Source organism: Actinia tenebrosa, unplaced genomic scaffold (genome assembly GCF_029948245.1).
Source record: "Actinia tenebrosa isolate PJP-AT-01 unplaced genomic scaffold, QUT_ActTen_1.0 PGA_scaffold9__36_contigs__length_13948895, whole genome shotgun sequence".
Lineage (NCBI taxonomy): Eukaryota > Metazoa > Cnidaria > Anthozoa > Actiniaria > Actiniidae > Actinia > Actinia tenebrosa.
This window is the reverse complement of record NW_028292586.1, coordinates 4,008,340-4,065,058: the sequence shown is the minus strand read 5'-3', so window position 1 is coordinate 4,065,058 and position 56,719 is coordinate 4,008,340. Positions and strand designations below refer to the sequence as shown.

The 56,719-nt window shown below is 35.9% G+C and overlaps 5 protein-coding genes across 6 annotated transcripts; 2 read left to right on the top strand and 3 right to left on the bottom strand.

Moving 5' to 3' along the window:
* Nucleotides 1–8,347: 8,347 nt before the first annotated feature.
* On the bottom strand, nucleotides 8,348–15,055 carry LOC116300638 (dual specificity protein phosphatase 22-B). The gene is made up of 8 exons (XM_031709541.2): nucleotides 14,892–15,055; nucleotides 12,460–12,493; nucleotides 12,243–12,325; nucleotides 11,722–11,771; nucleotides 11,053–11,097; nucleotides 10,829–10,858; nucleotides 9,958–10,129; nucleotides 8,348–8,886 (listed from the first exon to the last, which is right to left on the bottom strand). Exons 1-8 carry the CDS (start codon nucleotides 14,910–14,912, stop codon nucleotides 8,650–8,652), a joined length of 672 nt encoding a protein of 223 aa, XP_031565401.2. The 5' UTR covers nucleotides 14,913–15,055; the 3' UTR covers nucleotides 8,348–8,649.
* Nucleotides 15,056–16,959: 1,904 nt separating this feature from the next.
* LOC116300623 (glutamate receptor ionotropic, kainate 2-like) lies at nucleotides 16,960–19,716 on the bottom strand. Its single transcript, XM_031709526.2, has one exon. It carries the CDS (start codon nucleotides 19,714–19,716, stop codon nucleotides 16,960–16,962), a length of 2,757 nt encoding a protein of 918 aa, XP_031565386.2.
* A 3,084-nt stretch (nucleotides 19,717–22,800) lies between these two features.
* On the top strand, nucleotides 22,801–29,670 carry LOC116300636 (kelch-like protein 12). The gene is made up of 5 exons (XM_031709540.2): nucleotides 22,801–23,424; nucleotides 26,570–26,859; nucleotides 27,075–27,472; nucleotides 28,308–28,460; nucleotides 28,538–29,670. Exons 1-5 carry the CDS (start codon nucleotides 23,071–23,073, stop codon nucleotides 28,975–28,977), a joined length of 1,635 nt encoding a protein of 544 aa, XP_031565400.1. The 5' UTR covers nucleotides 22,801–23,070; the 3' UTR covers nucleotides 28,978–29,670.
* Nucleotides 29,671–38,377: 8,707 nt separating this feature from the next.
* On the top strand, nucleotides 38,378–44,763 carry LOC116300584 (trace amine-associated receptor 365). Of its 2 annotated transcripts, XR_004197639.2 has the most exons (3): nucleotides 38,378–39,402; nucleotides 42,523–43,712; nucleotides 44,633–44,763. XR_004197639.2 is itself a non-coding variant. In XM_031709473.2 (2 exons), exons 1-2 carry the CDS (start codon nucleotides 38,742–38,744, stop codon nucleotides 42,795–42,797), a joined length of 936 nt encoding a protein of 311 aa, XP_031565333.1. In that variant the 5' UTR covers nucleotides 38,378–38,741; the 3' UTR covers nucleotides 42,798–44,708. The 2 variants fall into 2 exon arrangements, 1 of the variants encoding a protein (XP_031565333.1); XM_031709473.2 differs by having other exon boundaries at nucleotides 42,523–44,708.
* A 1,757-nt stretch (nucleotides 44,764–46,520) lies between these two features.
* On the bottom strand, nucleotides 46,521–52,047 carry LOC116300569 (histamine H2 receptor-like). Its single transcript, XM_031709450.2, has 2 exons — nucleotides 51,802–52,047; nucleotides 46,521–48,672 (listed from the first exon to the last, which is right to left on the bottom strand). Exons 1-2 carry the CDS (start codon nucleotides 51,816–51,818, stop codon nucleotides 47,544–47,546), a joined length of 1,146 nt encoding a protein of 381 aa, XP_031565310.1. The 5' UTR covers nucleotides 51,819–52,047; the 3' UTR covers nucleotides 46,521–47,543.
* Between the last annotated feature and the right edge of the window lie 4,672 nt (nucleotides 52,048–56,719).

Genomic DNA, 56,719 nt, shown 5'->3' with positions numbered 1-56,719 from the left:
CCTTCATTGCATACGACGTTTATGATTATACACGGAGCCAATGAACCACGGTGTCTCTCTAAAAAACTTCATGTCATATTATCACAAGAAATTTTATTTTTACGTTTATTTTAGCTGTTTATATATTCTTACCTTTGTTTATTTAGCGAATTGTCTTCAGTCGTTATTTTATTTCATTCATTTTATTTAACATTTCATTAATATTTTCTGCACAAAAAAAGGGTGTTGGGACGCAAAATCGAAAATGTTTGAATATGTTATTCATATGCAAAAGAGATTGACATATGAGGACACGAAAAGTATGAACATTTGTTCGTAGTCTCATTACGTAACGTTCGTCGTCTCTCGACAGGTTGAAATAAATTATGTAATCGAAAAATGAATATGCAAAAATGAATATTTTGTTAATGAATGTTCATATGAGTTTGATACAAGAAGGTAAAAAAAAAAAAAAAAAAAAGAAGAAATTAAAGAATGAATGATAGAAAAGTAAAGAAAGAAAAAAGAAGAACTTTCAATCGCTGGTCGCTCGGGAATGTCATATAAACTTTTGTTTTCGAATTCGGAGCACGAGGCGGCATCAACAGTATCGAATTTGAACTTTGAAGTTGAAGTGATCTGATAAGAGAAATAACCCAATTTGGGCCAGCGGGTCATTTTCCCCTATAAAACTAAAATAAATACAAATCGATTGTAATCATTTGAAACAGAGAAACAAATATATCCACACGGAGAAGGGAAATCCTTCAGAGAGGAATAAAAAAAAAAAAGAAAGAAAGAAAGAAAGAAGTTATTCAAAATTTATAAAAAAGGTTTGGATTCTTTTCTCATTCAAAGTGGACATAAACAATTTGTACAGCATTAAGGCTCATGACCATTTTAACCCTAAAATTACACGTTACGTTAAACATGTTGATCAACTCTTTTGATGACTTGTGAAACTAGTTAGTGTGTGCTGTGTCATACGTTTTCTAGCACTAAAAAACAGTCCTGGGTATTCCCTGTTGTAGTCTATTTTACAGTGTACACCTTTACCATAGGTCCCTCGTGGCAACCATACTTTCCAACAGTTTGGAATCGATCCTGATAACTGAATGATTAAGCGAAAGCAAAACACGACTCTTCGTGATATTTTTCATTATTGTAAATTGAAGTCTTTCGTCAATTGTGACAAAATCACTTCATTCATATCTTGGTGCGAAACTACGACTGACAATCATTTTTCATAAGTGCTCCAGACCAAATCTTGACAATTTTTTAATAGCAAGAAAAAAAATCCTGACAGTCGACTGTTTCAATTGTTGTAGTCTAATTTAGTTTGAACTTAGAGATGGGTTGTTTCTCACAGTTTGGCCATATGGTAAAGGTTTTTTTGCTTTGTTCTATTATTTACCTTACGCTTGTTCTTTTTTTTTATTTTAAGGTTTACTTTCGCATATCAAAAATGTCCTAAAGCAAGTTCCCCCCCCATTTTTTTAATGCTCTTGCTATCTGCAAATGCATTGTTTGATGGAAAAAAATGAACCTGAATCTGAAATACCGGAGAGAATCTTTATATTAATTTTCTCATTTTTTTTAAAGTAACGAAGAAGAAGAAGAAGAAGAAGAAGAAGAAGAAGAAGAAGAGAAGAAGATAGAAGAAGAAGAAGAAGAAGAAGAAAAAACAGAAAGAAGAAAGAAGAAAATGGAAAAAGGCATAAGCAACTGAATTTTGGTTAAAAAATAACCTAATCAGTTCATAACCACCTTAAAAAAATCGCCCCCGACAAACTCCGAGTTCTAAAAATAACTGATTGCTTGTAAACGAGTGTTTAAAATACTCAGTTGACATGTTAGAGTACCATGTGCTAAAAATAGATAATGAATGACGCACGTGACGAGGTTAGTGCTTGTCACGTGAGCGGAAGTCATTTTTTGAGCTGCAAATAAGATAGGATCAATGGAGCGATGCAAAGAAACTCGTAATTATTAAGACGATCTGTCTTAATGACAATAACCGCAAAAGGAAAGCTAGAATAACAGTAATAATAAAAACTTTTGGCAACTAAGTAAAACAGAGAATTATTTTAAACCAAGATATCTCGTAAATACCGAGGGATGACCCTTTTCTTGTATGGCATTCAAAAATCAGTGTCCGGTCAGCAAGCACTCCTTTCTGGCTTCGGGTCGTGTTTAATCTTCGTATAAGAAATATTAATTGACTTGGATTTTCTTATTTATTTTAGCACTTGTTGCAGTCAGGCTTTCTTAAACTAAAGGAACTATATTTCAAGCCTTTAGTTTAGAAGTGTATGTAGTTTACTCATCAAAGTCCACGCCAAATAAATGGCATTGATGGTAAACTTTGCATCGCTTTAATGAAGCTTTGATTTTTTTAAGCGCGTACGTAATCACTGAGCTGTGGCCATGTCCATGATATTTTTTTAGGGGTTTTCCGGATTGGATAACGTAAAATTTCTCCATACATAATTGGTTCTAGTACTATGACCCCAGACGGAAAAGGCAAAGTGTTTTACGCGCGTGGTGACTGTCTTGTAACTGAAAACATATTTTATCAAGTCTATTATCAAATGTTTGAACGGGAATAAAGAGCAATGTTTTGAAACAAAATGAGAACACTGGCAAGGAGAACAGCATTTTTTCACTTGTATTCCAGGAAACATTATTGATATTGGTAGAAAACAAGTGGAGAGTTCGAATAAAACGTTGTTTTGCTTAAATACGTGCACTCCGACTGTTTTGAAGACTCCCCTTCAGTAACTTTAGTCTTCCTTTTCCTTTTCCTTTTCTTTTAGATATTTTTCTTTATTGTTTTGTTTTGTTATTTTCTTGGTTTATTTCGGCAAAACAATTTCATTTATATCAAAATGTAAATACCTAGCATTTTAGTGAACCTATAACAGAAAAATAAAGACCTGGTGTGTTGATGATATTGTTAGTATAGTTTAGGGTATACACATGCATTTCTTAGTCTTTTGTTCGTAAAGGTTGAAAAGCAGGTTGCTAGCTTTGTGTTGTATACGTGCTGCTTCGAAACTTCAGCGGCCAAAGACTCAAATAATATTTATTTGCTCTATTCGCCATAATTCACGTCAAAACTTTATCGGATACTTGTGTTGTATACGTGCTGCTTCGAAACTTCAGCGGACCCAAGATATCAGTCTTGCTCTATTCTTTGTTCGCAAATTCACGTCAAACTTTATCGGATATATTCGAAAATATCCGAAAAATATTTCGTTCTGTTTTGTGAAGTGCTAGTTATTTCCCTTGGCGTTTGATCGGTTCCGGTTCATGATTTAAAGCAAAAATTTTTACTATGATACTCAAAACTCATTATATGAATATGATGTCTTCATAACTGTCTTAGTCTTTGTCCTTTGACAATATATTATATTATATATATCTTTACATAGAAGGCTAGCCAAATTGCTTTGATGATTTTGAAGATAAAGCAAAGATCATATTTGTTGACACAGGTGTTTTCGAGAAAGTATAGTTCCAAGATTCCAAGGTATCTCAAATTACTAAACTGAGCAGAAGTTTATGATATCAAAAAATATAACTGATACAATCATCAAAGACTTGAAGAAAGGCTTTAGTTAAAAATTTGTACGGTTAATTTATTTGAGATTGTGAAGGACAATCATTGTTCAACAGTTTCGTTCGTTGCGGTATGCCATCCACGAGTTTTTCATTCTTTATAGAAAGTGAAATTTTCATTTGCTTTCACGTGTGTGATGTCTTTTCTAAGTGTCTTCTTTGCTTTCTAACTCATTATATGCAAAAACAGTTGTCTAAGGATAAAAGATTCGTACTGAATGAAAACAAGTTATTGGATTGATTTTGATGTGCTTCAGAAAGAAATCTGAATCTCAGTTATTGCGCGATTAGACTGAAACAAAAATAACAAGCAAACTTAAGAAAAACACCGGAAAACACCCATACTTCCATTTAAGGCCAAATCAAATCTAATCCTTGAATGTGTTTATCATAACCGAATTTATTAAGAACCTATAAATAATGCTCATCTTTGACCAATAAATCGAGAAAATAAGAAAAGAAATGAAAAAAAATAAATCAAAAATCAAAAATCAATGAATCGATCAAGCGAGGGATAAGCTGCAGCTCACGATCGCTAAAGGAAGTTTTCACACTCACCCATGAGGGCGTAGACGAGCAATTTAGCTACAGAAACTATTACTTGTAGTTTTAAGACCGTCCCTTTTTATCATGACCGTGTATAAAGGAAATCTCAAGTGCAACAGGAAGTGTTAATTTTAATCTTTTCAAATCCACCATGGGACACGGAAATCCTCGACAAATACCTGTCAGATTCGAACGTTGAATTTATTGCACAATCATATAGCAATCCAAAGCAGATATACCTTTTTGGAAGAGCAGAGTAATTCGACAAAAAATTCTTGCGCGGTTTTTAAGTGGATAAAGAAAACTCAAGTAACTAGCTAGCTTCGCCTTCTTCATGCGCTATGATTTAACGTGGCGCAAGGCAGGAAGCTGACACGGTAATTCGCGGTGGATCAAATGATAATACAGTCGATCTATGACCGATAAAATACCGATTTTACATCTAGCTGTTACTTTAAAAGATTGTTTTTTAAAATCTTTTTAAAACAACAAAAACAAAATCTGGTTTTTCATTATTGAAATAGGATTATCTTAATCATTTTCATCACAGTCCTCGCACGATTCCTGACGGGGTGGGTCAGTCTTCATCGATATATTCCCCAAATCAACAGACGAAAACATTGCGTAGATGTTGTTTTACCGAGCTGAAACATTGCTAGTCCCCAAAAAGTTTTGAATTCCCAAACAGTTGTCAAATATAATACCGCAAGGCGACACTTCCTTCGGAGAAAAAGACAAGGAGGTGACTTTTTGGCAGTGGCTTTACAGCGCGCGGCTTTGATCGTCAACAAGTTGAACGAAACTCAACAACCGCACCCCTCGTCATTGGGCAATTTTGGGCATTTAGGGTAGAAAATATTCCATTCTTTTTAAGTAAACTGTGTTTATGGCGTTTAATAATGGCAATAAACTTGGTAAATGTCGATTTAAAACCTAATTTTGGGGAACATAATCCACCAAATGACAATTCGAAAGCAAAACGTTTGACAGCGGTTACGAATCTTATTCGTAATTTCTGGAGTACAAAGCAATTCTGGTTTCCGTCGTAAATCACTTGCGATACATAACTAGGTTTTAACTTACCTTTCGTTTGAAAAATTATTGTAAAAACTGAAGTTTTAAGCTGGGGCTTTTCAGTTGTCCTTCACCAACAAGAACGCAGAGTGAAGAAATTTTTTTGGGGAAAACAACCGTTCGACACACTGCCTTTGGTTGGAATGAAGAGGTACAACTAAATGCTGAGATATTACTGGACGATGCGCTGTTTTTCTATTGGCTTGCACGCTGTACGGCTGAATGCTTTGCATAAACAATTCATAGCTCAATGCAAAGGAATTTTGCTGGCTTCTAATGTTTCAAAGTTCAAAACAAATGCAAAGCAGATGGAAGAAAATATGTCGTTTTAGGAATTAAAAGAGATTTGAACATCGTTGAACAATGCTTTACTTAGGGGTTTGTTCAACATTGTTAATCTTCATTTCAAGCGATTTTAATATTCATTTAGGCAGTTTCAAGTCTCATATATCTTTAAATTGCTTCTCCATACATTTTTCGGTTAAAGGAAGATGTGTGTGTGAAAAAAACGAATCTACCGTAAACCAAATACAATGAAAACAGCGATATAGCGACTATAAGCTTACAGCTTCTGAAATTCCTAAATCAACAATGTATTTATTTGGGTATTATTGCTTTAAAGAACTGAAAAGTTCTTACGTCACGGTAAAAAAATACCAGCTTTGAATTTACATCCACAACGAAAAGTTAGCAAAACAACCTTTTAGAGCATAAATTCCAAGTATTCTTGAAAAGTTAACTAACGAAATTGTAAAGGATTATATATTAGTGCAAAGTCTACTGTCTAGCGATGTCTAATGAACTTACTGATTTGTGCAAATTTGTGCAATTTCTTACAAAGTTTTTGACGGATATATATGTATGCACTCTAAAAACTAAAAAGTAGTAAATATAGGTTATATTCCAACCATTTTATGAGAGAAGAAAAAAAAAAAGAAAAAGAAAAAGAAAAAGAAAAAAAAGAAAGTGGTCCTATTTTACCAGATTAATTTTGACTAGTATTCATCGATATCTATAGAGTTCTTTCCAAAGGCCTTTGCTGTTTGATGAGTAAGATTGTCGGTTGTGCTTGTTTATCTGAAAAAATGAGCTAAGAAACAGAGCACGAGAAAAAAGGACAAGTTGAACTTCGAGCAGCTTGAAGTGGAAATTGGAACTTCGCACTTATCCGTTATATTTTATCAATTTTTTTCCTCGCTGGCTTGCAGAGAGGAAAGGTTACGAGTAGTGAAGAGATCGATCACCGTTTGATCGATATTTGAGGCAGCAATGGACCCTTAATTTGAATTCCATCGCAAGGAGCGGAAAATGTTGTCAGCAAAGCAAAAACAAATAAAAAACACTTTATAATCTCATAAATTTATCGAGCCACAAAACTCAGCTGCATTAGTTTTGTTTGTTGATGTTTTATGTGAACTTAAGACTGGATTTTATAGGTTTATCGAGGCGCCTTACTGATAAGGAAGGGAACGGTAGGCTGATCTAGACAAGTCTTTGAATGGCGGGATTATTTTCCTCTTCTGTTACCGCTGCGACTTGGGGGGTGGGGATTTGAGAGTACGGAGAACGAAGTAAATATGACTGGGGGATCTTAGGGCTCCTTCCATTAAAAAACACCCTTTACTTAAGAGTTTTAGTAGCTACGCTACGAATGAATATGGCCTTCCACTAGCATATGTACTTCTTCACTTTTTTGGTACCTTTTATGGCAGGAAAAGACCAATTTTTAACGATACCCTAAATGAGACAAATTCAAAGCCATGGCACCGCGGACGGCTAACTCAGTCACAGCATAGGAATAGGAGTTTAGCTTGTTAGGTACTGCGGAATGAGGAAAACCGGAGAACATACGCATTTCCTCATTGCTTCCTTAGGATGATAAATCAGGAAGAGTTGCTTTAGTACGCAAAAACAAAGAGTAAAAAGGGTCAAATTAAAAAGAGAAATCCATTTTCGAATTTTCTGTTGGTCAGAGTTAGACTTAGCCTCCTATATGAAGACGTTCTTAGGGTCGGCGACAGTCACTGAGAGAATCCAATTCGGCTTACATCAATAACAGATGAGTGCAGCAATTCGTCAAAAAAAAAAAAAAAATAAAAATAAATAAATAAATAAATAAAATAAAAAAACAGGCGAAATAGGATAACACAGCAAGTAATATAAGAAAGGTTTTAATCGTTCCACTATACAGTTAAATGCAAATCAATACTGATATTTTTGTACACCCTCAATTTATTTATAACAAGCAGTATTGAAAACTTTCGTTTCTTCCACGTGCGAAAAAGCGTGCAATCGTTATTTGTTCGGCTGTCACCCTCGTAGCAGCTTAAATTGACAGTTATCGATATGTATTCGTTGATTCAGTTAATTCAAAAATTAAGCTGTTATGTCCAATCGATAAACATTCGATGTAGGCCTCTCTCAAGCTCGAAATACCTATACGTTTTCTAACTTCTTAAACCAATCAATATTACGTCGGCTGATTACATTCCAGTATTATTATATTCAATCGATATAGGTAAACTCTTAACTTATTCAATCGATAATTTGTCGTTTGGTAAGTTTGATCTTATTTAGCGACCGCATGCAGGCGATTAATTAATATTTTAAAAATCTTATCAAACCAATAGATATTATTTCGGCGGATTACTTTTCATTAATATTCGTTCGATATTAATACACTTTTATTTATCGAATCGATATTTAATCGTGTGGCAAATTCAATCTTATTTGTTAACTTAAACTGATCGATATTAACTCGGAAGAGGAGTAAACCTCGTCTCATTCTCGTTGACATTTACAATCAAGCATTACATTTTCAAAACCCGTTTTCTTAAGGGAGCATTCATGTTTTAGGACGGGTGGTGGACCGGCGGAACCCTCATAAACAGTAATGTAAAATCTTTAGACCCCCCCCCCCCCCTTTCTTTCGTCTGCATAAAAAAGTGACCCTCCCTTAAAATTCATTGAATGACTGTCTCTCCCCTTTATGTAGTATAAAATATTCGATGACCTCCCCCCCCCCCCCCCCCCCCCTTTGGCTGAGTAGAAATTTAATGGCCCTCCCCTGGATCCTTCCGGCCCAACCCCAACCCCCCCTCCCCCCCAAAAAATAAATGTTCCCTAAAATTATTCTGAACTCCCCCCCCAAGTTTTCGTATTTAACCTGGGAAATTTATTTAAGAATAAAGTGGAAATCGTTCTCAGCTTAAAAATCCTCTCGGGAAAGAATAAAAATCTTATAAATCAATTAACAATTTACCAAGCCCTCAGCACCGACATCATGATGAAAACGTACGAAGCTACTTTCCATCTTGAGCAATGAAACCCACTTTCGATCGATGCACTCAAAACCGGAATGAACCGGTACCATTGAACCTGCATAACCGGTATTATTGAACCGGTTAAACTCGATTCTACTGACCAGTGCTAAGAGGTAGAACCACCTTCATCTGTGTTTTGTTGATCGTATTTCTCTGTTTTTTCTTCAGTCTTTTTTCTCAGTTGTCTTTCATGATAAAAATTTAAAACATCATCTTCGTCGTCCCTTGCTGAGACGTGCCCGTCGGGTGAGTTCTGATTTTTAGCTAAGAGAGACTTCAAATACTCATCCTCTTCGCCACTAAAATCCAGTTCTGGATATCGTATCTGGAGTTTTGTCTTAATCTGGTAAAATAAAATAAAAAAATAAAAAAAAATAAAGAGTTTGTTTATATGTTGAGAATAGAGATTTTGCACCATCACGTGCCTACGCCCATAATACAGCTTGGGCTGCCTGTGGTTAGATGTCAGAACAATAAAATCCCTTTGCTCTCGGGATTTGAATTCTTTCTCATGTAGTGTATTGTTACTGCCATGCTCTGCCGACTAGAAGGAATGAGCACGTTTTTAAATTAGTTCAGAAATGTATTTTAGGTAATTGTCCTCAATTTTTTAAAGAATATATTCATTTTAATAAGGGTAGGGTTACCAGACAGTCTAAATTATTACATTTGCCACGTGTTAGAACCGAAACTGCCAAAAAGTCTTTTTATTATGATGGGCATTTTATATAATAAATTCATTTCCTAGAAATTATACACTTGTCTCATATATAATATTTTGCAAATAGTATTTTAAATATAGTCATGTAGATTTTTAACGTACTATGGGCCGCTTTGCGGTTGGGAGTCGTCTTCGGTGCGCGTGCGGGTTTGTCCCGATTCCTCACCTTCTTTCCTTACTTGGGAGGGTGGGGGGGGATTCGGGTTGGGGTCGCGTGCGCGCTGGAGGCGGTTCTCAATCCGTAAAGTGGCTTATATATATTCACACATATTTATAGTATTTAACTTTTTATTAATCCGAAGGGACTACCCTGGCTTTATTTATTTTCAAATAAAGGATTCATTCGTAAAGGTTTCATTCATTCATCTTAAGTGCCTGCCGTGATCACGTGACTTACGTTATAGGCGTGATGAAAGTCACGGGACGGGATTGGACGGATAACTCACAGATCGAATTCAAATGCAGCGTGTTAGGGTTTGCAGAGAGAGGAAACGCAGGCTAGAAAAACTGGAGAACCAAGAAAAAAAAAAACAAAAAAAACTCAGATCAAAAGAGTGAGCCAACAACCTCTACTCACATGTGGTGCTGAGTCCTGGAATGGAAGGTGAGAGGTGAGTAGATTACCGCCACCCTTCATCCCTAAAATGAAGTTGAAATTTCCCTTGAGGACTTGCTTAGGACAGCTACACGTACCTTTCTTAATTCTTTGTTGTAGAAGTCTTGTAATTGTCTTTTGAAGCCATAGTTAGGGTTAGCAACCATTCGGACCACCTTGATAGCACGTAAAGTGTCACGCCAGTCGAGGTTCGTGATCGCCATAAGATATGCTGCGACTATGGTGGTTGATCGTGAAACACCAGCGATACTGAATGAAAAGTAAGATCATATGTATATGAGTTCTAATATATATTGAACTATATATTTGTACTGCGGTTATAATGTATCAAATTGAGCTGATCCTCGCAGCACCGGAATCGCCAGGGCACGCGTTCAAATCTGGTTCAAGACTCAGATGGTTTTCTGAGTCTTTCAATTTGCAGCTGCATAAGTTGCTTGATAAAGTTGCAGTTCGACACAGTATGATCATAGTTAACAGAGGGGCAGTCCTCTTTATTAAATTTGGTATGATGAATAAATATAGAATCCGGCATCAAGATACAAAACACACACACACACACAACAACAACAACAACAACAACAACAACAACAACAACAACAACAACAAAATGGATGAACGAATGAAAGAATAAGGAAAGGAAAAGTTACGAAAGCATCAAATATTCAAGTGAATATCAAATCAATAAAAGGATTAAAGCAAAAACCAATGAATGAATAACAAAACAGCAAGGAACGAAGACAATAGAGGATTGATGAATAGATGAATGTTAAGTGAATGAATCCAAATTTCCCGGGGAGGAAGGGGGTGGGGATTTTGTGACGGTTGTTTGTAGAGACGTGCTAAGCTTTTCCTTTTTCACCCCTAAAAGAGGGAGTGACATGATTTCGATGAAAAAAGGGAGATTGAAGAAATGAATGAATAGTCGACATGAAACTATAGACTTACCAATGAACTAGACAGCACCCATTATTAACCCTAGAGAAAGAATAAAGCAAATATAAAACAGAGGGGACTTGGTTTTAGGATACACATGTTTTGGGGTAGGCATGATGCAATATTCTTGTATAAGGATTTTTTTCCCAGGTGCTCAATAGACCATATAATAAAGGGCGTGTCCCTTGAGTTTACAAAATGCATAACAAAACCTTTATCAAATTAATAGTACATACCTACACTCATGGATAAAATCAATGCATTCTTCAAAATACGGTAACCTACAGAATAAGAAAACTATTCAATAACAATAAATAAAAATAATAATTCTATCAACACAGAATTAGCAGAACCAAGACTGACTAAGTGATGAATATGGTTACCACATTGATCATTCATTTGGATAAAAAAGGTAGTAAAGTTACTAGTCCTTTCAAGCTATCAAGACCAGCAAGACCACCAAGGATCATGGCCTGCATTTCTGGATATATTGGAACTAAGCATTTTATTCTTATTTTTATTTTGTGGGTGGGGGTGTGGTGGAGGGTCACATATCATACAGTGCTATGTCCTCTTATTTACCACGATTTTTGTCATCTAGTCGTCAAAAGGTTGTGGACTCACAAGGCATAGCTGGGGCCACTTACAGTATGACTCTAGAGAGACTCTAGACCAATCAGAAAGCGAGAAAATTCACAACCGTGGTGAAATTTCTAAATTTTCACACTAGGAATAAGGAATTTAAGGAATAAAAGTTGGCAAAAACTGAAAAATGGAAAAAAAGAATAGGAAAATTAAAATACATGATGAAGCACTAAAAAAGGGGGGGAGGGGTGACAGGAGAAGAAAACCAGACGCTGTCCCAATTGACATATTTTGACCCCTAAAATTTTTTTTATACTCACAGGTCTTCCTCTGGTGAATCTGCAACCTGTATGCACTTGTACTGTAAATGCTTAAATAGATGCATATTGTTTATTTATTAATTCATTATAAGGGAGCATTCATTGATTTAGTAGGGGGAGGAATGGGCCAGAGGAATCCCTATAAACAGTTATGTAAAATCTTTAATAGCCTCCTTTCTTCTGTCTACATAAAAAAGTGACTCTCCCCTTGAAATATGTTGAATTCTTGACCCTCTCCTTTGTATAGTATGAAATATTTGATGAGCCCCTTTTTAACTGAGCAGAAATGTAAGACACGCCCCAATAAATGCTCCCTAAGAATCCTCTTTTTTAAAGTAATTTCATCTAATATTATTGAAATTAAAAATCTAAAAAGGTATCCCCCCGCCCCTCCCCACTAAAAATGAATGCTCCCTAAGAATCCTCTTTTAAGTAATTTCATCTAATATCATTGAAAATTAAAAATCTAAAAAATTAATAATAAGGATAAAAAAAATATTTATTGAACATAGCATACTTACATCGAGCAATGGTTTTGCATTGTCATGCAGAGCTATGACATGGGTTACTTTGTTCTCGGCAAGCTTTTCAACATCTTTAGCATCTAAAAAGAACAATGTTAAGCCACAAAATCAAAGTTATGGTTTGTTTCAAATACATGTAATCTAGAACAAGCTATCTGAAAATAATTTGGGATGACTTTTATTCCTATAGCCTTTAATTCTATTGATTAATTACCTCTGAAATTCCCAAGATAAAGTCCTGAGACAATCTGAAAGGAGGAAAAATGGAATAAACACAATTGGTAAATTTTGAAGGACTAACTTTTTTTTAAAATTTGTAACATGAAATATGCTGTACCTATATACAAACTGATGTGTAGTTCCAGAAAATAACCCATAACCCCCTCACGGAGCATGAGGAATTCTCTTAAGACACCCTCTTCCAACCCCCAGAAATTCTTCCAAACTTTCTTCCATGCAAATTCTGTAATTTTTGTGCTTTCTCTGACCACCCAACTCTTCAGAAATTCCAAATTCCTCTGTGGGGTTGGTATGGATAATTTCTGGAACTACATATTAGGGAAAAAACGACAGCATCAACAACATGCAGTCTTTAGTAATTTTTACCTTCATTGATTTTTGAATATAAATATATTTATTTTGTTAATAATTCAATATGACGAAGAGCAATGTTCAATAATGCTCACAAATATATATATATATATATATATATAAACTCGATTGCAGAAACGTTGCAGTATACATTTATACATATATCTAATTTCTTCAGTATATCTAATGATATGCAAAACAGAAAAATTGCTTTATTTATTGTTTGTTTCATTCAATGACTGTTAAAATATTTTTTTCTTGTCTATTAGATCGTACAGATTATAAATCAGTTGTTTTTAAGCGTTGGAAATGGTTATTTTGCATTATGCATCTCATTAGATATACTGAATAAATTAGATATTTATATAAATGTATACTATTATGTATATGTATATATACACTCGATTGCAGGAAGGTTAGGTAGTATACTTTTATACATATAAACAAATACCTTATTAGATGCAAAAACTTGAATGAATTGAATAACTGTTTACCCGGTCTTTCACATTAAAAATAAAGTTTTTCGAGATGTCGTATTCAGGAAGAATAAAAAAAAATTGATTTGAGAACAATGAGATGAAATTTTCTAGGCTGAAAAAAGGGAAGATATATAAATAGATATACTTAATTAATATCTGATTCATAAGAACCTTAGGTATTTGATGTGCTTAGCATCAAAGTAAGGCATAAAAGTATTTTTGTTAACTTTCAATATATACATGATCATATTTTAGGAGTTTTTCCATTTTTGCAACTCATTAGATTTTTATATAATGCTATATGCTGAAATGTATACTACAACCGTTTTGCAATTGAGTGTATATATATATATATATTTGTGTCCTGCACATAATAACCGTAAGCTTCCCAGTTCACTCAATATCAAGCATCTCATTTTATTCACAATTATTTTCAGTGCATGCCTTGTTTGACGGTGTTAATGACATTAACATACAGATATAGAATATTCTCTATTTTTACTTTCCTTATTGCTGTCACAGCTATAGAGATGTTAAGTGTGACGTAATTTGAACGAAAAAAGACTTCCAGGTCCAAATTAATAATTACTTCTACAGACATTTTTCTGTGTCTTTTCTTCATAGCAGGATTTTGTTTCATATATCATATTGTTAAAGGAAGAAATAATTCCTGGGAATAAGTTGCGGCAATATTCTAGCTATCTTTTGCATGATTGGACCCGGAAATACATCACAACTTGAAAGCTCTATAGTGTTGTTAACTACAATTATACTTCTTTTATTCCCAGTATTAGATTTGCCATAGCCATTCAGATTGAGTAAAAGACTGGGTTGTTGGGCTGTCTAAGTGGACTTGTTTAAAATTCTTCATTTGCATGTTACGTCATCATGGTCATGTTGGTACCATTTAACAAAAGATTTCTCATTAGCATCCATTGTTAACGGTACCACAATGGCCGCCATGTTTTTGTCTTTTAACTCTCTTGGGAATGCTTGCAACCCATCAATAGATACAATCTTGGAAATATGTTTTCTAAAATAGTCCTACAATGGATTTCATCAACTCAACCTAGTCTTTTCCTCAACATTGCAATAGCTAGGCTTGTTGTTACACATCTCTCAGCAGGTTTAAAGAATACATTCTTTAGAAATCATGGCCATCCAGTTCAAGAACCTTAAACAATATTAGGACATTGGAAAGATTGTATAAACTCGACAAAAACGAGTAAAGATAATACTGTATAAAGTAAATAACCTTATGTGAATAATTTCAATTTATTAATAATTTAGAAAATGCAGTCACGTAAGTTTATATGAGTTTTATATACTGTATATTATTATATGGTCAATAAATGTGTGTCAGTGCAATTTTTACAACGCATTTTAAAAATTATATCGATACAAATCCTTATTATAATGCGGGCTGCAAGGAAGGAGTTATTCTTGAAACAGGAGAGAGAAAATACTGTGATTAATAAAGGATTTGAAGTATTTGTACCTAGTACTTCTTGATGTGTGATGGGTATTAATAATGGTGTTTGTTACTCACAGTTTTAAAGTAAAGAAAACATTTTACCTTATCCATTCCGTTCCCCATGGTGGATCGTCTTTATAAATGGTCTTGGATGGTTCGGGGATATTTGCTGTGGTGAATAAATGATGATCAAAGATCAAAATACGAACTGCAAACCATCATTATGGATTAGCCGAGGGCCGAGGGCATAATAATATTGGAACCAGGGTACAACGGGCTGGGAGAGTAGGGAAGAAACTGGTGTAGAGGCTGGATCCTGGCGTGCCCGGGCCGCTTGGAACTCTGGGATTTTTGAAGAAAGGATTATAGTGGAAACTAATAGGAAAAAAAGGGGAATGTATGTAGTGAATGAGATTGTACTGTCAGTGCAAAGTTTCTGGGGTGATCCCCCGTGTAATATACACAGCTGACGTCATGATTTACGCACAAAGAATATGAAAAGCATATGAATACAAATGGATAGATGGATCACCCAGATTTCTGTAGATCTACGGTCTATTGATGCCTACTGAACTTACTAATTTGTGGAAATTCGTGCACTTTCTTACGAAGTTTCACTGAGATATGGTATGCACTCTACTGCATGATGAAAGTATACGCATAATCATGTGTAGTTGAAAAAGAGAAAAATAAAAAAAATTAAGGGTAAAGAAAAAAGGAATGGGAAGGAAGTATGAAAGGAAGGAAAGAAGCAACTGAAAGCGGGAAATAAACTATTGAATATCGAGGAAAAAAATAGTGCACAAAGGTCTGGAATTCAGTAAAATATTTATTATTAACACAGTACAGCCAACAAATACAAAACATTTATAAAACAAACATTTATATTACATGCAGAATACAGGCACGAAACCGAAGAAGCTGACGATACAGTGTTAAATAAAAAATTAATAATTTAACTTGCACATGTCAAAATGAAAACGACTTTTGAAAATGACTGTATAATCTTATTTTCTTTGGATCTGTGCCTCGAATGATTGGTTAACAAATGCATCACTTTTATTCTTTAGCAAAAAACCAAAGGGTTTGTTCTTTCTAGAGGTGTACCAAGGAACTAATTCAATTTAAGGGCGTTGTTTTAGGGGTTGGTTCGTGGGTATGAACACCCTAAACCGAGAACGAACACCCTAAACAAGTGAATACGAACCCTTCTTTTAGGCTATATTGTTGATATTGAAGCCCCTAAAACATAAGGGTGAAACGATAACAAACCCATATGTGAGCTGAGGATTAAGTATTTGGCAGTTTGTTTTCACTATTCTTACTTTTTTGCTTTGCGAATAATTTACCCTCCTTACTCAAATTCATCCGGGATTCGCCCCTGAAATTTTATAAATAGTATGATCTTGTAAAACTAATACAGTACCGACTACAGTTCATAATTGAGCCACCTACTGTCGTGCCAACAAATGGTCACTAAAAAAAGAACAAAGAACAACAAAGGAATTGGCCGTCTACGTTATTTTGGTAAGATATGAATTCCCATTCATATTTTTTGAGATTAGTGCCAACTGAATTCTATACAAAAATTGTAAGCCATGTCATTATAGCGTCATTCCTACAACCACTACCAGAATTCCTTGCACGCTTCCTTCAATTCTTTGAAAACGTGATACCTGATCCGAAATAGAATTCATGTACTATGAAGGAAGCATTCAGTTAGTGGTAGTCAACATGATGTCATAATACAAAAGGCCTGTGTAATTTAGAACAATTTTAAAAATCGTTTCTGCGACATGGACAACTACTACAAGTCTAGTTAGTGTTAATTCGGGACGTCCGTCTTTAAAACAAATCAAAAAGACAGATCTAGCCATATTATTTAACGTCTGATCAGTTTAAGTGAAATGCCAAAAAGCGTACCGTGTCTGGAGTTGTCTACGTCGCAAAAACGAAAAATAAAAGGAAGTTTTAAATGAATGAGGTTTTAAATAACGTAACTTTGATTGTCATCATCATCGTCTATTTCTACTTCAGCAGTCTGTATTTAAGACATAACTTTGTCTAATTCAATATTACTGGCTGAATCCATACTGACAGTTGGAGTGAGAGTTCCAGCTGGGCCAGTCTGTCTGCTTTGCCTTGTTGGGAACATTGGACGAACGCTATTTCATATCAAAGTAGCATGTTTTCGTACTTTAGGGATATCTTCTCGATGCCTCCAGTCATGGAACGCTCGTATTCGACGTGAATGCAAAGCTGAGATTATACTTGGTTTCGAGGCCGTATCTTCTTGTTCCACCTCTGTGTCCTTGTGAGCCGCCCAAAGCCATTCAAACGCAAGAACAACAAAGCTTATTGCGATTCCTGCACCGACGACGATGAATATTCCTGCGAGGTCTCCTAACCCCAGCTGATTTCCATCTTCTCCTGCCGCACCGGGTTTCCCGCTGCATCTTTCATCCGAGTGAATCCATTTCTTTTCAAGTATGTCCATTACACCCTTGTGACGAAGCTCAAGGATGGCATTGCTAAGCTGTTGAGTGTAAGGCGAATCCTTTTGGAGCCCAAATCCATAGCCAATCTTACCAAGAAGACTCCCAACAGTTATCAAAGAGCCACACTCATTCTGCTTATGCGCAATGTACTCCAATACCACAGAATCCCATATAAAAGCGTAATTTTCGTTTTTAGCTCTCTCTATACCTTCTGAGCTGCTTTTAACGAGGGTTTGATGATATTGCATGTACTGCCACATGGTAACAAAGCTCGGGATCGTTGATGTTTCAAAGAAAGCTTGTGGTTGACTGTTTTGCACTGTGCCATATGAAATACTCCTTTGTTGTGCCAGTTCGCCTACAGTTTTCACGGGAGATGAAAAACGCTGAATTGTAAGAAAGGCAGCAAGGTTAGCAGTGTACGATGACATGATTATGAGAATGGCAAACCACCATACGGCAACAGTGATCCTTCCTGGTGAACTCACAGGATGTAGATGGTCAGAGCTTTGTCCAACGTAGTAAACTACTGTCGACCAAAGAGACCTTACAAGAGTCAAAGTGTCCCGAAACTTGAGATGTTCTGGATGCACTCTGCTTAAGCATGTCTGAACACAGCGACCATAGTATCCATAGGGACTGAATGTACTGAAAAACCACAGAAAGAAGCCAACAACAATCATAGTCACTCCTATTGCAAGCCACATGTCGTAGCGAAACGGCCTGAAGAACGAGAAGTATTCAGAGGTTTTAGTGACCGATTTAATCAAAGCTGTTAGACCAAGGTTGATGTAAGGTTGAGTGAAGTCAATAACGCGTTGTCTCTCAGGGCTGATTGTAAAAGAAGCCACTGCAATATCAGCTTTTCCCTGCAGAAGTTCCTTCACCATGCCATTCCATTCTTTAGTTAATGAATCCAGTGAACCAAACTTATTGTCTGAGACAGGGTAAATCTCGTAGTTAAACTTCATTTTCTCAGCCAATTTGTCAAGCAACTCGATGCAATAGCCACTAAATCTGTACTCTTTCTTTCCGTCCTTTTCCGAAGTAAACATGTACACAAAAGGATGTTCCTCGATGGTGACGACCTTCAGAGTCCTGTTCTCTATCAGGTGGGTGCTGTCTGAAGGAATGTCGACTTTTCCTGAGGACCACACGATTTCTTTGTTCGGCTCCATGACAAGCCTAACCTTAGGATTCCAATGTCCAACTTTCTCGAATCCATAAGTTCGCAGATTTACAACCTCAAACTCGTCTTGAACAGGTGAACGACTGCTATCAAACGCCAAGTTATCAGACATAACGCCTGAAGTATTCACGTTACTCAAGTATTCCATCAGATATTTTCCTTCAGGTCTGGGAGCTGTTTCGGATTTCGTATAAATTCCAAACTTTTGAGTTACGTTCGAGATGTTATATCCATGATCAAAAAAGTTTTGAAGACCTTCAGCGAGCACTAGCACTGCATCAAAGGTATGACCGGCTGCAGCTTCATTTCCAAAGGATATTTCAGGATAGCCCGCGCTCTTCCAAGCAGTTTTGAAAGCATCCGACATTTGTCCGTGCCCAAAAGTATGCCGTATACCTACGACACCTCGTAGATAGTCCGGTGCTGTCATACCCGTATAAAATGGCTCGTGTGGTCCAAATGCTCCGCTGGTAAGTATCCATACACGGTTTTTTAACACTCCCAAATCACGAGCCTGTTTCAGAATCGATGGAACATACATAGCAATACAATTCAGGATGATGATTCTTGCGCCACGACTGCGGATGTGCATGAGTTGATTTGTTGCATTGATAAGGGAAATATTCTTGTGTTCTTGAAAGGTTTCATACGCTAGGATTTGCCAACCATTGTGGGATGCAATGTCCTTCAAAGTGACAAGTCCGTTGAGGCCATATTCACTTCGAGATGAGATGAGAGCCAGACGAGTCCAGTTAAAGTGAGCTATAAAATCTGCAATCACTTGGTTCTCGATGGAATCACTACTGCTCATCCGTAGAAAATACTTGTAGAAGTGAGAAGAAAACTCGAAAGGCGAATCAGTAGCATAAGGAGCGATTTGCGGTACACCAAATCCTTCACAAAAGGGATAGGTAATCTTCACCATAGGCGATGTCATAGGACCAATGATTGCGACAGCCCCTTTGTAAATCTGCCAATAAACTGTCTCAATGTTGTTAAAAGAATCCAACCAATCCGTGTCATTTAGTTCCACAAGCAACTGAACGTTTGGTAGGATGGAAGTGCTGTTGTTGATGTATTTAATGCCAAGAAGAAATGCTCGTTTTTCCGTCATGTCACAATCTTTGCAAAAGATCCTACCTATCTTGACTTCGGTTGGAAAGGATTCAGCGCAGAAGAAATTCAGGAGAAGTATCCATAGGAAAAGCAACGATCGCCAAAACACTTTTAAGCAAAACATTTTCTGATCAAATCCACAGGCCTCTGTCAAACTTACAAAATCCTGTTTGTTTCTGATTGAGTTAACCGTTAAAATTCAAATATTTGTTGTGACATTGTTTTTTATATAGCGCGCGCCGATAGAGTACATTTAAACAGTGCGCGCCAACTCTAGCGGCGCGCGCTTGTTCGGTGCGCGCACTACTTGCGCAAGTTAGTGCATTTTCTCTTTTCAAACACAGAGTACCCAAGTTTTGATTGACGTTTCAGCTTCATCAAAATTATTAAGATTGACTTAACTAAGATGAATTTTATAAATCTTTTATAAATCACATTTTTCTCGCATCGATATTCTCCGGTTTTCCTCCCTTCACAAAACCTAGCACGCTAAATTTCTGTACATGTTAGCTATGCTTTGACTTTGATCAGCCCAGAGGTTGTTTCAGGGTTCAATCTGTGAGTTAGCCATGCCCTGACATAGATCAACCCAGAAGTTGTTTCAGGGTTTGATCTGTGAGTTAGCCATGCCCTGACTTAGATCAGCCCAGAGGTTGTTTCAGGGTTTGATCTGTGGGTTAGCCATGCCCTGACTTAGATCAGCCCAGAGGTTGTTTCAGGGTTCGATCTGTGAGTTAGCAGTGCCCTGACTTTGATCAGCCGGAGGTTGTTAATTTCAGGGTTCAATCTGTGGGTTAGCCGTGCCCTGACATAGATCAACCCAGAAGTTGTTTCAGGGTTTGATCTGTGAGTTAGCCATGCCCTGACTTAGATTAGCCCAGAGGTTGTTTCAGGGTTCGGTCTGTGAGTTAGCCGTGCCCTGACTTTGATCAGCCAGAGGTTGTTTCAAGATTTGATCTGTGAGTTTGGATTCTTTTTTCTCTAAAACTTAATTTACAGCTGAAACCAAGCCATTATTTTAAATTTTGCCTTCTTGACTTCACTTGCTTTTGTATTTGACTGAACACACATACCGAAGCAGTCATTCAGTTCAACTCTTTTCTAATCTACGTACAGACTTATTTTGAAAACATTTTTTTACGAATCTTTAAAAAAAGACAAACAGTTCAAGCATTATTATGAATCCTGACTTCAATTATATTACTTTTAATTTGAGCTCATTTAATTTTTTATCATGCTATTTGTCATTAATGATAACAGGAAAACCATGACTTCATTACGCTAAACCAATTACAGTTGACTTGAAATAATTTGTTGACGTTTGCGTAGGCGGAAGTAAACCGAAAACCTAAAAAAACTCCCAAGGCTTTCAAAACATAGTAGATATTCAGAAAACCTTTTTTTCTCGTTGTTTCTAGTAACTTAAAATTAATATAAATGAATACTTTTCGGTCTCCTGTTGTTTTGATCTAATTATGTTGAATCACACTAATTTGCTTTATTTAGTGGAAGTGAGGGAGGGGGTTTTCAATTGAAAACTCGATTCAATTCCTTATTTAGTTTGAAAGGTAATCTTTTTACTCTTCTGAATACAAATGAAGTCTTTATTTACGTGCTGTAAGTCAGTACCGTATGTTTCCCACTTATACTTACAATAAAAACTCTTATGGGAAGCCATTTTGATGTTACGACCGTATACAGTGTTGTAAGTCAGCACCGTATGCTTCCCAGTTACAGTCAATTCAAAAAACGTTGTCGTCGACCGGCTCAAGCCTACGCGACTTGACCGAAAGGAATATGGGTAAAAATCACTGAAGCGGTTAAATATTCGTTTTGAATTAATTGTTACCGCTAGTAATAAGATAATAATGGCGAGAACAATCCATCAAATGCTTCAAAAGTCTTCGGGTTTAGGGAAAGAAAAACAAAGTAGTTATGATTAAGTTCACAATTTTGAAAATATGAAGAAATTATAAAAACGTCTCCTTCAACACTTCCCGCCTCGCCTACGAAGGTTCGTGCTGTAAACCAGGCATAACTAGTCAGATAAAATTATGGACTCAAACTCGGCTTCAATGATTGCCACCCAGAGTTCCTTTCGGTCCAGTCGCGTATTCTAGAATTGGTCGACAACATTTTTTGAATTGACTGTAAACGATAAACACACTCTTATGGGAACGAACCCATTACACCCGATGATACTACAACATGACGTACCGTATTCCTGCATTACATAATTGAGGAGGTGGGGTGGAGAGGGAGGGGGATTGCGTAAATTCCCCAAAAAAATATCCGCGAGCAAGCTATTTAGCTTCGGCTACGAAAAAAATATTGCGCATTCTCTCCTTCTAGTTCTAGAGAAAATAAATATCGGCCGAACTACACACTCATACACATACACGAAACAAAAATCGTGTAGGGGTTATTACAAAATAATATAAATATCCGTGCAACATAAATTTCTCCTTATTGTATTGAAACATGCATTTTCACCTAGTAACAAAGTCACGTTGCTAACAACAAGTTAACTTTTTCTGACAAGTTAACAACAGGTGGATTTGTATTGTTTGTCAGACGCGCCTTCCCTCTGTGTGACCTTCGGACTCATCATCACACAAAATTGGTTTTTTTCCCCTGTGCTCTGATGGTAATTCTCCTGTCCTGTAGCACACAAATCGGTACTCTTATATTTCAATTCGATTGCAAATCATTTTCGCAACCTTTTTGGAGAAATTAAGATCTAAAACCTCATTTGTCCACGTACAACCTAAATTGGTTAACAAGCTTAAGTAAATTCCAATCAAAACAATATTTTTTCCATCTCTCCTTAAAATTAAGGTGTCTTTTTATGTGTACTTTAGCATAGTGTAAAGAGCTTTTCTTTGCCAATAATTCGTCTATCATTTCAACGTAACTTAAATAAAAATTGCTTAAAAATAATGGCGATCATAGATCTAAACTTATTCAATATTTTTATGCCAAAAAGTTGCGAAACAAATGACTATCTGTACGTAGACTTAAGTAGTGGTGTAATTTTTGTGCTTAAATCAAAACTACAAATCATTACCATTATCGAGCCAAGAATAATTATCAAAATGGACTGAAATATGTGAACGGAAAGTTAATCAATCTGATTGGTTAAAAAGAAACTTTGTATTGACAACTCGTAGGATGTGTTTGTAATTGGAACAAAAGTCATTGATAGGCAGCTGCAAGACTCTTGAGGCGACCAAAAAAATATTCTTTTATATATTTTTACTTGACCGAGAATTAATCAATTCAAACTTAAGATTACCGCTAAAAGCACTAAAGAACTGATTGTAAGAAGCAGATATCGATTCTTAAAATCTAGCTCGCGCTAAGGGGGAATTCGAATATCGTCTTCAAAATTTAAATTTGTGAAAAGCTAAAATAAGCTAAGTCTAGTGTCAAAACACTAAGACGTATCATTGCAACTCCAGACTCGTGCAAACCTAAGATGTCTGCGAGCTCAAAATCTTCGATACAGTCGTTCTTCGAGGCTAAGAATCATTGCCGAGAGGCGTTCAGTGTACTTCACGAAATGCGAGGCAATATGGAACTTTGTGATGTGGTTCTTAAAGTTGGGAACCTGACATTAACTGCACATAGAGCAGTTCTAGCCGCAACTTCACCTTTTTTCAGACGTGAGTTTTCTTCGTCTGAGCTGGATCGGTCTAATAACGAGTTTGTTATGCCTGATAATATCCAACCTGAGTCCATGGCTGCTATGATAGAGTTTCTTTATACAGGATCTTTACATATCAATGTGAAAAACACAGAGGAACTTCTAGAAACTGCATGTTTATTAAAGGTAAGAAATTTAATTCCAAACTAGAAAAATTATCTTTAGCCGACAATTGAAATGATTCAAAATGTTAAACGAAGCAAATGTAAAATCGAAATTGAAATTTTGAGTTAACTCAACTCTAAAAAGATATCCGTACTTTTTCAATCCATTTATTCTGATTTCTGACTTTAATAATTAACATTAAAGTTGGTCGAACTAGAAACCTGCGAAATAAATGACGTTGCAACATTTTCAGTTTTGAATATTACACACACCTTTCAAAAGTAAGGTTTGTTTGTATAGTACAATATGATACGTTTCAACGTTGTGCCTGGCAATAAACTTGCTCAGGAAGAATCCAAACGAAAACTAAATAATATTTGATTTTATTGATAGTAAATTTTTTAAAAGAAAACAAGGATTCGATTAAAACGACGAGTTAGAAATCAAAATTGTACTTTGAAAAAAAAAATCTAGAAATTTGTATATAAAAAAGAGGATTGATAAACCCTAAAACATTGGCATAATGGTTTTGATATTCTACGTGTGTAAGAGGTAGTAATGATGATAGAAGTCGTGAATAATACATTGAAGATTTGACGTTTGTTTTCCTGCGATGATGCTAGTACTGTTTACCTTCGTATGTTAAAAAAAGAAAAATATTTTTCGTCAAATTTGTCCTAAAAATTGAAAAAAAATACCCGAAAATAATACCAATATATAAAATTATCACTGTCACGAAAAAGAAAAAATATAATAATTAAAAAACGATAAAAAAAGAAGAGGAAAAAAGGTAGTCATATAATTTCTGAAAATATCTTAGGCACACTCCTTAACTTTTATTTTCTTTTAAAATGTCCACAACAAAAATCATCTCCTTTTCTAATTACGAAGACCAATCAAGACCCATGACTCAAAACATTTCTAAATTTGACTCTCATAATTTAATATCTCGATTTTACTGGTTCTGTAAGTGTTCTATCATCTAGTCCAATCAGAGATTTGTTTGCTTAAACATATTGAATTATCTTTGGCAACTGGTGGCTTAAAATAGACTCAGTTATTAATTAAACATAATATTACTGATATCAACGCAATCTAACGAACTTGTAGACTACCTGCAATTAAAGCTTTTGTGCAGCCCACTATGGTGGTTTTCTCTATGAATTTTAATTCGATCTTTGGGCTTTTTCCCTAGTGTGGAGCTTGAGGCTTTGTTGTGATAGTCCCACGTCGTGATACAACGGCCAAAATTAGAAGCTAAAAGAAAATAAATAAAAAAATAGAAGAAAAAAGAACGAAAAGAGAAGAGAAGAGAAGAGAAGAGAAGCGAAGAGAAGAGAAGAGAAGAGAAGAGAAGAGAAGAAGTAATAGAAGAGAGAGAAGAAGATCCCCCCTTCCGCGAATCCTCTCCCCTCCACTCCCTCTGCCTCTCCTCTCATCTTCTCCTATCCCTCCCCTCTTCTGAAGAGAAGAGAAGCTTAATAGAAATACCACTACTTACACCTAATTGCAAGAACGTTTACATAAAAAAAAAAAAATAACAAAAGAACAATTAGGGATTAATAAGAAATCAGTTCGTTCTCAAATCCCCCTAGATAAAGGAAAATGATATTTCATTATATCAAAATTCCTTATAAAATGATTCTAAATAGCTCCAGCTTATTATAGTGTTATAATAATTTAATAAAAACATGAAATATTATATATTTTGATCTCCTAACAGATTGAATGTTATAATAATGACAACATAGTGTTATTTGAATATTGTAACCTGGTTTTTAAGATGCTTTTTGTCTCTGTAAATTAAAATCATAATTGGCGGCTTTATTTCTTACTTACCTCGATTTGTTTTATTCCATTTCAAAATTCTAATAGATTTATTCATTAAATCTCACCATATCGATGGTCTGAGACACATCAAACACCGTTATGTAAATATTCATGGTCTATGTTATCAAACTGATCAAGGGTTGTAAGGGATATGGATTGTCTGATGCCCAATATAGACGTTTTGTTTCGCTAAGTGCACTTATTATTTAATGTCGAACGTATCCAAGACACCCCCGACTTTGAGTCGAGAATCACATTTATATTTTAAGTTTTCAGAAAAAAAAAAAAAAAAAAAAAAAAAAAAAAAAAGAAGTACTTTAAAGGTTAAAGGTATATATTTTTTAGAATAATTCCGAAAGAGCGTACGGGTTATATGATTTGCTTATGCCGTACCGGACACACTGTGAGGTCGATCCGACAAGACACGACATGACACGATGAACGACAACAACTGATATGATGATGATTTATGATTTTATATAGCGCCCTTTCTATGTGGATATAATCAAAAGGCGCTTTGCGTTGAGTTGTAAATGACAGATTGCTTTTTATGAAATTTACAAGCATGAGAGATGGTTAGTGTGAAGTGTAGGCACTGAGGGTGGTCACTGCCAGGGTTTCTTTACGTCCTCAGTGGTTCTTTTACGTCCCTCCGATTTTGGTTAGTAATGATGAGTGTGTTATTTTAAGACCCTGAGTGTTGGTCCGGCCGGGACTCGAACCACGATCTCCCGCACGAGAGTCCGATGCTCACGCAATGATCAAAAAGTTATCAATGAAAAATATAGTGCACAACAGCACAATTGAATTTACGTTCCGAAAGTGAGGAAAAAACTGGATGGAGTTGGCATTGTGGGAATGTGGACCTGTTTCCAAGATGACGTCTATCTTGTCCCCTAACATTAACCTCGGAACGCATCATAAGATCCTATAACGAGGCTTCGTGGAATCGGGATCGGAACCGTAATTGGAAAGATGGAAAGGTTTCCTTTTGGCTTAGCATGCTCGTAATGGGCAGTTTTCACTTACAAACAGTCAAGCATGAACTGCTTCTGACTCCGATATCGATTCAAACGCCAGTGAAAACCTTTCCTGCTAGCAGAGTCTTCCTCGTTGGCGATACTTGGCAGAGAACAAGGGAGACTTTGCATGTTACCAGTGAAGAGGAAACCTGCCAACCATAGCCAGCCTTTAGAAACAAGCTAACACTAACTTTAAAATTAAATTTTATGAGTTTTATGTCTATGATCTTTCTTAATTTCTTTCGTTTATTTTCCATTGGACTTCCAAATGTTTTGAAACTACACTTATATAATTTTCTGTTTTTCTCATCCAGAACGAAGAAGCTTTACAAGCAGTGATCGAATCGGTCGTCGCAAGCATAAGTATTTCAAACTGCCTTCGGCTACAAGGTGTTTCCAGGAGACACAACCTTGCTGATATGAAAGAAAAAATCGACAGATTTGTGGAGTGGAACTTCGAGGAGATCGCCAGACGCAAAGCATTCCTCTCACTGGAGGCGGAACAGTTAAGAGAAATACTCAAAAGTGAGAATCTGAGAGTTAAAGGCGAAGAGATTGTTTATGAAGCTGTTTATAAATGGTACATGCACGATCGCGATAACAGGTCAGTGGAAACGTATATTGAAAATGTCTACATTATTGTATCTAATTATATGAGTGCATGACTGATGTGGCTAGACAATCCATCCATCCATCCATCCATCCATCCATCCATCCATCCATCCATCCATCCATCCATCCATCCATCCATCCATCCATCATTTTTAATTCTACCCATGCATTCAGGCTATCAATCTCAACTTTTGCTTCCTTTTCCAGACGAGAGTCTGCAGAAAGAGTTTTTCAGGAAGTCCGATTTTGTCAGATACCAGAAAATTTATTAGTCCGTCAAGTTATCCCAGACCTAGTAGAAAAAGAAAACCTCTGCTCAGAATTCGTAGAGAAGGCAATGGACCACCACAGGGACCCCACCAAGCCATCCCGCCCAAGAAAACCGCAAGAATCGATTTATGTACTAAGTAGAAGAGACAGCATAGCAGAGCGGTTTGATCCAGTGCACGGTACATGCATTCCCTGTTACCCTATGGTGCCCGTTGATGATGGAGATGGTGAACATCGCTGTACAGTAATAGTTGGTGATGATATACATGCAGTATATGAAAAACGAGTCGAGAAGTACGATCCAGTTGGCTTGTGCTGGTTGGGTGTTGGGCCAGGTAAGTTGCCCATCTGTTCATTTTAGAACATCATTAACGAAAGTCCATCAAAATGCAGGAAAGCATCGTATTTGCCATGGAAATTTCCTTTATAATATTATTCAATTATCATTCAACGTTAGCAGCTCTTCCATGAGGCTTTCCAGATCGATCAATAAACACCTTCACCATACGTTCATGCATTTGTAACACAAAATTCATATATTGAATTTACACTAAGGAATGAAATTAAAACCGGAGTACGCAAAGAAAAACCCTCGAGGCAAGGGAGAGAACAACAAACACATAACAAAAAGTACTGAATTCACATGCACATGCGGTTCGGTCGAGAATCGATCGAACTTGAGAACTTAGACTTGAACTAGACAGTGGGGATAGACAGCGCCGTAGCAGCGCATGCCACCCATGTTACTCATATAATAACTTCACATGGATACCACCAATGCCAACCACGCAACCCTTGCACCAATGCAACCCATGTCATCAATGTTACTCATGTCTTACATGCTACCCATATGCAACCAGTGGCATCTATGCACCAATGCTACCCATGCCACCCATGCCACCCATGCCACCCCTGACACCCATATGTAGCCACTGGTACCTATGTACCAATGCTACCCATGCCATCCGTATCACCCATGCTATCCATATGCAACCAGTGGCACCCATGCCACCCATATGTAGCCACTTGTACCAATGTACCAATGATACCCATGCCACCCGTATCACCCATGCTATCCATATGCAACCAATGCTTAATGCCACCCATATGCAACCAATGGCATATATGAACCAATGTCACCAATATTACATTATTCGTTGTAACTTTCAGGTATAGACACACATGACGCAGCAGTTTGTGCTGGTAAGAACTGCATCTACGTCGTGGGAGGAAAATCCCATCGAGAAAAAGTATACAAATTCAGTCTTAAGAATTCAAAGTGGACAGAGCTGCCCAGTATGTCTGAGAGTCGCAGGTTACCAGGTACTAAATACTGGTGAATAGATGTCTATGTAGTAAAAATATATAGCTGATCATGAGTTTGTTGTTGTTATCATCAGGAGCAGTTTGCATCGGGATCAAGCTATACGTAGTAGGAGGCTTCGGCGAAAAAGGAGCTCTATTTTCCGTCGAGTGCTACAACACTAAACTCGAGAAGTGGACACCCCTTAAGCCGTTGAACTTCGCGCGTTTCCAGTTGGGAGTCGTATCTTTAAACAACTCGATCTATGTTATAGGAGGGAGAGATAATTCCGATACCTTAAAAAGCATCGAAGTGTTAGGCATCAAAACAAAAGGATGGAAAGTTTTAGACGGCCAGTTGAATGAAGCGCGCAATGATTTTGGGCTGGTTGTTCAGGGTGAGGAGATAATTTGTTTCGGTGGAAGAGGTGTTAAATCTATCGAGAGCTTCAACGTTACGAGTGAAGAATCAAAGGTCGTTGGCAACACGGGGATCAGTACCTTTTCGATTGACTGCTTGTTATTTCCTGCGATGTAGTATGGATGATAGTATGTAGATTGATTTTTAAATCAAAGTAGTGACTACAACAAATAACATTTTTCAAGATGGATATCTATTTAGGTAAAATAGTAACTGATCTAGAAGGATCGAGTTATACTATTTTTTTGTTATTTCCACCCTGCATATTCATTAGAAATGAAACCAAGAAGAAATAACGAATTAAAGAAAGGAAGGAAAGAAGGAAAAAAGGAAGGAAGGAAGAATGCAAGAACGAAAGTTAAAGAAAGAGAAGCTTAAAAGAGAAATTCTGACCATCGCACACACTATCTGAACGAGATTGAAGTAGTTTTCATGAGAGCATACCTGGTAGGAGCAAACTAATAAACTATGGTCCATACGTCGATCGATGTATAAGACCAATATTCCTCTCCGTATCTCCGGTATATATCAGCCACACGCAGTCTATCACAGGAAAGTACATTACACACAGATATTTTCTATTCAAATGATTATAAAACTTAATTCTGGTTGTCAACTAAAATTGACTCAGATAGTCTATACAAATGATCATAAAACTAACTTTTGGTTGTAAAAAAAAGGTTTGTTTCTGAGCAAGTTGCTAAGACTATCTTTCCTGACTGTTTTGTAAAATATAGAAATATATAGAAATCGAAATATAGAAATATATAGAAATAGGGTTTTCCTTGTAGTTAAACTATGATAAATAAAGTTTGCCAATTCCAATTCCAATTCCAATTCCAATTCCAATTCCAATTCCAATTCCAATTCCAATTCCAATTCCAATTTCAATTCCAATTCCAATTCCAATTCCAATTCCAATTCCAATTCCAATTCCAATTCCAATTCCAATTTCAATTTCAATTTCAATTTCAATTTCAATTTCAATTTCAATTTCAATTTCAATTCCAATTCCAATTTCAATTTCAATTCCAATTCCAATTCCAATTCCAATTCCAATTCCAATTCATCCAATTCCAATTCCAATTACAATTCCAATTCCAATTCCAATTCCAATTCCAATTCCAATTCCAATTCCAATTCCAATTCCAATTCCAATTCCAATTCCAATTCCAATTCCAATTCCAATTCCAATTCCAATTCCAATTCCAATTCCAATTCCAATTCCAATTCCAATTCAAGATGGCTGCCAGAGTAGAAAGATCATTTCTAATCTGTCTAAAAACTCGATATCCATTCTATATTTAATTTCTTAATGTTAGTACTTGATTATTCCGAGCAAACCACGCACTGAATGTCATTAATTTATATCCAACGAACCAATATATTCTGTAATGTGACATACAGCTGGTATAGTTACCTCTAGAACTGTCTCCCCCACTTGGATAAACGACAACTCACTTCCGAATTATGTATGACTCAAGTAATCATTGGCTTGTGAATGGAAAACCTCATTCTTATCAAAATCAACCGTTTTAAGATATATTCGGTGCGATTGGAGCATAAAAAGGGAATGCTCTTGCAAAATATTAATGAATATTGTATCATAGATATTTAAACTTATATTTATAACAAAAGATGTGTGAAATATGTCCAACATGGCGGCCATATCTTGTTATTTCATTATCTTGGGAATGATCACAAGCTGCCAGTTTCTTGCAATTGCGACAGACTAAGTACTTTATTTAGGCTCATTTGCATAACCTTTCACAAGATTACTGATTTTTTTCCGTGCATGACGTGACAATTACAGTGGACCTGGAAAAAAGCGCTTGTTTGAAATTCGTAATAAAGCCGAATAAGAACTATCGAACCAAAGACCCCCATCAAGTAACTTTATTCACGTTTGAGTACTGCGAGGCAAGAAGTGCATTGCCAAAGTAGCACGCAGCCACATATCTGAGGCAATTATAGACTTTTTTGTGGGGGACGGGGGCAATGGACCAAATTCACCTGGGCGTAATGTTTTGCCCATTTTCAGACCTCGCGTCATTCAGTTGAAAATAAGATTCTTTGTTTGAGTTGTATCCATATTCATGTGTCTTCTCCGTATGTGCAACCGTTAAACAAAAAAATGATACTTTATGGGAATGGCACGGGATCTGAAATTGGAAAACAGTGGATTAGGTCTATTCTACATTCAGCAAAGCAAACATTAGAGTCGCACTCCTTCGAATTTCATCGAAGCCTTATCTAAGTCAGAGCACAGCTAACTCACTGATTGACGAATAGGAGGATTTCTCCTCAAAGCAAATTTCTGAATTTCACTACTAGGCTTTCAATATAATGTGACGTGCCAAAGAATCCGCACGTGCATCAGTCAGTCCTACTTTAAAAGGTTCAAAGCACCTGTCATCTAATTTATTCAAATGGATGAGTGTAAACTGATCTGGTCTCACCTTCACATAGAGTTTTGTGGGTCTCTTCCTAGATTCGAATTTTTTTTTCTAATTTTCTTCCCTCAGAGACACGGTTCTAGGATCACCCTAAATACCATTTTGATTTTTCATTTAGCCCATCTCTAACTTTGATCAGTTCTACAGGTTGTCATTTAAGGCTTCGATAAATAGTATGAAACTTTTGAAATTCGAAGGACAGTTGGATAACAAATCTAACAAAAATTGGGTTTTCTTTTTTCTTTTCTTCTTCTTTTTTGCGATCTATGGATGATAGTTTATACATAGTTATTAAGTATGTATGAATGCGCAATGTGGAAAACAACTATAAAAGGGTTCGATTCCTGATGATGACCCTTTCTCACTACATTACTGTCTTCTTCCATTGTTATAGAATTGCAAGGCTGACGCAATTGAGAATTCTAGAAATCTAAAAAAAATATGAAATGTTCCTTCTGGCCATCTGTTTCACCTTATTAGACGCTAGGGCCGGCTTTTCTCCAAGGGTCTTCAGTTCTCCTCTCTCTGGGGAAAACCCATAACAAGCTAAATTTCAATTCAAACTATGCGTTAAGCATGGCCTGACTTAGGTTAGCCCAGAGGTTGATTCAGGGTTCAATCTGGGACGGTTAGCCATGTTCAGACCTAGATCAGCCCCGGCCAGAGGTTGTTTCAGGGTTCAATCTGCGACGGAGATAGCCAACCCTGACTTAGAAGCCAGAGGTTATTTCGGCGTTTGATCTGTCTTAACCATTCCCTGACTTAAGTCAGCCCAGAGGTTGTTCCAGTGTATCAGGTAGGATGGAACTGGAAGGTGATTTCACATCTCACATTCTAGAACCAGATGTAGATTTCATGAGGTAGCATAAATGTCATAATTTCTCATCCAGGTACGTCTTTAGAATAATAGATCTATCTAATTATACTTATATACCTCAGAAAAAAGTAAAAATAAAATATTTTGTACCTACGAATATAGAAAATTTCAGCAGCAAATATATTAGAAGAACACAGTACTTCGATTTAAAAATAAACTTTTTCGTTTTTATTGCTTGGGTTGCCTGTGTATAATTGGGTTTGACATCAGTGGATTTAGCAGATGTCTCATCGGCGCTCAGCTCAAGAAAACAAAACCATCCCAAAAACTAAAACCACAAAATTAAAGAATGACCTTTCGGGATATGTGACAAAAGAGTTGGAAGTTTTGAGGAACTATCACATATATTATTTCTTGCGGATCTTGAGCTTGTAGTAGGCTTTTACCTAAATGCTGAAACAAAAACAAAGGTTGCTTTTCGATTAAGGAAACACTTAAGTATGTACCTGAACATTAACCTTTGGATTTTTTCGGAGGTATCACAAATTTCCAGGAGCGTGAACCAAAATGGGACTAATTTTGAGTTTGATCGCAGCGAAAATTAGCCTATTTTGACTCGAGCGGGTTTTCGACGATTTTTCTCGCTTAATAACCTCATTTGCGTCTGTTCTAGCACTATCTATCCAAAAAAAAAAAAAAAAAAAAAAAAAAAAAAAAAAACCCTCGCAATCGTAGGCAGAGAAAGCCAGTGTGAAAAGGAAATGGAAAGTATCTTGGCTTATTGGACTTACTTAGAATTTCATTGCCAATAAAGACAATCCGAGGGTACTCCCAGAAGTTTATAAGCTTTCGAATGAGCAGGGACAATGATCTATTCTTAGGTCTTAGTCATTTACATTATTCATAGTTTTTGGACACTATAAGTCCGAAAGTTTGATTTGAAATATTTAATTTTATTTTGCAAAAGATTTTCAGTTAATGATTTAGCATAAATAAGGTACCCAGCATCGTATCAGTCCTAGAAAGAAATAAAGAAAAAGAAAGAAAAAAAAGAAAGAACGAGTCACGGTAGGGGAGAGGTTTTCATGTGGATGTTTCATTCAGGTATGGATAAAACGAGCAAAATACCTTTTTATATTTTCCTGTAAAAAAAAAAAAAAAAAAAAAAAATACACTGAGAGTCTCGATAAAATGAATTAGCCGGTTCGGCCTTCCTGACAGCCGAAAGTATTCACGGTTAACTGATAAAATATTACTATATACTTTCCATCAAGATTAATATTCAAATATCCATGGCGATAAGACAGACCTTGAATGATAAAAGTGCCAGTAAAAAAGCCGATTTCCTAGTCATTATTACAAAGATCTCGAGTATCCTAGGAGGTTTTAATTACAAGTTGAAGAGTACGCTGGTTGTATACAGGATATACATTAAGTCACAGTAAACCAATATTTTCAATAACTTTTCATACGTATATACAGGCATCAATATAGCACTGTAATAAGTGAAGGTATTAGGTGTACTAGGAGTTCATACAGAACTGCCAAGATTCGCAGGAAAAGACAACAATAAGGAAGAACAAGAACAATTGCAAGAACAAGAAGAAGAGGAGAAACAAGAAGAAGAAGAAGAAGAAGAAGAAGAAGAAGAAGAAGAAGAAGAAGAAGAAGAAGAAGAAGAAGAAGATCATCATCACCGCCAACAAAAACAACAACGACGACGACGACAGCGACAACGCTCGCGCAACACAACAAGCTGAGAAGGATCGGAGGAACTGGAAGATGCGGAATTAATGAAACTTTGCAATATAAAATCTGATATCAAAAATTAAAAAAAAAAGGCTTATCTCAAAAAAAATTCTATCAAATGTCAACAGTGACTGACTTTTAATTAAAAAAAACTAATTCACAGAACAGCCAACCCCAGACATGTTTTTTACAGTTCATTAAAGACTCGGTAGTGTTTTGTGTTATCTCATGCAGCAAGCGTGGGCGAAAAAAGGAGTTTTCTAGATTTGTAGTCATGAATGACATCTGCCTGATATTCCGGAACAAAACTGGTCCTATATTTCAGATGGCTTTCTTTATAAAGTTTCAGAGCTTACACTTGTTTTAGATGAACGTACGTACTGATAATGGTCAGTGTAGTAAGATGCATTCAGAAATGAATGAATCATAATATGCATTAATGATTGTATTACTTCCTCATAATAAACTACACTCTTTTGTTTTCTTCTTCCTCTTACTCAACTTTTCCTTCCTGCTCTTCTTCTTCATTTTCTCCTTCACATTTTCTCGTTGTCGTTCTTGTCAGTCTTGTCGGTTGTGTTGTTCTAGTTGCACTTTTTACTTGATAAATTTCAAGCGTCTAGTCATAAATGTTGCAATATCTATTTTAGGATTTTTGTCACGATTTGTCTGATGAGCCGTGGAGAATTATCCAGGTGATGTCACATGTCATTACCTTCTAGAACCAGTCATAAAAATTTGTTTGTTCATTGATCAATGTTTTCTTCTTCAGCTTTAAATCAAGAGCAAGCTAGGACTATGACATATTGACGATTATCCCAGAAGTTGTTTTTTCATGGTTCGATAATATGTGAGTTGAAGTTTCCAGTATTTAAGTAATTTTAGTTATACTTCTTCCTCTTCTTTCTCTAATTCTCTCTCTCTCTTTTTGCATTTACTTTCCTTGTTTTCGTACTTGTTTTTCTTATTCTTCTCTTGCTTGTTTTTTCTTTTTTTTCTTTCTTTTTTTGGTTTTCTAGTTGTTCTTGTTGTCCTTTTCCTTCTCCTCCTATATTTTTATTTATTTTTTCGCTTTTGGTTGTGCTTTGTTGTGTTAGATTGTTGTTGTGTGTTGTTATAGTTTGTTTCATTCTCAATTGGTTCATCATGAAGAATTGAAAACGTCTAGTTTTATATCTATATTTATAGTACTGCTCTACTCAACTGCTATCAATTTTGGATAAAGCTGTTGAACAAACGGAGCTTTTCCCTACAATTTTTTGTCATCTGGTCTCTTAAGAATGGCACTGTTAGTATGCATTAGATGAAAGTTCTGTGACTATGTTACAACCAAACAACATACTTTTATTTCAGATTGGAATATTAAGAATGACCTTTGAGTTATAGATATGATTGTTTGTATCTTAGCCAAAAAACAAAAAATTATGTTTAGTCTCAGATCGCCCATTTGAGATCTTGGACCGACAACGTTTATTGTAACAAATGTATACCAGTATAGGCTAACAAACTGAGTATAGCTTGAGGGCTCTGTTTGATTGTTCCCATCTCCTCCAGGGGATCGGACGAAATACTAAGGAAATGAAAATAGTGACATACAATATCACACACACTGTGAGCTTCAAATTAAGCAGTAGAGCTCACACAGCTGTAGAATAAACGATCATGAAGTTTGTTATCGATCTTGTCAGTTCATTAGACACAAAAACTTAATCAAGCAGGAAAGTGAGTTCGATTATATCCTTTTATGGGGAAAATATTATGCACAATTTATAATTGTTTTTGCTATAGATAAGAGCCCACAAATCAGGCCCACAGTTGGAATTCACTTCCTGTTGGGTATTAATAAGTAGCACCACTCCTCTTCACACCTTGCTACAATAAGAAATATAATGAGAATGAGGCCTAAAACACTAATTGCATGCACAGATAGAGTCTAAAAACAATAAGCTTCTTGCGCCTAAAAATATACAATAGACCTATCCCGAATTCGCTTGACTGGTCACGAAACAATGGTATCAAGTCGAGGTTGAACTTGATGAATAAAAGAATCAAGTTCAATCTCGACTTCAAATCATTGTTTCGTGGTCAGTCAAGCGAATTCGGGATATGTCTATTATATGTGCCTGAAAGACACCAATCAAAAGGTAGGCAATATATATATTTATATTTATATATACATCAAACTCAAAAATATTGAAATTTCGAGATATATATAATAAGTGTTTCAGTGTTGTTTTTGTTGTAAAATGAAAAAAAAAAAAAAGGCTTTCTAGAATGTAGTCAAATGTAGAAATTTTGTTCAAGCAACTTTTTTTTTAGAATTCAGTAAAGGCAATATAAAATCTGCAAGTAACCTCGAGTAGTATTCGATGGATAATTGACTTGGAATATGGTTCTTTGGTGAGAAGTTTTGTAAGATCAAGAAAATGTCGGAAAATTAACGAAAAAAAGTGTTATGTTTATGTTTTTGCCGCTTATGGGAAGAAAAATCCTGATGGTTATCTGTCTAATGTTATGGATTCTCTTAAGGGGTACTTCAAAACACTGAAAACTGTTATATTGTAAGCAATTAACTTCCCCAGGGCGTAGAGCAAAAACACTCCAACTGCTTGACATCCAAGTTTCATTTGAATATCATTCTTTTCAAGAATACAAGCTTAATTATTGTTGGAATTAAGTGGTATAGGAGATTCAGTCACCAGAATTATATCTGGTAAATAAGCATCCATTTTACGGTTTAACTAACCCAAAGCACTAAACCAGATGTAAAGCTAACCAAATTCAAATTCACGTTCCAGTTGGTTAAATCATGGTTAATATATATAAATTATTATTATTATTGGGCCACGTAGTTACGTACGTTACGTCCCAATGGCCTCGACAAGAGACAAGAATTAAAATCTCAACTTAGAATTCAGTTTTCATTCTAGTGTTTTTTCTATATTACAATAGATTGCTGCAACCTTCCTTGTTATTCCATTCCCTATGGGGGCTGCACTTTTCACTTTTTCTTTATATTTCATTATTTTACAAAAGACCTATGCTTTTCGTCTGAATTTACTGATTACATCATCCTTTTGTTCTTATGCCCTTTATATACTAGTTGTTTGGCTATTCATTCTTTACTTTTTTACTTTTTATCCTGTATATATCTTTATTTTTTCTGAAGAAAACCGAATGGCCGAAACGTTAAATACAATTGTTTTGGAACAGTTAGAAGTTGCCTGTTTTCTCTTTTTACTTAATTAATATACTAGAATAAATTATTATTATTATATATATATTAACTATGATTAAATTTTATAGTCGTTGAAAGGTGGCCTAAAAGAAAAATATAATATCTTCAGTACGAAAGGCATGTACTTAATGCTTTAAGAGTCTTCTTTTTTGAACAGAAGGCACCCGTGAAGTTGATTTAAACTTAGGAACTTTCTTCTCATTTTAATTAACTTTTTTGAAGTACTATATTTTAGATGATCTTTAATAGGACTCCAATATTTCATCAGTTTAGATGTCTTATTTCCCATTCATGATTTCAGCACCCTTTTAGCATTAAAATAAGAGTTAAAGAACCGAGAAAAAAGACGGCTTTGTCAAGCTCACTGCGTGTGACGGATACACTGTGAGTAATTATATATTACTGAGGCAGTATGGTTCAAGATTAGTATCTCAAACATCTCACATCAAATGCATTGCTAAAAATGAAGAATAACAGCTTTATATAAACAGTCTATCAAAGAAACTCAATTATAATAGGTTTTCCAGGAAATATATACCTTATATTGATGCCTCCCTCAGACTTTTTTCATTCGGTCTGAGTATAAGCCGGGTGTTCAGATTCAGCAACTGTTGTATTTAGTTCTGATGCCGTTTGGCATTTCGTGTACGGAAATACATACACACTAAAAAAAAATTTTTTTTCTTTTTCTTTTTTCGTTAGTACCGTCATAAACTGAATTATGATGAAGATTGCACTGAAGAAAAGAAGATTATTCACCAGTTGTTTTAATATGAGTTGTGAACTCAACTAACTTTATATAAGAAGATATAACTAGCTAGAAATTAGTGTGAGCTGCGTCGGTGTTTCTAATGAAACAGTAATGATGAAAAGGTAAATTATACACCGTGAAAAGATGAAAAAACTTACTGACGTTTCGGACGCTAGTCCTTCGTCGGAGTAAAAGAGCAAATTTTACTCCGACGAAGGACTAGCGTCCGAAACGTCAGTAAGTTTTTTCATCTTTTCACGGTGTATAATTTACCTTTTCATCATTACTGTAACTTTATATAAGGTTGAGTAAGGTGAGTATAGTAATCCGTTGTTCAGATTCAGGAACTGTCGTATTTAGCACATTTGACATTGTAGCACAGGAATAAGTATATGCCTACAAATGTATTTTCTTTTTTGCCGTTACCGTCATAAATTAAATTATAATGAAGTGCACTGAAAAAACCGATTAATCATCAATAGATTTAATACGAGTTGTGAGCTCAATGACCTAACTTCATTTCTTTCAGTTGGCAAGGTTGTCAGAAGTGTAAACACTTTTAGCCGGTAAGGAGCAATGTAAGACTTCTCCCAGCTGTCAGAGACTCTTGAAAGAAGGCCGGAAAAAGAAAGTGTTAGAGGGACAACCTTTCTTTTACTGCTATCTCCTCGATCAAAACACGAAATCGTAACTGACTTGAATTCTCGGATACTAGTGTTAAGTCTCAATTCGGGCGGCCAAGCGTCACTAAATACAGAGACAAATTTTGTCAGATTTCAAACAAACTGAACACGACCTTAGTGTCAATGACGTAGATCGCTATTAACACGAAAATATAACAAACATCTGTGAAAGAGAATCAAACCAAAAATGGAGGAAAGATCTCTGGAAGAAAGAATCGCATTGGCTCTCATTCTCGGACTTATTATTATATGTGGGGTCATTGGAAACGCTTTCGTTATCATTGCGACTATCAAATTCGAACGAATACGTCGAACCAACTCTAACTTTCTTCTGCTCAATCTTGCAATAGCAGACATTCTCAGTTCTTCGGTGATAATGCCATACCATTTGGCAACGGTGATTAATTTGGACATAGTTAGTTCTAATGGAGTGGTTTGCTGGATTGGTGGCGCGATTACATATCCTATTCTCATAGCCTCAACTTTGACTGTGGTAATGTTAGCAGCGGATCGTTATATCGCGATGATGGATCCCCTACGATACAAGGCCAGAATAACATCTAGAACTATTATCTACATGATTTGTTACACCTGGTTGCACTCTGTCTTTTTCGCAGTTCTTGCTGCCTCTTTAGTGAAAATTGAATTTGATAAAGTGAGTTTGGATTGTGGTGTGTCTTGGGACAAAACACCGTTGTGGTTCGGTGTAATATCAATGATCCTCAACATCGTTGCACCATTCATATTCATGGCTTGCTCGAGTTTAAAAGTCTTAGCTATTGCTAGGAAACAGCATAAAATAATTGAAACCGAAGCAGCCAAGCGACAAGGAGGAAGGAACGCTAAAGGTAAGATCATTCACTCAATGACTACTCCTAAATTCTTCTCAAAAAAGTAATCTTAAAAAACACTGATCTATCCCCGCAAGACGAGCTTGTTGAAGAGTATTTTAAGATTGAATTGCCCAAGATAGCGTCAAATCGACCGTTTTTCTAGATCTTAATTAAATATAAATGTTTGAGTAAATATAGCAACGATTTTTCTACTAGCAAACGTAAATAATGAAATTCGTATTCAAATTAATGTGTATTTGTTCTTTTATATATGCTTTTTTTTTTCATTTTTAATCATTACTTTGTGTTACCCGACAACAATTAGTCATGTTAAAGACAGTTTATTTTCTTTTACGGTGTAAGGGACAGTAAAAAGAACAGAGAGTTTCACAATAGTATTATTTTTGTATATCTACTTTCGCATTTATAACTGATTTTGCTATAATCCGTTTTTCTTTTTAGTTATCTTTTTGGTTACTTGTTTTATTCTTTTTGTTTGTTGTTGTTGTTCATCTTCGTGCCTTTTTCCTCTTTCTCTTCTTGTTGCACCTGTTACTCCTCCACGTCTTCTTTTAATTCCCTCTTTCCACCTGTTTCAGTTCTTTTGTTCTTCTCATATTCTTTTACTTAGCTGTGTGTGCGTTTTTTTAATCTACAATATTTTACAGAATATACCAAGAGAGCTTTCTTTAATACTTCCTATTCCCCGGTATCAACATCTGGATTTCAGCCAAATCTCATAAGTTCAGTTTTAACCCATAGTTTTTAAACTGAAGTGTTTGTTATATTGTAGTACGATATTGTTCATGAAAAAAAAAATCGCTAGTCACCACCGCAAGTACCGCAGTGGCGCAGCGGCTCCACGGGCTCGAACTGAAAAGCATGTTAAGGCGCCTCCGCATCTGCTATACATTCCATATACTACCCTGGAGCGTATAGCTCTAACCGGTTTGAATTAGTTATGCTGTCAGAAATCAGCTTACATTCGACAACTGGCATGGGATTCAAACCCGCACCTCAGGACCTGAGAGGCCGTCCTGACATCCCAATATATAATTTAGAATAAAAACTAATCTATATTTCTCAGTAGTTTTGCTACGGCGAGAAACACAACTCACTTGCTCGAATTTCACCTGTGAAGGGAGGAAACTAGTACACCGAGAAAAAACCCCAAAGTTTAAACAGTTCCGACTTTATTCAATAAGTTGTACTAATTTTCCTGCCGAATATTTGTCATGTTCGACATCTTTGTTTACCGATAAGAATCAAAACTCTATTAATAACTTATTATATATCATGGTAGAATTTTAAGAACTTTTTTTGATAAATAGCTGCTAACCTAATAACGAAAAAGTAGGACTAAAATACAATGAATAGAGATTAACCTTAGTTATTAGAAAGCAAAACAATTGACAATGCTTGTTATAATCTGTGGACATGGGTTTAGTTTAAGTGGGTAGGGTTGCTTGTTGATCAGTTTTCTCCTGTGATTTGAAAAAAAAAATCAACTTTTTTCTCGCCACGAACTTTAACTGTTAAACACCATCTTCTAAATTCCAATTTGATATTTCACGGACTTGTTCAACGGGGATGTAAAAGCTGCTAAATTTTTTTTAATTAATTCATTTTTCAGTTTATGTTAATGGTTTTTAATTTTTAATCCTCAATTATAGTATTTAACACACACACACACACACACACACACACACACACACACACACACACACACACACACACACACACAAACAAAACAAAACAAAACAAAAAAACAACAACAACAACAAACACACACACACACACCCACCCACACACACACCCAACCACACACACACACACACACGCACACACACACACACAAAAACACACACACACACAAAAGGAAAATACTTTTTTTAATTTACCAGAGTAAGTTTAGCGAGCTTAATATTTACAAAACTGGCAGGTGGACAAACGCCATCCATCGTTGCCATGGTTGCATCTTAGGGCAAAGCTTGACTCGGACTTATACTAATTATTCATCATTCACGAAGATGAACGGCTAAAATATAGATAGAAAACTGCATACAGGTGGATGGAAAAAGATCGAGAAATATTCAAGACTGAGCGTCATGTCACGTATTGAAAACAGCCATATTATAATCAATATCAATGATTTCAAAGTGTGGAAGTTTTACTATACTACGGCTTGTCACCTGTGACCTCGCAGTACGTCAAGAACAGAAAACTGACATGAAGGAAGAAATCAATTTTACGGAAATGTTATCTATGCTCTCTTCTGTACTCTATGGTAAACTTTCATTTCATTGAAGAAGACTACCCATATCTATACAAAGATAGGTTGACGTAAACATTATCTACATAATAGTTATGTATCCCGCAGAGGGAATACATTATTATTATTCCTCTGCGGGATATATAACTTTTATGTAGATAATGTTCACGTCATGCAGCCTATTTTTGTAGTCACAGATGGGTAATTACTCTTCTCAAATGAAATGAAAAACTGACATAAAATAAATAAGTAAATAATAAAAAATAAACGCAAAAGAAAAAAAAAGAAATATATGAAATAAGAAGAAACTGAAGAATGAAGGAAGGAAGGAAGGAAGGAAGGAAGGAAGGAAGGAAGGAAGGAAGGAAGGAAGGAAGGAAGGAAGGAAGGAAGAAAACCGTTGTCACTTAAAAACAAGCTTCCACTTAAAAACATCCCTCATTGGTTTTCACAATTACAAACTATAACTGCATGCGTACAAATAACGATTCAAGCTTGCGCCTATTACCAGTCAATAGATCATATGTGTGCACCGATTCATGTAACCATGGTGGCTCGTCTTTTAAGAGGATAAAATTGAGAAAATTAACTAGATCGATCTTAAAAAGCCGTCCTTCAGCAGCGCAATGAAAGCAAAAGAAAATAAAATAAATGGTTATCTTAGACAGAAGTATATAGCAGGCCAAATTTGTAATTTGTCTTTTCCTTAACTAGATCGATTAAAAAAACCACGATAATTAAACTCGATTTTCCTTCCTTCCTTCCTTCCTTCCTTCCTTCCTTCTTCCTTCCTGTCTTCTTTGTACCTTCTTTCTTTCTTTGCTGCGTTTTACTGAAACTTGTTTAATTATTTTGTTTCACAGTACGCGAATCCAAAGCCACCTCAGCTATCCTGTTAGTCATCCTGTTGTTTCTCATCGCGTGGCTACCCTACCTAGTTACGAGGGTCATACGTGTCTTCAATATCATTTTACCATCAACGGCATATACCACCGCCATATGGATTCTTCATGTCAACGCTGTGGTGAACTTCTTTATTTATACGCGACGAAATCAAGATTACAGAAGGGCCTTTATGTCTATGATAAAACCACGAAATAGTTCAGAAAACTCGGTCGAGCCTTATAGTTGTAATTAAACAAAAAGTATCCATGACTTCTTGAAGATGTGAATGTGTTGCATCAAGCAAATTTTCTTGGAAAAATGTATGAATTCGTCAGTACTTTGAAGCGTATGTTGCTGGAAAAATTATGTTGTCATCATACAAATCGAGGCGAGGCAAGCCTTATACAATAATTTGTTATCGACCAATTGCTGTTTTTCTTGGTCGTTTTCTTTGAAATGAAAGAAATAGCCGGTTATTGGTGACTTATCTGTTATGTTAACCAACACTGGCTGCAATGTCCTTTCTTATTTCATTTTCTTGGGACCGAATGCAAACCAACTATCAACTAAAAAATATTATCTAGATACCTTTTAAATTTAAATATGTGTCTGTTTTAACGAGTGAATTGCCATGGCTCTATTCAGTGTTAAATCAACCTGAACATGGCCGTCTCTCGAAGTCACCCATCCATTCTCTTGACCAGAATAAGTACTAACAAATATCCTCTAAATATATTGGAAAAAGCGATTCACGAAATGTTTTGCTAGATTTTGCGGTTTCTATACGAAGGTTAGAATGACGAAAGAATAGCACAGCGATAACCACTAATGTCTAGGTGCGGACAGACGGTGCGGAGTGTATTGCACGCGACGGTGCCAACATCCCTGAAAAAGTAATTTCTACTTCTGTGACGTTGCATGCAACATCACCTCGTAAGGCACCCCCACCCCTCCATCCCCCAGAAAACTTCGCCTTTTTCGTGCAACGTCTAAGGCGATGTCCCATCGTGTGTCCGCACGATAAGCAGATATTCAAACGAGGTAGCAAGGTAGGAATGTTTAAATTCAAACACCGTTGAACCTTAGTTATGAGCAAAAAAGTCATTTGACTTCACTATAAAATGCTCAAACCTCTACTTGTTTTAATACGCAGCTACTCTTGCTTAAGGTAGCTCCATATAGTTAAAAGGCTTTTGAGGTACATGTTACATATTGCTGTATTTAAAAAAAACAAAGTATGTTTTGACCCTTTTTTGCGCATTGTACTAATATTAGTAAATCAAGGTTTCAGTTTTTACAAAAAAATATCACATGACGGGTCGCCATAGCAACGTAACGTTAGTCTTAATTGAGGCTTTTTTGTAATAAAAAAAATTAAAGCTCGAATTTTTCGCAGTGAATTTTTTTCTAAATTTGTTAAGTGAAATCATACTACTTATTTCATCATTTGACACCGCGACTTAAGTATCCCAACGACAGAACCTTAGATTTAACGCAATTTCTGTCTTTTCACAATTAAAAACATTCTGTCGTTAGAACTCGCTAAATATTTTGCAAGCTAATTGCTTTTGATATCGAAAAAACACTGTAAAAATTTGAAGACATTTTACCGCCAAATTTCCGAGATTTTTAATTTCAAAAATCGCGCACAAAAATTAGTCAATTACGTCATCAAAATAAAATTTCTACAAGATCCGTATTTGCGCATGTGCGAAACTGAGCGAGCGAGGTAAACATTTGTGCCAGCCAATACAAACCCACCGACCATCCATGATATTGCTGAATTTCTCGCGGAATTACCACTCGCAGGCTCATCGATAATGCACGAAATATTAAAATTGAACTTGTTTTGAGCTTCACTTGAGTCGTTAAAAGGCACTGATGTACTTGTTTGGACATTTTTTTGGATTATTTGCAGTGTTCTTTTATTCCAGCATGTTTTGAAAAGTAATTTTACGACATTTTTTGAAACTGCTTGGCGCACCGCCATCTTTATTTTGTTTTTCGTGGCTTTAAAAGCTCGCACCATCATAAAACTCGTTCCCATTTCCCTCGCGGTAAAAATTAACTATATGGAGCTACCTTAAGAGGAAAGTATTACGAACAATAGTCCCCTTGACAGTTCCCTGCGCCATCTTGAAAGGTATAGCCGAGCCTTTGCATCAAAGTGAGACGAACGGTGAGCTTGCAATGATAGAGACCTTTTTTTAACACCTTGGACAATCATTTACATGTCTCTATCATTGCAAGCTCACCGTTCGTCTCGCTTCGATGCAAAGGCACGGCTACCTTTCAAGATGGCGCAGGGAACTGTGAAGGGGACTATTACGACTCATTTGTACATAAACAGTTTTTTTTAAAAACTTTCTAGTAATTTCATTGAACCCGGCATTTACAGGAGCATGAGAATAGTACAGTATACGTAATGTTTTCCCATTTTAGACTATGTGTCATTCACAGGCCTAGAGTAGCGCACGAGAACATTGAACATGTACGCAGCTCAGACAAAGAATCTTACTTTCAAGAGAATAACACTAACATGGGAAAATATTACACCCAAGCTTAAGATCTATCGTTTTTTGATAACACAAAGATCGGCGCGCGTGTTAAACACTCTACTTATGTACTTATAGTTTCCATTATCGCGGCAATTTCAAACAGCTCTTCGACAGCTTTTCTCATTTAAAAAATTTTTGAACTAATATTTATTAATTTTATTTAAATAATTAATTGTAATATTTCATATCAGTATCGTATTATTTAATGAATACGTACACCTTCCAATATGGGATAAAAGTGACAGCCTTTAGCTATCGCTCTTTAACACTATTCACATAAACATATTGATATTAAAATTTGTAATATTGAAAAAACAAAAAATGATCCACTCTTGTATACTACCAAATAGAAATATGGCGACCAACTATTGTTCTGGACTGACTAACATCGTGTTCACGTGGAAACACAATTGCAAACTTAAGCGTTTTCACATGTATATGAGAGGCCATTCAGTCCAGAGCAATAGTTATTCAAATTGGTCCCTATATGTATTTCGATTTGGTGTAAATAATAATTGGATATTGTTGGGACTTGATCAATTTTAAAATATTAATTATTGAGAGTAATTGAATGACCAATTGAAAAGGCCTCAAGACTCATTGTGAGCGCGTGTGTGTATGAACACAACAACGCGTGCCATTTTCATTTATCAGGCACTCGTTCAACGCAAAGAAACCTTTATAATATAACTAGATTATTACGCGCGCTCTGATTGGCCAAAAACCAATGAACTATTTCCCCATGGGCTGCACCCTCGCGCACGCTGATCTCAACGGACGCTCGCCTTTTTTCTCTAAATTTTCAAACCCCATGGCGTCAATAGCGCGCGCACGAGCGAGATGGGTGATATAACGCGCGCTCTGATTGGCTGAAATGCCTATGAACTATTTGCCCATGGGTCGCACGGTAGATTTTTGGTCATATTATAAATCAGTTATACGACAAAAAAGCGCTCGCCCATGGCGATATAGAGGCACTTGAGAAAATATAAAGAACTCTTAACAAGCTAGAGTGTCACTCGGCTTCGCCTCGTGCCACTCTTTCGCTTGTTAATCGTTCTTTATATTTTCTCTCATGCGTCTATATCGCCATGGGCGCGCGCTTTTATGTCGTCTAACTGATAATTATTCTTCTCTGACCACAAACAGCCTCCTCCATTGCTCAGTTTACTTGGTCGCTGTTCCTTCGCTTCTCGGATAAATTCGTGCAGGTCCTTCCCATCAACATAAGAGCGGCATTAATATATTTGTCTCTCTATTAGCAAGTCTTTCAAGAATGAACCAAATCCAAAATAGGCTGTAGTGGAAACTCTGAGATATGCTGCTGAAGGGAATCTTGATCGCACAGCTGCTGAAACAAACTATGACAAATTTATTCAATTTAAATTATCTGCATATCATTGATATGGGAAAAAATATTTATTCATATTTAAACAGTTTAAGTTATTTATCTTTATTTAAATGTAATTTAAAAATGCATCTGGTTCAAACCCAAAAATAAAATTATAGATATCCTCTTGTTTCCTTTTTCTTCTTTATCCTTTTCTATATTTTTTTCTTTCTTTTTCTAGTGTTCATCTCCTATGAGATTAAATGCTGTTTTTAACTTGAACATACACTATATATATATTTGTAAATAAATAAAGTCGTAAAGTCATAAAGTCTTAAAGTCAGGGCTACTAATCAGTGAAGCCCCCCACCTGCCCAGCATACCACTAAAAACCCGTTGTGTGTATATCAGATACATGGGATGGAAGCGTGCAAAACGTTATGACCCATCCTGTGAATCAGCTTATAGACGATGCTTGTTGAGTTTTTAAAATAAGCCTGTTAAGTGCAGATGATTACGGCTATAAGGAAAACGTATTAATTGCTAATGACCGGGTGTAGTGCAATCCTGCATGCAGTGTTTAGTGCTCATAAGTCAATCCCTCTATACTACATAGTCCGGTTGAGTTTGTTATCCATTCCATCACTGGAAGCCTGTTAAGTGCTAGGATCCGTTATTTGAAGTATTTAAGAGAAAATGATCCAGATTGTGATTTAAGCCTGTTAAAAATAAGTCACCAAATTTACGATAGAAGACCTTTTAAGTGCTAGTGATTCGGTTAGTTGAAGTATCCAAGTCAAGTTCTGGTGATCTTTTCCTTAGTGGAAGCCTTTTTAAAGTTAAAAAAGTGCTAATGATTAAATATTCAGTCAGTGAAAGCATTTAAGTATTCATGGTGCCAGTGATCCATTTCTTAGAGGAAACTCGTTTGATCGAGGAAACACGTTTAAACGTGGTGCTAATGTTTCTATTTGGTGAAAGCCTGTTCAGTCAGGTGCCAAAAATACATTCTACAGAGAATCATTTTTAGTGTTAGCTGCCTCATGCAATTAATGAAGCAAAAACCTCAGTGCATAGATCACGGCTGGAGATAAATGGAAATTTAGGTTATTTAAATTTCAGTACTTTTTTCGTTATTATTTTTCAACGAGTTCACATCCTTCGTGTTATCTTCGTTCGGTTTGGGTTTCATAAGCGAACTATTCCCCTTAGCGCTTGACCTAGATGTGCTACGAAAAGACGCTGACAGGTTTCTAGATTTCCTCAGCAATATCTTGATAAAGGCATTTCTAAAGTCGTTACTCCGCCAGCAGTAGATGATAGGGTTACAGAACGAAGATGTAAATGTCAATATCTTGACTAACGCGTTAATAATCCCTCTAGAAGCCGTAAAGTCTTCTGGGAAGCATTGGGGGCATACTTTTTGTAGAAAGTAGTATATGCAAGAGGGGAACCAGCATACAACGAACACACCTATCACTATCATAATGGTTACGTTTGCTTTCCGCTCTTTGCGTTCCTTGCGCTCTTTGGCGCCAATCCTTTTGTTAGTGAGAGACACACGAACAGATTTTCTCTCGCTTTTTATTCTTTGCATATGGGTTCGAGCGATGAAATAAATATATAAGTAACATAGAACAATGACGAGGAATGGAACGATGACGTTGCTGACAATCACCATGACGCTCCACCACCAGGTGGGTTCGTAATTGCACTCCTGTGAATCGCTCCCAGGGAGGGGTATGAAAGGCAGAAGTGACACTACGAGCGTGTCGACCCAAATCAATACCAAAGCCATCAATATTCGCTTGCGTGTCACCACGTTCACATAAGCCAGCGGATTCTTTACTGCAACCAGGCGCTCTACACTGATGACAGATAAACTCAGTATAGAAGCATAACCGCTGATAAAATATGAGAAGCGTGAAGCATCGCAGACGAATTTCGCATAAGGTCCATGTTCGATGAACTTCTTGGCAATGTACGAAGGCATAGCGATCATGCCTGCCATAAGGTCCGCCAAAGCGAGGCTGAAGATCGAGCAATACGTCACAGTATGTAAATTAGGTTGGATGTAAATAGCGATACAGACGAGTACGTTGCCAACAATAGTGCCAAAGGACTGTACCACCAGTATCCCTACCATGGGTATGAAGGGCATTTTGACCTCATATGTAGTAGAGGCGTTCTCATCTTCAGAAATGTTCGAGTACATCTTAACGGTACTTTGCCAGTAGAACCTGGAAAAAAAATTCAATTCAATTCAATTCAATTTCAATTTCAATTTATTGACCCTGTTTTTTTTTTGTTTTTTGTTTTGTTTTTTTGTTTTTGTTTTTGTTTTTTTTCAATTTTACATAATAGAATTACAAGAATACATATAGCTTGAATAATATTTACAATGTTTGCTATGGTTAACATATAATAGGTGTAAGTGTACGACAGCCAAAGGAGCTAATAAAGCTTTCTAGTTGGCTGTTTTAATTTTCATTTAGGGTCAAAGAAGAAAAAAGGAGAAAAAGAGTGAACAATAATTTCAAGGCTCGGTTTACATCGAGGTTCTCAAGCCAAATATAGTCTTACGTAGTCTTATAGTTAGCTAATATCTTCCTTTATTTTGATTGGAATTAACAAAAATGGTTAGTCAATTAGGATCCCGAGACCACAGTCCATCACAGACTTCCAATCATGCGCTCTATTATACATTAAAACTTTTCATAAGATGTACAAGCTCATTTAATTTTGCATTCAAATACGAGAAAAAGTGGAAGCCTAAAGCTTACACTTTGAAGAATATAAGAAGTGCAAGTATAAAGATTGCACGATGAAGAATATGAAAAAAAAAGGAAAAAAAAAAAAAAAAAAAAAAACAACAACAACAAATGCACCAAAAACTAGAGAGAACAAAATATAACGACGACGACGAGAAAAAGAAAAAAGAAATAAAGAAATAAAGAAATAAAAACCCCACAAAGGAAGCCTTTTTCAGATTATCTTATGGTTTTTCTGATGATTGTGATGCATTGCAGCAGGCTTTAATCTCATAACGATGTCTGCTTCATAAAGACCCACTAGAAGAAGATGGTTGAAGTATCCTAGTCGACCACAATTTACTGCGCTCCGAAAACAAAGAAATGCTATGCAATGCCCCATTTCCTCTGTCAGGCAAGATGCCGGTTTTGTAGATGTAGTGTGAAAATCCAATTCCATCGGTCTTCTTATTCCTGTTATCATGATATCCTGATCATGATATACCGATTCAAAATCACTTTGTACTTTTAGTAAGATTTTAGGAATTTTGGCAACGAATCAAAGGTAGATTTCGAAAGGTGTGAAGCCTAAGTGTTGGAAGACCAAAAAGTCATAATGTAACAAAAAGAATATCTCTGAAAAATTCAAACTCCTTTTGTGTTTTTTTAGGAATGAAAGGAAGGAAACTTATAAGAATTTGAGGACTTTGGGATAGCGAAATTTGCAGAAATATTGCTCCAGCACAGAGCTTTAAGAGCTTCGAAAACGATGTACGCAAAAAACGAAGTAAACAATAATATAGGGGCGCATTGTATTGTGGCTGACTATAATTTTTTGATAGACAAATACAATGAAGACAGTGAATATCCACATTCTAAACCTCTTAACCCTGCAGACCTTACGGAGTCTTATCTTTATAAACAGATATCGAACTATTTCGATCGATAAAAAAAATTTTTTCCCCAACTGTATACAAAAAGCAAAATTAAAATAAAATAGGACCTCGGAACCTTGGACAACTTCGCTAAAATGGTCCTCAGGCTTGCTTGGCTTGGAGAAGAGGAAGGCTTAAGTAAAACTAAAACCTTAACATAAGAGGTCTTACCGATCTAAGGGCAATATAGCCCGAAGTTATTGTATTCACTTCTATTCAAAAATACCATATTTTTTAGAACGTGTGCCGGGCTTAGCGTCGAATCCAGGAGTTCCTTGTTTTGTTTTCCTTATTTCTGCTTTTGTTTTTATTTCAAGGTGAGGCTAAGCCCGCATATTCTAGACATTATGATATTTTTAAAGAAAATTGAATAGGAAATGCGCTTTAGAAACATCCTTTTGTCAAGTGTGCCATCAAGTCCATCTCAAAGTGCTTCCATGTGGCTTAAAAGTAAGAAGAATTAATGGTTTTTATCTTTTCCGTTCACTAATTGCTGTTCGGTGTTTTTCAGTTTTGCTGTTTTTAACGAGTGCGGATATATTTTAATTCATTCTCACTGGAGAAAAAGCCGGCTGGAGTGTTCATTCTCAAGTAGCAAACTTCATTTTCATCTCTTTCCCGTTTACGGATACCATTGTTAAAAGGACGTCCGCATTTTGATTCCCTCAAACGATGGAAAAAAGTTCGCTGCGGACGCATAGAAAACCCATATTCCGTGGTACGGCTTGTATTTATTTTTCGTTTCGTAGATTTTCAAAGTTTCCCTAATTCTTTTTACTGATACTTCAACACGTCTGTCGACTATGATTCATATCCTCGGCTGATGTTGCGTGTCTTTCAGTTAGGTTGTACTTTAGATTCCGTATCTAAGGAACTTTATGTTTAATGCATATTAAACTCGTTAATTGGATTTAAAATAACAAATCGCAATTGTGCATGTTTTCTGTACGGATATCGAATAAAAATGCGAAATTCATCAGTCACAACAAACCGACCACCTTAATTGTAAAACAGAAAAACACTAAAAACGTAAGAGAAAAGTCCGGCTGCACGCAGGCTAATTGACCGGCAATATTGAGCCGTTTGAAACAATAAATAAATCTATAATACTACTGATTTTACATTTCATATATAATTAATTCAAAAACAGTGAACTTGCCATATCGAGTGATAGTCTTATTGAACACCATTTTTGATTATTAATAGAAACTGATAATTTATGATATATCTTTAGATACAAATAATAATTATTAGAATCATATTAGCAACTAAAAACCCGCGCGTGTTTTAAGAAATATATATTATATTTGACAGACCTTATTCCTTTGATTTCGACGAAAGATAAACGTCTGAAAGCTCTTGAGTTATACCTTATTTAATCTTTAAGATTTTTACTTAACGATGTTCGAGTTACTCATTTCATTTTATTCCAAGCTGCATTACTTCGGTTTTTGTTTGGTGTATCGATAACTTAGTAAAGATAATATGGTTCATTTTTCTCTCCTGATTTATACTGTATTTTTTAAAGTCTAAACTCTAAAATCATCGGTCTGCGACTTCATTTATAAATTATGGACTATCTTAATTGAAAAGAGTGAAAAATCTTTGGTTAAGAGCATGAACGTAACACAATTTTTCATTTTCATATGATATTTTTTAACGCTTGCTTTTTTTGAATACATACCTTTTATTTTGTTTCATTCAGAAAGGTTGTTTTTCGGTGGTTTTACCTGGATTAAAAATGGATCGAAAGGAATTGCTGTGGATATAAAGGGCACTTCGCCATTGAGACTCGCCTCTTAATAGATTCACAGACACACAGTTCAATATACCTCTGTGCTTTTAGCTGCGGTGAGATATTTATCGTGATCGGTATTCGTTGGGCGCTGAAATCTTAAGGACTTTATCGAGGTCTGAATTCAGGAAATAAGCCTGGATTGATTACAGTGCCCTTGAACGCTAGCTTCCGAGTGGCTGATTGTTTGCATAGGATCGATAATATGAATAAATAGGACGAGGAAGCCCCAAAAGTGCTTTAGGGCCTATAATATATAGGAAAAATAAAATGAACTAAAGTCGTCAACCGAAAGCACGGAAAGAAAAAAAAAGTCAAAGGGAGGCAAGAAAATAATTTTTCTAGTTAAACACGTAGAATATGACAAATGTAGAGTATACTCAGTACAGAAACGTTGAAATTTAGTTAACAATTTATGATTAAGTTTACTCCTATTTGAAAAAATATATTTTGATATTTAAACATACTCGTGCAAATTATAACCCCAAGTCGATCCATGCGAAAAAATTGAGGAATGGTGAAGAATGAATTAAATTAAAGCAGAAAACGAGGAGTGGTTTGGGAGGATTAATGTAAATTCGCCTTAGGGGAAAAATTAATGATGGAACATAGGCCGTTTGCATGACGACGTTATTTAATTAAAAATACCAAGTTTAATGCTTCGCGGATTCTAGTGGTTGTAGATAATGACAAATACAAGAATTGTAATTTTGCCCGGAATTCCGCAGTTAAATTGCAGAATCATTTATTTCCTTTTTACTCACTTTATGACTGCAGTTAGCAGAAATAGATAAACTGAATATTCTGTGGTTTTAAGGAGGAAATAATTCTTCCGGTCTTGATCTCTGCTCTTTGATTTTCGAGACTGATACTGATATAAGCTGACTTATTCAGTAAATAAATGAACCAAATGATCTGCGTTTTCCGCTATGGGTAAAAAAAAAACTTCTTCCTGTCTTGATCTCCGATCTGCTCTTTGATTAGAATGGTGAGAATTACTGTTATGAGCTGACTTATTCAGTAAATGAATTAACCAAATCTGATCTGTGCTTTCTATGGGTAAAAAAAAAAAAAAAAGATCTCTGCTCTTTGATTTAGGATAGATACTGGTGTAAGCTGACTTATTTCATGCCGAAGTACATGAGCTGCTTTCTCTCCAGCAGTGTCTTTCGTTCAGTTTTAAGGGGTTCCGAGCTAAGTGGTTAAACAAATATACGAGAGATTGATGAGCTTCGAACTTTGAAACTCAAACTAAACGAACAGGTTACTAACATATAATTATACGCTTTATCTTTCCTTGATCATGTTAAACTCAGTACTGAAGAGGATATTCACGTACTACTCAAGCCTTTTGTGACTTTAGGGCCGCTCTGATTCAGATATATTGATTTTATCAAAAAAGATCAACCTGTCAATCAAGAAAATAGTGAAGAATGATTACTATGTTTGAGAACACCGCAACACGCGATTAAAAAAAAAAAAAAAAAAAAAAAAAGAAAGAAAGAAAAAAATTATTATTATATAAAATAATAATGCTGCAGATCGCATATATGATGTGGCGACTGCAAAGAATATGTCTAAAACTACACTTTGCTTGTTTATTTTTTGATTACACAAGAGATCAGAGAGCATATGACTTTTTAAAAATATTTTTTGTTACTGCAAATTTAAAACTGCTTATACCAATTCCAAAATATTTTTTAAATTTATTTTTTCTAATTTCCTTCTTTGTGTGTTTTAAGCTGCTTTTGTGTTTCAAGCTGTTACAGAACAAATTTCAGTATATCTTTGCTGGATTCAGTTATGGAGAGCATATGTCATCCTCGGGAATCTATGGTCGAAATTCGGTCGTTCGGTTCTCGCTTCCACAGAATTGTACTTTTGGGTTCACGAGGAAGGTGGATAGTATGACCTGTTTAGAATTGCTATCGTAGAAAGTTCACAGAAAAATTAGAATTCAAAAACTAAAATAGGCATTATAACTTATTCATATTTTGCAATTAAGTCACTCGATTGTAATGTAATACTTTTTGGTTTTCAAAGAATGGACAGAATGCAAAGAAATTAAAAAAACTCGCGATGCTGGCTTAACATTTATTTTCAGTGAGCTATCATGTAAGTTGAAAATATGCTGCTCCAATATGGAATTATGGAAAATATCAAAACAAACAATACATGTCGTTCCTTATTGTAAGTCAATAATAATCTCTGCAGGGTGAATTACAATTAAATCCACCGGTTGGAACTCAACAAATGATATAGAATTAGCGAGCGGTAGTATTTCAATAGCTTTAACTTTGCCGTATAAAGCTTAAATTGAATTTCAGTTGAAAGAAGACATTCAGCATATGATTATATATTCCCTCAAAGTCAATAAAATAATTTAAACATTTACCTACTGTTTCTTCCTCTTTGTTTATCTACTTAGTGCAGGAGTCTTGGGGAGCTCTAAATGGCAATGGTTTCGCAGTATTGAACAGGCAACCGGTGTAGGCACGTATGGTAACTCGCATGAACTTCCGAGCATGTCCCCACAGTGTTTCATAAGGTACAATGGCTAAAAATGGCTTCAAATATCTGAAGCTATCACGATCTTATCGTATCTTATATTGTCATGGCGACAAAGATATTGAAAGCTTTGCAGATGTAGATCTTCACCTATTTCAAAAAACCGGTTGTCGGTATCTGTAATCAGAAATCTGAGACCGATTGGAATTGTGGGGGACTAAGTGTTTTCTCGTTAAAAATTCAATATACACTTACCCAGATATCTTGCCAGCGCAGGTCATCGCTCAAATTAGTATATTAAGATATTAACTTTTTGCGAACTAATTAAAACCACGAACAATTTACAGCTTACAACCCACAACTCCCTTCGGTCTCAGATTTCAGATCTCCGACCGACGACGTTTTTTGAAATAGGTGTATGTTTCTAGCATATATGGAGAGGATGATAATACGTTTGCACGTTTGCTCCCTTGCACACATTCTATTGTTCAGTTAATTAGCACCAATTGTCTTACTATTCTCATGAGGGAATATAAATGTTTCAAACGAGAAAGAAAATTCGCGAAGCATTGTGGTAGTAATGACGCCATCATGTAAACGTCCTATATAATAGCTCTATTTATTGGAATTGAAATGACAATTCAATTCCCATGACACTACACTTATAAACGTGTGATCTTGAAACGATTCACATGACATATGTAATCAGTGCAAGAACAGCTGGACAAGTAACTAAAATGTGCTGATTAAGTTTGGCCGTTTCAGGAACTAAGTATTTCAGCCATAAGGCCGATTTACACGGTACAGCTTTTGCTTACAGCTGTCGCATTGCGTCGTGTAAATCACAACTTGCTCACAACTATTGTGTACTAAACAAAACAAAAAAAGTCGTAGGCTTTTAAAACTTTACGGCAACCGTAGCAGAAAATTGGCCACAAAATGGCGGAGGACGCAGGCAACGAAGTGCTATAGAAAAATATGAAGAGATAGATAAAGCCTTTAGTTTTAAAGAAACAGAGAGCCGATAGGCTCATGTGGTGGCGAGGAGATGCTGTTTAACTGCCGTCACGAGGAATACAACGATTTTTAGCAAATATGCAATTGAGTAAACCGAGAAAATTACGACACACGATTTTTTGTGATCGTAAGCTAAGCCGGAGTTGCGCGCGTGTAAATAACCGCTAAAACGATGTCCGCTAAAACTCGGTTGTGTGCAAAAGTTGTAAGGCAAAGTTGTACCATGTAAGTCGTCCTTCAGACACTTGATAATTTTAATTTTCTTAAGAATAAAAACGTTTTTACTGAATTTTTAATGAAAGAGACTGGAATTTTAAAGACTTACTCGGTTTTTAAGTCAAAAGGAAAAAATTTAAATTTAGATAAGAATAATGAATTATTAAAGAAAGGCTTAAAATTACTCAGTGTCATTCAATCTATTTTTTCTTTTAAATATATGGATCTATTTTCTCTTTTCTCAATTAATTAGTTCTTAAAAGATGGAGATTTGCAGTTAATTAATAAAAAGTAATATTGGAATTACTTGATCTTTTTTTTTTTTTTGTTGTACAATTGTCGATAAAAATCTAGTAAGCTCCTCTCCAATATGTCTTTCTATAATGATGTCAGTTTTCGTTCCCACGCGAATATAACATGTTGCCAAGTGTCAAAACTCACAGGACAGAAAGAATATTTACATTAGTTTGGAAAGTAGTATAGGGAATGGGGGTTCCAGCGCAATCTCAACACGGGCAAGACCCGTGTCAAAAATCCACCTACGGAAACAACCCACTCCAAGTGTGGTTGGGGGCAACAGCGCAAATATGTTAGTCTATATATGGAGTGCGAAGAATGTAAGAGAACTTTTAAGAAAGAAGCGGATTTGAAAAAGCATTTGAAAATGAAGACGAGGTGTATGAGCAGTTATGATTGTGGATGTGGTAAGAAGTTTGAGACTAAGGTTAAATTGTTTTGGCATTGTCAGGACTGTGAGTACGACTACGACGACTTAAAAAGTGCTTGGTATTAGGTATAAAATATTTCCTATTATATACATGGAATCCCAAAGCAACTTCAGCACGGTGCCAATACCCGGTAACGGTGAGATTGACGTTAGACAGTTTTGGCGTCAGTCAGAAAGGAAGGTTAAAAGGACTCTCCGAAAAGGTATAGAAGAATTAGGAGCCCTGAAAGCGAGCATAATGGTAGAAGTAAGTTTATCAAAAGACGAGGTAATGACGACAGCAATGTTGCGATCAAAGTCGTTAGTGATATTAGAATCCACGAATCTGGATAGGTCACT

Excerpts from the sequence above, each read along its gene's own strand:
- LOC116300638 (XM_031709541.2), bottom strand. The coding sequence starts at position 14,912 with ATGGGGAACGGAATGGATAAG. Across the intron at positions 11,772-12,242 it reads ATGCAAAACCATTGCTCGAT|CATTTACAGTACAAGTGCAT; the intron begins GTAAGTATGCTA and ends CATCTATTTAAG. Across the intron at positions 11,098-11,721 it reads GATTCACCAGAGGAAGACCT|GTTACCGTATTTTGAAGAAT; the intron begins GTGAGTATAAAA and ends CTTATTCTGTAG.
- LOC116300623 (XM_031709526.2), bottom strand. The coding sequence starts at position 19,716 with ATGTTTTGCTTAAAAGTGTTTTGGCGATCGTTGCTTTTCCTATGGATA.
- LOC116300636 (XM_031709540.2), top strand. The coding sequence starts at position 23,071 with ATGTCTGCGAGCTCAAAATCTTCGATACAGTCGTTCTTCGAGGCTAAG. Across the intron at positions 23,425-26,569 it reads AAACTGCATGTTTATTAAAG|AACGAAGAAGCTTTACAAGC; the intron begins GTAAGAAATTTA and ends TTTCTCATCCAG. Across the intron at positions 26,860-27,074 it reads ATGCACGATCGCGATAACAG|ACGAGAGTCTGCAGAAAGAG; the intron begins GTCAGTGGAAAC and ends TTCCTTTTCCAG.
- LOC116300584 (XM_031709473.2), top strand. The coding sequence starts at position 38,742 with ATGGAGGAAAGATCTCTGGAAGAAAGAATCGCATTGGCTCTCATTCTC. Across the intron at positions 39,403-42,522 it reads AGGAGGAAGGAACGCTAAAG|TACGCGAATCCAAAGCCACC; the intron begins GTAAGATCATTC and ends TTTGTTTCACAG.